General features: G+C 37.9%; 2 protein-coding genes and 3 non-coding genes across 5 annotated transcripts; 2 read left to right on the plus strand and 3 right to left on the minus strand.

The window, feature by feature from the left end:
• Positions 1 to 11,816: 11,816 nt before the first annotated feature.
• Positions 11,817 to 11,922, minus strand: LOC133316318 (small nucleolar RNA R71). Its single transcript, XR_009752184.1, has one exon. It is a non-coding gene; the product is annotated as a small nucleolar RNA R71 (small nucleolar RNA).
• A 20,150-nt stretch (positions 11,923 to 32,072) lies between these two features.
• LOC133316316 (phosphatidylglycerophosphate phosphatase 1, chloroplastic/mitochondrial-like) lies at positions 32,073 to 36,476 on the plus strand. Its single transcript, XM_061518054.1, has 6 exons — positions 32,073 to 32,239; positions 33,655 to 34,417; positions 34,529 to 34,606; positions 34,761 to 34,834; positions 34,929 to 35,036; positions 36,179 to 36,476. The coding sequence occupies exons 2-6, from the start codon at positions 33,724 to 33,726 to the stop codon at positions 36,293 to 36,295; spliced, it is 1,071 nt and encodes a 356-aa protein (XP_061374038.1). The 5' UTR covers positions 32,073 to 32,239; positions 33,655 to 33,723; the 3' UTR covers positions 36,296 to 36,476.
• Positions 36,477 to 42,406: 5,930 nt separating this feature from the next.
• LOC133316315 (uncharacterized) lies at positions 42,407 to 42,871 on the plus strand. The gene has a single exon (XM_061518053.1). It carries the CDS (start codon positions 42,407 to 42,409, stop codon positions 42,869 to 42,871), a length of 465 nt encoding a protein of 154 aa, XP_061374037.1.
• A 1,354-nt stretch (positions 42,872 to 44,225) lies between these two features.
• On the minus strand, positions 44,226 to 44,332 carry LOC133316319 (small nucleolar RNA R71). Its single transcript, XR_009752185.1, has one exon. It is a non-coding gene; the product is annotated as a small nucleolar RNA R71 (small nucleolar RNA).
• Positions 44,333 to 50,240: 5,908 nt separating this feature from the next.
• On the minus strand, positions 50,241 to 50,345 carry LOC133316320 (small nucleolar RNA R71). The gene has a single exon (XR_009752186.1). It is a non-coding gene; the product is annotated as a small nucleolar RNA R71 (small nucleolar RNA).
• Positions 50,346 to 52,760: the final 2,415 nt, after the last annotated feature.

A 52,760-nucleotide genomic window follows, 5' to 3' on the forward strand; every position in this document is an offset into this window, starting at 1 on the left:
CGTGTGGAAAATTTAATATAAATATATATATATATATAGATTGCTTGTTGGCTTTCAATTTTGTTGAGAACTAGCATAGGATTAAAATTTAGTTAGGAAATTATTGAATTATAGTAATAAGTAGGGACTTATTTTAGACATATGAAACTTTGATTATAAAGTATAGGAATGTATACACTATACCATAGAAAATAAAAGAAAATATGATGTTACTTAGACCATATGTGGATCGAAAATTTTATAGGTTAGGAGCTAAGTAGTAGCACTTGTGGGTTGCAAATGTATTGGTCCCTAAAAAGTCTAAGGTGGCCGAATCATAGGGCCTTGAGGAGCACCTTGGGTTCAGCCTAAAATTTGCCTAACTTTGTTGTACTTGTGTCTCATCCTAGTAGTCCATTTAGGAAACACTTCATTGGGTTAAAACCTACACATGTGCGCTTGAGGAGTGTCACAAATTCTGATGTTTTATTGCAAATTTTAACCTTGCAAGTCAGCCCTAGACCCTTGTCACCTTGATTTTATCCTAAGGAATTCTCTAAGGCAAAGCCCCATTGGTTAGGAATCTCCACATGGCCTAGACTCCCTTGGTTCCCTTCCATTGGTACGCCTAGGACTTATCCACAAGGCTGAAATCATAGCCTGAATTCTGGTCAAAAGTGGACAGCATCACACCTTGACTTCTCTCCTCACATGTGCGCATAGGTGCTGTAAAAAGGGGCTGATAGCTTGTTGCACTTTCCATAATTTTTCCACTTTAATCCATGCAACCAATGAACACCATAAAGGGCAGCCTGCATGTTACTTCTTTGGGCAAATTTCTGCACACCTTTTTCTCCTCTATGCGTGCAAGGAAAAGCCAAAATGCAAGTGTTTTACTTACACTATTCCTTCTATTTAGGCGTGGATTTGGTGAGGAAACAAGCTGAGCATTTGCAACTTCTCTTTCTCATTATCCTTCTTTCCTAGAACCGTAGCTCCCTAAGAGAAAGGAACAAGAGTTCCAAATCACATCACCTCCTACCCACCAAACCGTGACCACCTTTCTTGAGGCTCACAACTTAGTAGCTTTAGTATCATTCACTTTTCCTCCTCCAACCTTAAGAATCGTAGCATCAATAGAGAAGCAACCTAAGAGATAACTTCACATCATTAAGCTCTTGATCAAGTTCCACTGTCCAGCCGTATATCCTCACTCAAGGAGGTATAATGAGTCTCCATTTTCTGTATCTTCTTCACCATTTTGGATAATAAAAAAAAAGGTTCCATTGCATATAGGCCTTAACACAAGAAAACTTCCTCCTTGTCTTGCGCGCGTAGCAGCTGAGTTTGCTGCTTTATTTAACTTGATTTGCCCTTGGGTATTGACGCGAGGTAGACACTAAGTCCTTATTCTTTTCCACTGCAATAGACCGAAATGCATGTCTTAGGATGTGGTTCTTTACCTATCTTTGGTTCTGCCGTTTCGTATGAGAAGACAAGTAAAATGTTAACCATAATCTTATTAGTTTTATGGATGTCTTAACTACTAAATACATGCAGCCCTTGCAAGAATTAATTGTTAAACCTTGCATCGTTTTTTTAGCTTTATAAAAGAGACCGTGTAAATCCATCTGTAAAGTGCTTGAACATGTGCTGTAAAATATTGTTACATATAATTTCTACTCACTGTTTTGGGCTGAAAAATGCTGATGTTTGATGATCCACTGCCCACTGTTTCACTGTAAAACTTACTAGGCAGCATGTTATATTTATCTTTTAGAAACCATTGCTGTATTTAATTAGACTAGAAATTATTTCCATAAGCAAAGTATTAAAAAATTGGAAGAACTTTTGAAGACCAAACCGATTCTGTTTAGGGGTTAAAAGGCCATATATTTAGGACTGTTTTGAGATATTGATAGTTATTATAAGTCAGAAAATTTTAAGCATCTCCTAGAAACCTTAAAACAGAACCTTCGTATATTAAGGAACTGTAAGCTATTCTCACTGTTTAACATTAAAGAAGACATCAGTGAAGGCATAATTATTTTGGAAAAATAAGCATATGGCCGAATGATATAGGGACTTTAAGCTTGGAATTTTGTTGATATATTATCGGAATAAATTGAACGTACACTGATTCATTATACTGAAAATTAGGTACGAAAAATACTTGAGACGTTGGACTGTTTCGCTGTGAATTGGTAAATTAAATTTTGACGTACGAGGTATGTGTAGGCAGTATTACCTAATGTGACTATTGGCTAGTGTATGGAATTGTGATGTGTTGCTCACATTTGTTCTATGTATGTTATGATGATGATGAGCCAATGGTAAGAATATGAAAGGATGATATGATATATGCATGCATTTTACATCATAATACATTTTTCTGTTGGGTGCGGTTGCATAACATGGCATGTATACGTGATTCATGACATCTTGAATATATATATATTTGTATTGAGGACATGTGACTGAGCATGCATCATATAGGCATGCCTGGTGCCAGGAGAGGGGACACTTGGCTTCAGTCCGCATAGGTTCCACAGTGGGATTCACCTTCATGGGAGCCATTAGGAATACCCACTGTGATGCTACGCGCACGACGGTGCTCTGAGCGTAAAGGAAAAAGGGCGTTATATACGCGTTATGATATATGATGAAAATGACTAAATGTTTGAAGTGACTATTTATGATTTTGTGCCTAGTTAATATTGTTGCATTATGGTTTTGTTGCCACACTACTGGGATTTTCTCTCACCCCTTTGGGGCTGCTATTTTTACAAAATGGCAGGAGGACGTAAAAGCTTTTGAGGACTTGGATATTTGCTGTTGGCTTCTACTGTTTGGGCATGCTGCTATTGATGTGATATTTTATGGATGCCTGTATGAAATTGAGAAGCTTTTATTACTGTGAACTATGATTTTATTATTGCATTACGATTTTATGACCAGCAAGTATTTTGGAAACAGATGTTGAAACGTTTGCGAAAAGGATCTTGACATGTTATCTAAATGCTGAGTTTTGAAAAGTCTTTGCGAGCACTTTGTAAGTTGTCGTACTGGGCTACGGACCTCCGATTTTCTTATAATTTATATGCACGCGTAGCCCCAGGTGTCTAGTTTCATTATATATAAACTTTGCAAAGAAATTCTGAAAGATCGATTTATTATGAATTTTACCAGCCAGGACATTTGTGATATTTCCACTATTTTCTCTCTTATTTTGCGAGTTATGTTTCGAGGGGCAAACAAACTCCAAATCACTATTATTTTATATGAATGTGAAGCCCCAGATGTCTAGTTTCCAGATTACAAAGAATATATTTTTGAATCGTTGAACTGGATTTTATACGAATTTTTAAAGACAGCAAGGTCTATCAGGAAATTTATATTTTTAATAAGTTTAAGAAATTTTGTGTACTCTGATTTTTGTAATTAACCAGATCCCCTCTTTAGTTTTAATTGGCAATGTAAAAGCGAAAAAAATTTCAGTCTCTAAAATACTATTAAAGAACTCTAATTCCGCTTAGCAAACAACTCTCTTGGAGGCCTACAAGAGAGGGTGTTACATTAACACCATGGATAGTGTTAAGCATAAAATAAGTACGATGAACTGTCGTAATATATCAATGTTATTTCATCTTTAGCTGACTTTTGATTTTGCAGATGCCATGGAGATTGAGGTATACTGTTGTATATAATATTTGGATTATTATTGTTATTGAAACTGAAAATTTTTGCAGGTGTATGTGAACTGAGGTACGTTACTATGTGAATGAGTATGTTAACTAACATGTATTGATTGAAAGGAACATGATATGATTTCATATTGCGAAAATGATGTGATTTTATTTTGAAAATGTTGAACCATAGAAATTATAAGTTGAGACAAACTAGAGTCATGGAACATGACCAAACTCACTTAAGTTTTGTGTGGTTTTGTGTTTGAGGGGACAGGTCACCTCTAGTGATAGAGTGACTGGTGACCCCAGTGTATCGAATGACGATTTCGGTAAGATTGTGAAGTTTCGAGATCTGACGGTGACCTATTTGTTTGGGGTGCACTTCTCAAAATGGAAACCATACAAGTTTAGATTGGGTACACCTATCACCCTCAGACTGATGGACAGACTGAGCAGACCATCCAGACAGTGGAGGACATGTTGAGGGCTTGCACCTTGGAGCAGGGTTCAGCATGGGATAGGTACCTTCCTTTGGTTGAATTTTCGTACAACAACAGTTTTCATGCTAGCCTGGGCATGGCACCCTCTGAGGCATTGTATGCTAGGAGGTGTTAGACTCCTACCTGCTGGTCTGAGGTTGGAGATAAGGAGTTGTTTGGCTTGGACCTTGTCCAAGATACCACCCTGCAAATCAATTTGATCAGGAAAAGCTAAAGCAAGCGCAGATTCGCTAGGAGAGCTACTTTGATGTTAAACATCGTCCACTAGAGTTCAGTGAGGCTAAGCACGTGTTTGTGAGACTTTCACCTGTCACCGGTGTTGGTCAGAAACATGGAGTGAGGAAGCTGAGCCCGCGATTCTTTGGGCCATACCAGTTACTTGGTAGAGTAGGACCTATTGCCTATCGGTTTGCCTTGCCTCCGAACTTGGACAGCACCCAAGACGCGTTTCACGTGTCTCAACTTCGAAAGTTTGTAGCAGATCCTTCGCACGTGGTGCAACCGGATGTTGTGGAGGTTCGGGAGAACCTAAAGATCTCCCGTCGTACCAGTGAAGATTTCTCGATCGTGGCGAGAAGAAGCTGAGGAGCAAGACCGTTTTGATGGCCAAAATACGATGAGCGGGAAGAATCCCCAAAGGGTAATTCTGGGAGCGATAAGATGAGCTTTTCCGGCAGTACCCAGCGCTTCGAGACAGATATGTTTTTGATTTTGAGGACAAAATCCTAAAAAGGTAGGGTGAATGTAAGAACCCGCACCGTTAATTAAGGAAAATAATTAATTAAATATGAGAATTAGAAAATAATTCCATAATTGACACTAATAATTATTATGAGGCTTTAAATATTATGGTAAGTGAGTAAAAATACTGAAAGTCGATTTTCTAACGAAAAGTGCAGATACCGGTTCTGCTACCCGGTATAAATGCGTACCGGTGAAGTATCCCGGAAAATTATAATAAGTGCATGAATATTCCTAGAATAATATATAGGACTAGTAAAACGAGTTTCAAGTCGAAATAATAAGGACTGGTGCCAGAACTGATACTGGCTATGAAAAAGCGCGTACCAGAAAGGTGTTGCGAAAAATAAAATAAAAATATGACAAATCTTAGAAAAATGAGTACGTTCAGATTCCAAAGTTTGGGATCAAAATACTAAGCGTAGCTATTAGTGCTAATACTGTGTGATTAACTTTAAACCGACTATAAATAGCCACTTACACACAACTCTAGGCTGATCCTCAACCATTTGTACGTGGGTTGGTGTGTGCTGGTCAGCCTCCATTGTTCCTTTCCTTCTCTTCACCATTTTGAGACCAAGTTGTCACCTTTTACTTGTTTTTCCTCCTCTTTCACCTTGTAAACACTTGGGTAGGTGTCTTGTGAGGGTGAGGCTCAGTTTTGCTGAGTTGAGGGTACTGTTTGGGGCTAAGTTCCTTGCTTGGGTGGTTGGAGCTTTGTCTTGGTTGTGGGAGCTCCAAGTGGTCATCTTTGTGAAGAAAAGACCCACCTTGTAGTGCATTTTCGTGCACCAACTTAGCCTGAGTAATTGAGGCTGTGTGGTGAGCTCCAAGAGCCATTATTGCTCTGTTTTGAGCTTGGGTAAGTGTCACCAACCTTGATCTTGAGTTTGCTTTGTTAAAAATGAAGCCTTGATGCATGTAATGGGTTAAAGATCATAACTTAACGTTGGGTAATGTTAAACACACCATTAAATGCATGTTTAAGCTTCTGGAATCATGAAATGAGTCACCTTTGGGAAGGATATCTCGCGAAATGCAGAACTGCATTCTGTCGCGAAATATCCGGATATGATATCCGGATATTGATATCCGGATATGGGATCTTAGGATATCCGAATATGGATATCCGGATATGATATCTGGATATGCATATCCGGATATGATATGGGATATCCGGATATGATATGGGATATCCGGATATGCCCCCGAAAAATATCCGGATATTCTGGGTTTTCGAAGAACAGTAGCTGCACTGTTCATACAGAAGGCCATTGGGGGTTAGTTGACCCTAGATTGATGGAGTTGAACTTCTGTAATAATTAAACTAAGTTAGAATCAAGTGATTAAAGACTTGTGGCTTTGTGAGAAGCCTTAAGACGTAAAACATAAAAGAGAAGCGTTGTCTTTATGTATAAGCTTATGTGCTATGATTATTTATGATGAATTATGATACAAACAGATTGTGATTGTGCTGTTTGTGGGCCTTGAGCGGTGTGTGGACCCTTGGCATTGGATAGTTAGCTTGCAAGGTAAGCTTTCGTGTCCTCAGATTTAGTCTGTTGTTTGTTCCACCGACCTCCATGGGAGGGTGGTTTATATGCATGGTATGCTTTTATGAAGGATGAAATATGCATTGATATATGCCTGAGATGTATTAAATTAATTGTTGACTACTTGCACAATCAGACAGCGACTCTGGTGTGTAAGACATGTAGTGTATGAAAGTGATGTTGTCACTTACACGATCAGACAATGACTCTGGTGTGTAAGGCATAAGACTGCGACTCTTATGTTTAGATAGGTCACAGACGTGTATACCTATCCTGTTCCCTGGCTAGTCGAACCGCATTTACATACATCACATGATTAATGAGTTGTAGTATTTAGCTCGTCGAACAAGAGATTGTACTGTCATGATATAAATGCCTTAACATGAACATGCATTGAAATTACTGTTTTTGAACTTATATTATACTTGTAAGTGAACTTGGGGCGAAAGAGTCCTTGAGGACCCCTTGTCTTACTGAGATTTCTTTTTAGAGATCTCACCTCACGTTTGGGGCACACATTTCTGGTTCAGGTAACGCTGGGGTTGAGACCTCGGGCGGCAGGAGGCCGGAGCTTAGTTGATTGATGTTTACCTGCTTATGCTGATTATGCTTGGATGCTGGATTATGTCTGTTGCTATTATGCTATTAGCTCCATATTATGATTATGTTGTTACTGTTGAGCTGTGACTTTGTTGGGCCTTGTTGCCTTATTTGGTGAGCATGGGGATTGTCCATGCCTTATTGATTGACTATGTCTTAGTTAGAACCGAGTTGTATTAATGTATCAGGATTATGGTACGGGGTGCGTGTTGTAGTTCCGTGATTTAGATACACACCGTTATTCTATATTATGATGTATTTCAGTTAGTTGTCTTTTGCAATTATATACAGGCAATGTTTTATGAAAATTGATTAAGTAATCAACTTGGCTAAGAATAATGACGTCATAATTGAACAGAAAAAGATATTCCGCATTTTTCATTAAGCGTGGCTTAATATGATGACATGTTAACAAACAGGATGCATACGGGGTGTTACAAAGGGCAAGGACAGAAATGATGTTGAATGCTTCCATTGTGGCAAGAAAGGCCATTGGAAGAGGAACTATTCTGACTACATCAATGGTGTGATGAAAAAGAAGCATGGTGGTACTTCTACCTCAAGTATTTACATGATTGAGGTTAATTTTTCTTGTGTTAACCCGGCTTCATGGTTATTGGATACCGGTTGTGGTTCTCGCATCTGCAATATGTTGCAGGTGCTTAGGAATCCGAGGAAGCTTGACAAGTACGAGGTGAATCTTCGAGTTGGGAATGGAGCAAGAGTTGCTGCATTGGCTATTAGAGATGTTGACCTTATTTTGCCTACGGGCCTTATGTTGCATTTGAAGAATTGTCTTTATGTTCCTAACATTTTTAGAAACATTATTTCTATTTCTTGTTTAAAACGAGATGTTTTTATATTTACTATTAAGAGTGGTGAATTTTCTATCATTATGAATTATATTGTTTTTGCTATTGTTTATTTGGTAAATGGCTTATATATTCTAGAAATTGGAAATAAAATTCTCAAATGAATGTGAAACGACCTAGGATAGATAATCAATATTATCTTTGGCACTGTAGACTAGGACACATAAATGAAACAAGATTGTCTAGGCTACATGCGAATGTATATCTAGATTCCATGGATTTAGAATCATATGAACCCTGTGAGTCTTGTCTAGCTGGGAAAATGACTCGGACCAAGCCCAAAAGGCTTGAGAGTCATAGGACTAGTGAGTTGTTAAGAATCATTCACTCTAATATATGTGGTCCAATGTTTGTCGAGGCTAGAGATGGATATTCATACTTTACATCCTTTATTGATGATAAGTCAATATTTGGGTATGTATACCTGATGAGACATAAATTCGAGGCCTTTGAAAAGTTCAAGGAGTATAAGAGTGAAGTAGAGAAACAACGATCCAAGATGATTAAGACATTACGATCAAATCGTGGTGGCTAATATCTGAGCAACGAGTTTCAAGATTATCTAAAGGAGAATGATATTTTCTCATAGCTTACTGCACCTACACGCCACACCAGAATGGTGTATTCGAAAGGAGAAACCAAACCTTGTTGGACATGTTAAGACCATGATGAGTGAGACAGAACTCCCAAAATCATTTTGGGGATATGCCTCAAGCACTGCAGCATACTTTCTGAAAAGGGTACCTTCTAAATCTGTTCATACCACTCCATATGAGATATGGACTGGTAGGAGACCAAACTTGAGCTACCTCAAGGTTTGGGGATATCCAGCATATGTCAAAGCGTTGACATCAGATAAGCTTAGTGTTAATAGTATTAAATGTCTATTTATGGGGTATCCCAAAGGCATTAAGGGATACTACTTTTACTCACTTGATGATCACAAAGTATTTGTGTCCAAGAACGTTGAATTCTTAGAGAAGGATCTTATTTCTCTAGGTGCTAGTAGGAGTAAAATTGAACTTGAAGAAGTTCAAAGCCCACAAGAATGGATTAAGGAACCCGAGTCTGCTCCGCAAGCAAGGTTCCCTAATGGAGAAGTGAACACACAACTTCGTAGGTGTATTAGGAATAGTCAACCACCTGAGAGGTACGATTATGTGATTGAGAATCAGCAAACCGATGAGGATGACGAACCTTGTAACTATGAGGAGCCAGTCAAGGATGTTGACTCCTCCAAATGGCTTGAAGCCATAAGGTCTGAAATAGATCCGATGCATCAAAACCAGGTATCGACCTTGGTTCCACATCCAGAAGGAATGGTTCGTATTGGATGTAAATGGGTCTTTAAGAAAAAGACTGATGCAAATGGCAATGTTCAAACCTATAAAACTAGGTTGGTTGTGAAAGGATATCGTCAAAGACAAGGAGTTGACTATGATGAGACTTTCTCACTATTGCCATGGTCAAATCTATTAGGATCATGCTAGCTACAACAACATATAATGATTATGAAATTTTGCAAATGGATGTCAAGACTGCCTTCTTGAATGGGTCTTGAAGTAGAAGATGTATATGACACAACTTGAAGATTTTGAATCCAAAGTCCAGGAGCATGTGGTATGTGTTAACTCTCCCAAATGAGAGTTAATTTGGTATTTTTCTGATGAATTTGCTGCATAAATTCCATATAAAGTTTCTTAATTGCATGATAATTGAGCTAAATGTTGCATATTCATGATTAAGTGCTTTGAGATGACTAAGTATGGAAAACGAGATAATATTCCTTGATTTTGTATAAGAAAAGATGATTCGTTGAGTGTTTTTCTTTGCAGGAAAAGTGGACGTCAGAATGCTGTAGCAGAGAAGCTGACGAAATGATGATATAACAAGCGCTACAGCATGACAGCGTGGACAAAGGAACAACTGAACTTTTGAATTTCAAAAGTTAGTTAATTCCCAACAAATGGATAAAACACCACCAAGCAAGGATCAAGGACGATTTCAAAGATTGAGTCTTATCCCAAAATCCCAAAGAACAAGGACAACAAACTCTTGTTCGGTCAACAACAATATTGGCACAAGAAAATCAAGAAGATCAAGATCTTATCCTATCAAGTGCCAACAACACAAGAAAATCAAGAAGATTAAGATCTTATACAAGCAAGTGCCAACAGCCCAAGAATCTAGGGATACGATAAGGCTACAGCAACAAGATTCATGGATTTTTACTCCTAACCCTAAAGCCCAATTATCCAACCACTTTTTCTATTTAAAGAGGAGTTCCCCCACGGATTCAACAAGATAGAGAGAGGTCAGAAAGACAAGAAAGAAGGGAGGGGAAGAATGTAGTACCCCTCCCACGTTTTAGAGAGAGAAAGTAAGGTTCTTGGAGGAGGAAAAACTGCTGGAGAAGTGCTGGAGCAAAGCAGTGACGATGTTTTCCTACAGCATTCGTTTTCATCTTCTTTTCTATTTTCCAATGAGTTCTTTCTTTCTTTTCTCTGTTTTATTTAATTCTATCATGAGCTAATTTGCTCTATAGGTTAGGTGATAAAGTACCTAGGCTGTAACATTGAGATGTATGCCTAAACTTTGTTTTTATTAATGTTTAATTAGTTATTCAACGAGTTTGCTTAATCTTATTCATGTATGCATGTCGAGAGATACATATGTGATACTGAGGAGGTTGGGGCCGAGAGGTTTCCGAATCCAGACCCTTGTTGAATTGTGTGGATTAATTAGGTTAAGAATAACTTGATTAAGTTGTGGGTAGAGAGATCATTCACACCACATAACCTAGAACTTGAACGTAAACAATTCAGTAATTAGTTTGGCCATAGAGATGTGGGAACTACTTATTGGGTATATATGTTAGGTTGGTCAAAAGCCCCAGCATACCTTAGTGTTCGGTTACTAATTAAGCATTGATATAACATCATTTCGGTATTGCTGTATCAGGGAAATTGAATCTGACCTATATCTCATCCATCATCTTAATACCTTTGAATTTAGTTTACTGTTTTCTTAGTTTAATTATCTTTTATTTTACAAACCTAATCATAAAAATTAATCATTTTCTAGTTTCTTTACTTAAATAATCATTTCTTTATAAGTCATCTCTGTGGGAACGATACTTGGACTCACACATCCCTTTATTACTTGTGACACGTGCACTTGCGTATTTGTGTGATTGATTTAATTGATTGCAAATTGCACAACAAGTTTTTGGCGCCGTTGCCGGGGATGATTTCTTTAAAGCTTTTTATTTAAGTGAAGAAATTCTCTCTTCTTTCTATCTTTTCTTTTCTTTTCTTTCACCTTTCTTCTTTTCTATTTTCAAGTGTTAATTGCAGCGTTTGAGCAGTTCTCCAAGCAAGCAAGAAGTGAACTTTAACCTTGAAACTGAAAAGACGTTTCAAGCTCGAAGGAGACAGCAAGGACGTAGCAACGCTACAGCATTACCTGATGTGGTAGGAGCAAGAGTTAGCAATGAAGAGCCAATTCAATCTGAGATCTCAATCAGCGCACAAAGAATCCTAGCACTCAAAAACCTTCGTTCTCCAATTGTTCAACCAGAAATTGCAGCAGCAAATTTTGAATTGAAACTGGTCATGTTTGACATGCTGGAAACAATTGGCCTATTTAATGGGATGCCTAGTGAAGATCCACTTCTCCACATCAAAAATTTCATGGAGGTAGCAGATAGCTTCAAGATACAAGGAGTTACATCGGATGCATTAAAGATGAAGTTATTTCCCTTTTCTCTCACAAATGGAGCTAAGACATGGCTGAACACGATACAACCTAATTCCATTCGTAGATGGGAGGACATGACTGAAAAGTTCTTGATGAAATTCTTTCTTCCCACGAAAGCAACTCAGTTAAGGAATGATATAGCAGCGTTCCAACAATATGATGGTGAGACACCTTATGAAGCATGGGACAGATTCAAGGAATTGCTGCAGAAATGCCCTAATCATAGTATACCAGAATGGATACAAATGGAGACTTTTTACAAAGGTCTTAATGATCAAACAAGGAGTGTAGTTGATGCATCAGCCGGAGGAGCTCTCTTAGCTAGGACATTCATAGAAGCATGTGAAATCCTAGAGAGGATGGCATTTGGCAACTACCAGTGGCCAATGGAAAGAATGAATACACCAAAGAAAGCTGCTAGAGTGCAGGAACATGATAATGTATTAATGTTGGCAGAACATATTTCATCTTTGAATGATACAATCAAGTCACTTAACTTGTCTGGCGATGCTAGAGCACAACAAGTGCATGCCATAACTAATGCTATATCATGTGTTTTCTGTAATGATCCTCATGTTTATGATAATTGTCCATAAAACCCTCAATCTGTTTATTTTGTCGGAAGCTATAACATGAATAATCCATATTCAAACGCCTACAATCAAGAATGGGGGAACAACTCAATTCTTTCATATTCACAAGGACAGCAACAGGAATTCTTTGCTACAGCAACACATTCAAACAGAATTCCATACCCTTCTGAATTTATGCAGCAGCAACAGCCTAGTCAACAAGTTGATACATCAAATTCGCTGGAAAGTATGCTGAAAGACTTTATGGCAAGAAGTGATGCCCTTATCCAGAACCAAACTGCATCTATCAAAAACTTGGAAACTCGGATGGGACAATTGGCAGAAGCAATCAAAATCAGATAATATGAAACACTGCCTAGCAGCACAGAGTATCCAAGGAGAGACGAAGAGGAGCACATCAAGGCCATTGAAATAAAGAATGGAGAAGAACATGTCAATGCTATAGAAATATCAAGTGGTGAAGCCGTAGATGAACCAGAAGTTATAAAGAACTACCATGAGCAGAAGCAGAAGGCATTAAATCAGAATGAAGGAGATAAAGCTGCAGAAGATGTGGAAATTTATGATCAACCCGAAGAACCTCAAATTGCTAGCACTGAGAGTACTGCTACAGCAAAACTACAGTAGGGTCAGACCGTCAGCAAGACAATCATACCACCATCTCCTTTACCTCAAAGGCTACAAAAGCAACAAGATGCCATGCAAAAAGAGCAAACCTTGAGTGATCTTGGGGCTAATATGAAATTGATGCCTATGACTCTGCTAGAGAAGATGGGAATAAGGAGCATAAGGTCTGCAAAGATGACTCTACATTTTCCTAATCGCTCCATCAAAGCATCAATTGACATTGTTGAAAATATGAATGTCAAGATAGGCAAATTTGCACACCAAGTAGATTTTGTGGTACTTGACCTAGAAGAGGACCCTACTATTTCTCAATTTCTTGATCAATCATTCTTTGATACCCGAAAAGTTATGGTAGATATGTGGAAAAGTGATTTAGTTTTAAAGATGGATGGAGATCAGGTGCATACCATTGAATATACGAAAAATGGAATAACAAACCTCGATGATCCTCAATCATTAAAGGTTGGAGGCAATCCCAAGGTTAAGATGAAGGAGTCTACATGCGAGAAGAGTTGGATCGAAAAATCAAAGTTGTTCTTCGCTCTTTGTTTCAAGCCTCCTTGATCATCAATCCAAGTCAGGCCGAAGACTATAAAACAAGCGCTTTTGGGAGGCAACCCAAAGTTCAATTAGGAAGATTTTAAAATTATGCATTTTAATTTCAGTATTTTAAATTCTTAAACAATTTTCAATTCTCGTATTTTCAATTATTAGGATTAGGATAAGTTAGTATTCATGTTTCTTTTTAATTTTATTTAAGATGTTTTGCAGGGAGAAAAGGGTACTGATGCCCAAAAGAGAAGAACTCAAGCCACAACAAAGGCTTGAGTTTGGAGTCCCCCAATCCTATTTTTCTTTCTTTCACTCGAGGCAACCAAACTGTGTTTGGAGTGGCAACAATGGAGACACCAAGCACCCAAAGTGGAAAAACAAAGGCAAAGATGAAGAATGAACGGGAGAGGAGGTTGAGCAAAAAGATGAAAGCATGGAAGGAAAACCCCTCGGACCAAGAAGAAGACAAAGACCATGATTAGAACTTCCCTTAGTTCTTATTCAAAAAATGAAGAAAAATTCAGGTTGTCTTGTTCTTTTCTTCTTTTCCTTTTTGAAGTGAAACCTCTTGCATCATCTAGAAAATTAATGAAAAAAAGGAACATGTTTGCTAGTTAGTTAGATTTTCAATTCGGTAAATTTACTTTTCAGTTTTGTTTGAATAAGGAAGTTAGGTTATACATTACAACATGAAAATAATGAAAAAGGGTTGGAAAAAGCCTCAATAAAGAGTAACAAGAAGTTGGAAAAGAAGGCTGCATCAATAAGGTAAAACAGATTATGTCCTTAGCTATGTTGTTATGATCATTTTTGCTGTAGCAGGATGGTAGTAGTTACGTTGAGTGAGAGTAAGTGTTCTTTAACTTGAACTTGCAAAGCAATGGAGGTATGAATTGGAGGCTGAAATGATCAAAGCAGAAAGCAACTAGAGTGATTGAACATGCAAGCACAAAGGATGAACTTGAAAGCAAGAGAAGCCTAAAGAGTGGATTACGAATGAGGACTTAGGATCCAAAGTTTGATGGATTTGAATCTTACTGTATGAGTAAGTTTTGAAGGTTATAAGGGTGAAAGAAGCCGAGCTAATTCAAGTGCAAAAGCACAAGTGAAAAAGAAAAGCCCCTCACAAAAACAAAAATCAAAGTCAAAAGCACAAAAATAAAATAAGTGCCAATGCACATGAGCAAGGCTCACAAAAATAAAGAGGGAGCCAATGTCAAAAGAAAAGCAAGCAAGGTGGACACTCATTCCTTCAATTCTCTACACATAGGATTTGATTCAAGTTTGGCAAAGTATGGATAAAGCAACTAAGTCTTATGATTCTTAGTTTGATGCTCTCAAGTGAATTAAGCCTACAAGGAAGTTCTTTACACACACACACTCAATACTCCAGAAGCAAGAAGCCAAGAGAAGTTAAGCTAACAAATATTCCCAAAGTTGAAGTGTAAGCGAAGGTTGAGGAGCAACTATCACATGTACATTGCTATTAGAATGCTATATCAGAATTGCTCATCTCAATAATAGTCATTGCTGCTATTATGCTGCCGAATTTATGCAGGCCAATTAATCATTTTTCTTTGTTACTCGAGGACGAGAAACGTTTTGAGTTTGGAGTGTGTTAACTCTCCCAAATGAGAGTTAATTTGGCATTTTTTATGATGAATTTGCTGCATAAATTCCATATAAAGTGTTTTAATTGCATGATAATTGAGCTAAATGTTGCATATTCATGATTAAGTGCTTTGAGATGACTAAGTATGGAAAACAAGATAATATTCCTTGATTTTGTATAAGAAAAGATGATTCGTTGAGTGTTTGTCTTTGCAGGAAAAGTGGACGTCAGAATGCTGTAGCAGAGAAGCTGATGAAATGATGATATAGCAAGCGCTACAGCATGATAGCGTGGACAAAGGAACAACTGAAATTTTGAATTTCAAAAGTTAGTTAATTCCCAACAAATGGATAAAACACCAGCAAGCAAGGATCAAGGATGATTTCAAAGATTGAGTCTTATCCCAAAATCCCAAAGAACAAGGACAACAAACTCTTGTTCGGTCAACAACAATATTGGCGCAAGAAAATCAAGAAGATCAAGATCTTATCCTATCAAGTGCCAACAACACAAGAAAATCAAGAAGATTAAGATCTTATACAAGCAAGTGCCAACAGCCCAAGAATCTAGGGATACGATAAGGCTACAGCAACAAGATTCATGGATTTTCACTCCTAACCCTAAAGCCCAAATATCCAACCACTTTTCCTATTTAAAGAGGAGTTCCTCCACGGATTCAACAAGCGAGAGAGAGGTCAGAAAGGCAAGAAAGAAGGGAGGGGAAGAATGTAGTACCCCTCCCACGTTTTAGAGAGAGAAAGTAAGGTTCTTAGAGGAGGAAGAGCTGCTGAAGCAGTGCTGGAGCAAAGCAGTGACGACGTTTTCCTACAGCATTCGTTTTCATCTTCTTTTCTATTTTGCAATGAGTTCTTTCTTTCTTTTCTCTGTTTTATTTAATTCCATCATGAGCTAATTTGCTCTATAGGTTAGGTGATAAAGTACCTATGTTGTAACATTGAGATGTATGCCTAAACTTTATTTTTATTAATGTTTAATTAGTTATTCAACGAGTTTGCTTAATCTTATTCATGTATGCATGTCGAGAGATACATATGTAATATTGAGGAGGTTGGGGCCGAGAGGTTTCCGAATCCAGACCCTTGTTGAATTGTGTGGATTAATTAGGTTAAGAATAACTTGATTAAGTTGTGGGTAGAGAGATCATTCACACCACATAACCTAGAACTTGAACGTAAACAATTCAGTAATTAGTTTGGCCATAGAGATGTGGGAATTACTTATTGGGTATATATGTTAGGTTGGTCAAAAGCCCCAGCATACCTTAGTGTTCGATTACTAATTAAGCATTGATATAGCATCGTTAAAGCATCGTTTCGGTATTGCTGTATCAGGGAAATTGAATCTGACCTATATCTCATCCATCATCTTAATACCTTTGAATTTAGTTTACTGTTTTCTTAGTTTAATTATCTTTTATTTTACAAACCCAATCATAAAAATTAATCATTTTCTAGTTTCTTTACTTAAATAATCATTGCTTTATAAATCATCTCCGTGGGAACGATACTTGGACTCACACATTCCTTTATTACTTGTGGCACGTGCACTTGCGTATTTGTGTGATTGATTTAATTGATTGCAAATTGCATAACAATATGCAAACTTCAAAGGTCAATACATAGACTAAAGCAAGTATCACAGAGTTGGAACATTCATTTTGATGAGGTTGTTAGGAGTAACGGTTTCATCAAGAACAAGGATGAGTCTTCTGTTTACAAGAAGGTTAGTGGGAGCAATGTTATTTTCTTGGTGCTTTATGTGGATGACATACTGCTAATAGGGAATGATATTCCTACACTTCAAATAGTTAAGGAGTGGCTTTACAAAAGCTTCACTAATAAAGATTTGGGAGAGACAGCCTATATACTGGGTATAAAGATATATAGAGATAGAACTAAGAGGCTGCTGGGATTATCCAATCTACGTACATTGACAAAATACTAAGGAGATCTTGTATTGAAGGGTGGAAAATGGGTTTTCTTCCTGTCAATCATGCCGTGCAACTTTTTAAGGTTATGTGTCCTAAGACACAACAAGAGAAGGATCGCATGAGTGAGATACTGTACGCTTCGGCTATCGGATCCATTCTATATGCCATGATTTATACAAGACCAGATGTCTCTTATGATTTAAGCATAACGAACAGGTACTAGGCAAACCCTGGAGATGGTCGTTGGAAAATAGTCAAAACAATCCTCAAGTACTTGAGGAGGACTAAGGATATGTTTCTAGTTTATGATGGAGTTGATGAGCTAGCTATGAAAGGGTTCACTGATGCCAGCTTCCAAAGTGACAAAGATGATTGCAAATCACAATAAGGGTTCGTATTCACCTTAAATGGTGGAGCAGTGACTTGGAAGAGTTCCAAACAAGAGACTACAACAGATTCAACGACAAAAGCTGAATATATAGTGGCTTCAGAAGCAACTAAGTAGGCGGTGTGGATCAAGAAGTTCATCACTGAACTTGGGGTGGTTCCCATAGTTAGTGAGCCCATACAGTTGTATAGTGACAATAATGGTGCTATTGCGCAATCAAAGGAACCCAGGACTCATCAAAGATCAAAACATGTGCTCCGCAGATATCACCTGATTAGAGAAATCATTGATAGGATGGATGTGAAGATAGACTATGTTCCCACAGATGATAACCTAGTCGACTCTCTGACAAAAAGAGTTTCTTAAAGAAAACATGATAGTCATTATGAGGCTTTTGGATATAGATTTCAGTCAGATTGGCTCTAGGCCAAGTGGGAGATTGTTAGTGTATAGGTGTCCTAGAGACAATCTGAGAGTCAGATGGACCCATGTACTTCTTTATTCTTATGAATTAATTTTATGAATAAAAGCATTTTTTATCTTGTTTCTTATTGCATGTCTCAAATATTGAATATGAGTAAATGGATAAAGCCCTTGGAATGGAACAGGTGTCACATTGAGGATATATGATAAGGATCACGATCATGAGGGCTCAATGACACCACACGTCCATTGCCAGAAATATATTCCTAATCTAGAGACACCGAGAATGGGCATTGGTGATCTCTGGTAAGACTAGCACGACTCGGCTACTTGCACGGTGATGAAAGGTAGAGACCTCGTGAGCTACAAACATGGAGATCTCTTAGCTGACTCGTGGGAAGACCTATTGAAGAATAGCTCTCACTAAACTGACCCACAAAGAGACACTACAAGAAAATCTCACAGATAGTATCAATAGGTAATGTCTCTTATTATTTGGGTGTGTCTTTCCTTAGACTTGACGTTGTCACATAGCCCTGTGCTCTGGAAGACTTGCTTTGATTTTATACCTTGTCTGCCTAAAACATGGAGACTCATAGGTATACAGTAATAGCCCGTTACGTACCGGTAATGTTATCATTGCATATGGTATTAAGCGCAGTTACAATCACAGTAATCGAGTTAATTAAATTACGGGTAAACTTTTTCTTTTATTACATTCTTTTCTTTAAACAATAACCATTTCCGTAATCAATTAAAACAACGCCATAATTGTAAATGCAAAACTCGCGGAAGCATAAAACATACCAAATATAATCTCTCCTTCGCAATACCATTTATTTTAGATTTTAGAAAGCACATTTTCGAAATTTAACAAAGTGGTAATCGATTACCATCCTTGAGGTAATCGATTACCAAAGGGTACTGTAGAAGTCAGAAGCTCAATTTGGGCTTACCTAGTTTAGTAATCGATTACCTGAAAACAGGGGAGCCCAAATTGAGCTTCTGACTTCTACAGTAACCTTTGGTAATCGATTACCTCAAAGATGGATTACCTTGTCTGCCTAAAACATGGAGACTCATAGGTATACTCTTGGGCCTGCCCTGAGGACTCAAGACTAGTGTGACAAGCTGAAGGAATTCGTCAATCTCTATGAGAGATTAGGTTATCCGTAGACCGGTGAAGCCGTAATGATATTTGATGGACTCGGGAATCTATGCAAAGTAAAGGAGTCATGAGATGGCTCGCTCTTTAGAGTCCGTAAATGAAGATTCCCTATTTCGGCAAAAGTTAACCCTAGGCCGCAGGGGTTGATATGTTTTTCTTAACCTAGGTCAATAGGACGGATAACCGAGACGAAAGAATAATTCACACGGTAACCAAATAGGTATAACAGGTTGATCATTTGATGAACTCAACTAGCTTTGGGACAACAAAGCATTGCTAGTGCTCTGTGTTATCATTAGATGGATTGGGCCTAATAGGCCTAAGTTCATTTATTTCAGTGGCTATGTTGGGCCTGATGGATCACACACAAACACCTTAAGTTGTCTTGAATTTTAGCATATGTGATTTGGGCCCAATAAGGGTTAATGGGCCTATGTTGGTAGAGCTCACATGTTAGGCCAAGAAAGGGTAGATGGCATTATGGGCTTAGTCGGACTTGATCCATGATATAACCTAATTAATTTAAATATTAAATTAATAAAATTAATTTGAATTCTAATTTTGAATTTTGAATTTGAAATTTGAATTTAAATAAAATTAGTTTGAATTCTAATTTTGAATTTGAAATTTGAATTTAAATATAATCATTAAATTAGATTGATTGATCAAAATTAAGAAAATTAATTAATTAAATTAATTGGTTGAAATTGGGGAAACCAATAAATTGGATTGATTGGATAAAATTAAGAAAATTACCCAATGAGATTGAGATTTGATGAGAGCGATGATTTAACCTAATTTTAGGTTAATGAGGCGCCACATATATAGTCCCCTTATTCCTTATTTTTTGTAACTCTTCTTCTCTAATTTTCTCCACTAAAACCCTAGTCAACACACACATTAATGTGGCGACTATCTCTCCTTTTCTTGGGATCACCATTGGCTCCAATCACCTTTTCTTGAGTCTAGCGACCTCCATTGAAGGGCATTGGGTGTTCGAAGAAGTGTTCTTATCTTACAAGACAACAATGTGATATGGATCTTCGTCGGAGGACTTGTGTTCTTCAAGTCTGAAGAATTAATCAAGAACGCATTTGATCAGGAACATTAATCCAAATAGAGGTATCAACTTTAAACCCCTAACATGTCTATTGCATGATTCATGGGTTGAACATGCTTGAGGGAGGGCAGAGGTTGCCTCTTCCGTACATTTTTTTTTAATTTTTCCCTACATTATGTTCATGTCCTACAAGAGGCGACTTTTAGTTAGACACTAGTATAGTTGTATTCATACGATAAATAAAATGTGAATATGTTTGAAGTTCTTATGTTTGATCTATCTGGTATATCCGATGATGTACGATAACATGTCTGAAAAGTGATAAAATAACTGATATGTTTGATAAAATATGAAATGACTGATATGTCAGACAATTATTAATTATAATGATGAGTTGAAGTTTTGGAGTTGTGATATGTCTGACAAGTCTGATATTGAATGTTCAGATATTTTAATGTACTGATAAGTATTTGATGGTCATAAGTTCTGGTGTGTATATTGATGTGGTGGTGAAATAGTATATTTGTTGTATAGTGGCAAGTGTTGTTATGTATATAAGTATTTATACATATATTACAGATTATGTAACAAACCCTAATTTAAAGGGATACATTAAATATATGGTGAATTTAAGTGCATATTCTGATAAAATAATTATGAATGGGTGATATTTATAACAACCCTAATTCTCAATGTGTTAAATAGAGATTTAAGTGAGACAATGTATAAATTTTGTGTCTGTTAAGAGAATTCTAACAGCTAAATCATGAAATTGTCATGATAATGAATAGAGGAATACAATTCATGCCTAACAAGTCAATTAGGATCTAATAAGAACATAAGTTATGATGAGAGACATAAATATCAAATTTGTGATAACGAGGGTGTTTTGATAATTTTACAAACTAGGTCTTAATTGAGTTCTGTCAGTCTAGTAAAATTATTTGGTGAATTTTAGGAACTTGAAGTATGTTTAATTTGATAAGATGATGTGTAGAATAATTTAAAGAATTAGGTCAAAGATTATGGAAATTAAAAGTCAAAACTAGGTTAAAAGTAAGCTTAAACTTTACAACTAGGCTTAATTCTTGGTCAAAGTAAATCGTCTTGCTTTCTTTGCCATGTCATATGCATGATGCATCTATTTACATGTAGGTTGGTCAAAAATTCAAGTGTCTAAAGTGTAAAGTGAAAACCAATGAGAATTAAGTCACTTTAAGCTTTGAAAAAGTCAAAAATTGTGTGCTATACTATTTTTACAAGACCAAGTCAGTTCCTTCATGCTTTCTTGCATCTGCACGCTGCCTTGGCTGATGGGAAGTGTGTGTGTGTCTTCATTTGGAAGCTAACTTAAAAGTTTGATAAATATCGTAAGTGTTTAAAGTCAAAAAAGTAAAAAAAAACTTAAGCATTAAATCTTTGAAAAGTGTACAAGTGGTCATTCTTCTCTTTTCTTCTCATTTCATGTCATCTTCCTCTTGTTTTCTTCTTCCATGACGGTGAGCTCCATGGTGAGGGAAAGAACTTGACAAAACTTGATTTCTAGCCATTATTTCAAGAAACTTCCAACATGAAAAAGATTCCTTGTGAGCTTGTGAGCAAAACCCCTTAAACTATACACCTTGTGGCTTTATTTTCAGTCAAATATCTTCTCCAAAATTTTTGATATTGTTGTTGTCATCTTGTGTTTTGGATGAGCTTTTGCTTGGTTTTTATGTTGGAAAAGACTTCGATCATCAAAAGGAAGCTATACAAGGTATTGGATGTTAATTTTGTTGGTTGGTAAATGATTTCTAAACCTAGGGTTTCCTTTGTTTTCATGAAGTTCCATGGATGTTTTGAGATGTTGTTTGAAGTGGTTTTTGTGTTGGAAATTGATGGATTAATCATTTATAGTAGAGAGAATATTAAAGAGATTGGAAAATGCAAAGATAAATGACCTAACTTATCTTTCATATTTCGGCCATGTATATTCCATGTGTGAAGATTATGTGTTCATGTTTTAATGAAGATGAAATTAGGATTTTTGAGTGGTTTAATAATGATTAAAGTGAAAAAATACAATGAAACTACCTACATAGCACCTAGCACCCAACACCTAGAACCCAACAACTTCGTTGGGATATGTCAGGATATTTCAATCTACCTAGTGGTGTCAGTTTAGAATTATACGTCCGATTATGTTATGTTGACTAGTTACAACTGATTATCGATAGGTAAATTAGTGTTAAGTCTGTCGAATTTCTTATGATTTCTTATATTAAATATATTATATTTCATGATTCTTTTATGTTTAAGTTTGATATATATAAGTGTGTTATGTTGTATTATGTCGTTATCTATTACGTATTTTTATTAAGTTTATGTTTTATGGTTCTATGAAATTGTCTGAACTAGTAATTATGGTAAAACCTTCCTAGAGGATCTACATTCTTGGTAAGGATATGTAAACATCTGAGGAAGGATTTATGCTTCCAGATATAGTTTAAAAGTTAGTAAGCACGTTTTAATGCTATATGGTATTTACTATTGTTGCAAAATCGACAAATATACCGTTCGTTTCAAGTAATAAAATGATAAGTAAAGATCGTTCCCTCGAGGATTAATGCACCAATTACTAATTTAACTATTCCCCTTAATTTGGAAAAACCCAGTTTAATTGAAAAAGTAATTATTCACCATAATTTAAAAACAGTAATAATCAAAAACTTGCAAGAATTAATCAAGAACGTCAAAGAGAATATGAGTGATTAAAATTGTAAAAGAAACTGCAGTCAGGATGCACTTCATCTCCGATCTTCCTTTATATTCCTAAATTAAATTTAATAACTAACTAATTTATTAGCTCATACAATTCATTATTTTCTTAGTAAATAGTTGAACCTTAATGTCTTAATGTATTCAACCCTTTAACGGAATTAGAATCCTAGTGTCCTAGTAATTCCTCTTGAATTAAGCATTAAGCAAATGAATTTAACAGTCTGCAATCTATGTAAGCCTATGTCTAGATCATACACAAATTGTTATTATACCCTTGTCAAGACTAAAACCCCAATATTCTTATTGTGAGCTCTAACTTTCAAAACCCTATAATAGAGCGACCAATTCTATAAAGCATAAGGAAAAATTAACACAGGTAGAATAAAACTAAATAAATTAAATTAATTAAATTAATTATAAAAACAATTTAAAAACTAAAAAGGATTCACATTGGATCCGTGATCCCAACTACAAAAAGAACTTAGCCAGACATATCTGACTTTAACAATTTAAAATAGTAAAAAGAATTCATAAAACAGAAAGAAAAAGAAGAAGATGAAGAGGAAGAATCAATGGTCTTCAGTCTTCAACTTCGTCAGAATCCTGATCTCGAGCGTGAGCCTCTAAGAATTCTCTCAATTCTATGATTCTCAGAATTCTCTCCAGCCAAAGATGCTTTCCTCCGGGTGCTTAGTCTCTTTTTATAGACTTTCTGCCCTTGTTTTGAAATCTTGATCATATCTTTCATTTAAGCTCTCCTTCAGATACCCTCTAATGTAGGCTTAAAACTGTCACGTGCTTCCCGCGCTACTAGCCCCAGATTGGCACTGATAGCGTGGGAGTGTTGTCTAGAGGCAGTAGCTTCACGCTACTAGCGCAGATCTCGCGCTAATAGCGCGAATGAAGGAAGATGCTGGAGCTGACAGCGCCATGGCCGCACCAGTAGAGCGGTGGCTTCAGACTTGTGTTTTCCCTTTGCTATTAATTGGGCCCTTTTTCTTGTACTTTTTCCTACAAAATTATAAGAAAATTAGTGACAATATACCTGATTAAGATTTATCAATTTAATAGCAATTATGGGCTTTTTCATTCAAGATTAATCAAGATTCTTGCTCTTTTTGACTTAAAATCATATCTATGCTGGAGGCATATCAACTATGTTATGTTATCTATCCATTCATATAGCAAGTAAACTCGTGGGTTGAGAATTCTCTATAAGTCCTGAGTTTATTGAGATAATTGAAATCTCACCACGTTTGGGGACTTACATTTCAGGTACTTCGTCCGCGGTAGCTAACTCTGCAAAGGGCAAGGGAGTTGCTCAGGAGTAAAGAGTCTGGATTTATAGTTGACTATCTGATGTATATATGTATACAAATGTTTTGGTTCTCCTTTAAGAGGATAATTGTATATCTTTTTCATTGCATGACGTGTGGTTGCGTTTAGGCGTAGTTTTTGGATATCTGTTAGCAGGTAGTAAATTTTGGTAATTATGTGTGTATTTAAATATGTCAGAATCGACTATGTATGTAGACAGATAAATATGGATGTAGTGTATGTGTTGATATCAAATATGGCACGGAGCCATAGGTTGTATTGTATCTAGTGTAGACTTTTATGTATTTTAGGTGTTAAATATTGATGGGAATAGTTCCAAGGCTAGTCCAATTTACAACTGTTACGTTGTCCGTGTGTTTCTATTTGAAATGGTACATGATATCATATTCAGGTAGATATAGACCGTTAAAAATGGTATTGGATATTTAAGTAAGTGATCGGTACAACTATGTATTGTAAAGATTAAAAAGGTTTATAAAATAAATTGGTAAGGAAATATATAAAGATGAACAATATTAAATAAAGAAAAAGTTATTCATTATTTTTATGATGTAGCTTTAATTATTTTACGTAAGTTGTTCGTTTAGGCATTTAATTATGCTGCATTTTGAACCATAAGTATGTTAATTAATCGGTTACAAACGAGGATGTTACATCTACTATTGTAGTAAAATATTAGAGTTAACAGTGAAGTTGTAACACCCCGTGTGCACCCGGTGTATTTAACATACATATGGTAATATAGCAGCTAAATAAATGCGGAAGCTAACTTTTTCTTTCCAATTATGAAACCATTCATTATTAACCAAGTGGATTTACTTATTCTTTTTCAAAATATCGCCTGTATGTAAATTGCAATAAATGACTACACTGAATATCCTCATGACATAAATAAGTATCGAGTCGCGGAACTACAACACGTAGACCAGATAATATCCTAATACCAAATACAACTCAAGTCTGGAACAAACATAACTTATACCAATGTGGCGTGGACAACCCCCATGCTCACCAAATGTATCAACATAACAATGACATGTCTCCAATACAAAGCCATCGAATAACAGGGAATAATATAACCAAAGACATCAATAAAGCAGCATGCATAAATCAGCTCAACTCCGGCCTGCTGCCGCCAGAGGTCTCAATCTCAGAGGTACCTGTACCTGAAAATGTGCCCCACACGGCGTGAGATTTCTAACAAGAAATCTCAGTAAGACAAGTTGTCCTCAAGGACTCTTCCGCCCCAAGCTCACTTTCAAGTATATAATAAGTTCAAAATACTAAATACAATGCATGTTCATATTAAGGCAGTATAATCATGACAATCTACACATAAATGCTCAGCAAGCCAAGTACTACGACTCATATCTCATGTGATGTATGTAAGTGCATTTCAACTGGCCAAGGAATAGGATAGGGTTTAGGCACGTCTGCTACTTACCAAACATGAGGGATGCTGCCTCATGCCTTGCACACCAGGGTTGCTGCCTGATCGTACAAGTATTAACATCACATTCATACATTACATCAACATATCTCAGGCATATATCAATGCATATCTCATTTTCATAAAAGCATACCATGCATATAAACTACACTCCCATGGAGGTCGGTTGAACAAGCAACAGATCAATCTGAGGACACGAAAGCTTACCTCGCAAGCTAACAATCCCAACTAAGAGACCGCACCAGTCCATGGTCACCAAACAACACAATCACAGTCTGTTTATACCAGAAACATCATCAATATACAATATCTAGAAGTTCATTACATTTGGACAATGTTTCCCTTTTCGTTTAGTGACCATAGGCTTCTCCCAAAGCCATAAGTCTTCAATCAAAGTGATTCTGACTTAGTTAACTTATTACAGAGGTTTATATTGACCAATCAAGGGTCCAGAAACTCAATACACACTTATGTTTGAACAGAACAGCTCATAACCCGAAATTCCTAGGATATCCGGATATCCACATCCGGATATCACAGGGTCAATATCCGGATATCATATCCAGATATTTCATGACAGAATGCAGTTTTGCATTTTTGCAAAGATATCCATCCAAAGTTCCGTTTTTAACACTTCTAAACGTCCAAGCATGCATTTTTAGACACCCTTAGGTCAGTGTTCTTTGAGCCGCCTATGATACTCCCTCTCCATCTATGGAGATACCTGAAATGTATTCCCCATAATATGGGGTGAGATAAAATCTCAGTAAACTAAGGGTCCTTGGAGGACATCAAATGGTCTATTTACAACACAAGTCTTCCAATGCCTTAAAGAACAATTAGGTGGCCATGGAAAAGTCCCATGCTCACACAAAATACCAATATAATCAAAAGGCATAAATTCTACATGAATTACAAAGACTTAGCATATAGTTATGAACACCCAAAAGCATGGCAATATCACATGCAATATGTTCATAACCTGAGTCCAAAATACTAAACACTATGATAAGTGCATCAATATATAGTCCTCCAAAATGTCATGCTCTCCCAATGCATATCATGCTCGAATCCTCCACTAAGCGGGCTTCTTGCCCAAAGCTCCTACATGCTCACTATAGCCTGAAATGATGTCCCCAACTGCGGGGTGAGATATACAAAGGACGTGTATAAATGATGAATGACAGAATATGTTTATGATGAATGACAGAATATATGACAAGATGTATGACAATAGACTTATATATGTAGGAATGTTAATGCTTTCCATGGGTATGGTAGTATGACCTCCATGAGTTTGCATGTATAGCCTTTCCATGTGTATGGTAATATGACCTCTATGAAGGTAGAGCCTATAAGACATAGGAGCTCATGAAAGGACCATACCAGAGAGAAACTTTCCATGGGAATGGTATTATGACCTCCATGAGATTAACAATCTAAGAGACAAAAGAGCTCATGGATTATGATAAGATGTATGTTTGCTATGTTCTGTTATATGCCTGTACAGTAAGTGAACTATAGGGTGGAGTGATCCTCCAAGGACCCTTAGTTTACTGAGATTTTATCTCACCCCATATTATGGGGAATACATTTCAGGTATCTCCATAGATGGAGAGGGAGTATCCCAGGGTAAGAGGCCATCTATAGCATGATGTTTAGCATATGATGATCACTGTTTATGTAACAGCCCGTTACGTACCAGAAATGTTATCATTGCATATGGTATTAAGCGCAATTAAAATCACAGTATTTGAGTTAATTAAATACGGGTAAACTTTTTCTTTTATTACATCATTAACTTTAAACAATTAACCATTTTTGTAACTAATTAAAACAATGCCGTAATTGTAAATGCAAAACTCGCGGAAGCATAAAACATACTAATTATCATCCCTCCAAGTAATACCATTTATTTTAGATTATAAAAACACTATTTTCAAAATTTAAACTGTGGTAATCGATTACCATCCTTGAGGTAATTGATTACCAAAGGTTACTGTAGAAGTCAGTAGCTCAATTTAGGCTCCCCTGTTTTGGGTAATCGATTACCAATCTTTTGGTAATCGATTACTGAAGTAGGTAATCGATTACCAAAGGAATGGTAATCGATTACTTAGAACACAGTGACTCAATTTTGCGTCCCCTGTTTTAGGTAATCGATTACCAAAGAAAAGTAATCGATTACCATATTGTAAAAATGACAGATGACAACATTTAAAACCCAAAATGGTTGATGTAATCCACTCCTATCACTTCACTACCCAAAATACAACTTACGCAAGATCTAATGTAGGCTCTAGGCTCTTCCATCATGCATACTCATTATCCAATATTACAATTACAATGGTTCCTAATACCCTAGCCATTTTAATCATCAAATGGTCTATTTACAACACAAGTCTTCCAATGCCTTAAAGAACAATTAGGTGGCCATGGAAAAGTCCCATGCTCACACAAAATACCAATATAATCAAAAGGCATAAATTCTACATGAATTACAAAGACTTAGCATATAGTTATGAACACCCAAAAGCATGGCAATATCACATGCAATATGTTCATAACCTGAGTCCAAAATACTAAACACTATGATAAGTGCATCAATATATAGTCCTCCAAAATGTCATGCTCTCCCAATGCATATCATGCTCGAATCCTCCACTAAGCGGGCTTCTTGCCCAAAGCTCCTACATGCTCACTATAGCCTGAAATGATGTCCCCAACTGCGGGGTGAGATATACAAATATATCTCAGTAAACTAAGGGTACTAGAGGATCACTCCACCCCATGGCTCACTCAATGTGCAACAATAACATCATGTAAAATGCATAACATACAAAATCACAAACAACTAGGCACAAATCCAAGAACATCCACATAAGGATTCCGTTCAAGGACCCCATCATATAACTCCCGGGAAGCTTCTTGGTGCCTCTCCCATGGATGAGACGACCCCATGGCAAAACCCAACTGGAACTCCTCATGAGCCCTATCCAACGGAAGTCCCACGTTTGGATCATCCTGGTGCCGCTCCCAGAGTTGACCCCACGACAAAACCCGACCGGAATCCCCAAAGGATATCTCCAGCAGAAGTCCAAACCACACACATCTACTGGCCAGAGATCACAAAATTTCACACACAACATGCTCCAAGCATGTCACACAATCAAGAAATAATGCATGAACATACATATTCACACAATGTCAAAAACACAAAATCCAACCACAACCTTCCACTAGTGTGGTGGAGCACACAAGGGATTAAAATCCAAGTTCCAAAGGTTTACCTCAACTCCACAAATATTGCTCTTCCACGTAAGCTCCAAGCTTAATCCGCTTCTATTGCATCCGTGCGAGGTAACCTATATGATCAACAACTATGACCATCAATCAATTACAAACAATCCATCAATTTCACAAGAATTATAACTAATTATAATCACTTAGGCCCAAAGGCCATCTCACAATTTAATCAACTAACTCAATCACTTTACTCATCAAACTTACTCACCAATCCACCAATTATGCACTAAAACATCAATCATTGATTAAACCACATTTTTCACATCATTTTACTCTAAATTCCTTCTATGGTTCGAATTCCTCAAGAGGCATAAACCAAGACTTTCAATTCAATTTAACACTTATACACGTCCTTTAATCCTCTAATTAATTCATACCAATGCTCCATAATTCAATTATCCAATCTCATCATCATGCCAATTCATAAAGTCTTGAAATCTCATCACAAAATTGCTTAAGTTAAAATTCCCAAATCACAATAATTTTTATTACATCAATCATCATCATTTATCATTCTAAGCATTTAATTCCAAAGGAGACATATCATTTAATGCTCCTAACTATCACAACTCAACTTACATAATCAAAACCCTCATCAATTTTATGATCTCCATGAAAACTCAAAGAGAATGGGAAGACTTACCACCAATAGCCTCCAATGGTCCAAGGAAGTGATCTCCAACCAATGGTTCAACACAAAAAGCCCCAAAAATTCTCCAAAAATCCACCAATTTCGTGGCTGAAATAAGGGTATATCTCCCTCCACAATGATCCCCACAAGGTGCACTCTACATGAAAGTCACTCACAATCTCAAGAGGAACAACTTTGTAGTTGGAAGTTTCTCTCAAAAATGGCTCTAACTCAAGGTTGCAATTCAAAAAGCTCTCTTGACCTATTTCCATGGAAGCTCCACGACGAAGAAGAGAAGGAGGAGAGAGAGTGTTCAGATTTTGTGTGTTTTGTGTCACTTAAACCACTTAAGTCACTTAAAGTGGGTCCCACACGTCATTTAACTTTCTTAAATCATCCATTTTAATCCACAAATTCATAACCTACGTATTTTTCTCGTTCACGCCATATTTTTATTTCCTAGAAATACTGATCATAATTTCGCACTTATCGGTATAATTATACCGCAGTATTTTACACCGAAAAAATCACTATTCATCAAATTTTCTGAAACTTGCCTATCCACTCGATTTTTCGTCCTGAATCCATTCCCGGCATTATTTTTATCATTTGAGACCTTCTACTCAATTTTTTCATGTCTAGGGATACGTGTTTGGTAAATTACCATTTTGCTCTAATTTCAGGATTTTAACTAATCCTACCATTTAATTATCATTATCTTATATAATTATACATTTAGAAATACGAGGTGTTATAGTTTACCCTTTTGATGTATATGTATCATGTAAACAATTTTATTATGATTATGCATATGAGATGTATTTTGAGGCATATATGAATGCTATGTTTATTTTGGCATGATTCAAATGATGTATATTGGTTATAGAGAATAATGTATGTGGATCATGTAATCTTATGTTTAGATGACAGTTATGTTGAAGAGACAATGATATATGTAATTGGACATTTACTTATATATATGTTATGAGATGAGACATTCACAAGGATGAATGCTATAGTATGAAAGAATGCGTGAATATAAATGTTGATGAATTACGTTGAGAATTGATGTAAAGATCATGTTAAATCCATGACAAGTTATGTGTAAGTTAAGGATGTTTTAAGTTGGTCCATGGATGGATATTAGATTTAAAGCTTTGAGATGGCTAAAAATAGCATGAACTACGTACAAATGTCAATCAGGTGATGCTATGAACTTGGAGAGGGGTTAAAACCCCTATTATACAGTAAAACAGGGTTGTTATGCTCTCTGTCCAGGGAGTAATCAAATAAGATAACTGATTACTGCGCTGGCAGAAACAAATTTTGAGTCTCTGTCTTGAAAGTAATTTAGAGCAGTAATCGAATACTTGAGCGCAAGTAATCGATTATTTCCTGTGATAGTGGAGTATTACATTACTTTTTGAATTGTAATCGATTACTCCTGCTCTATTAGACTTAAATCCACTTTTAATGAGTTGTGATGCCTAATTTAATGTAAATAGACCTTAGGGGAGTTAACTCAACTTGTCCCAAGATGACTTAAGGTTTTATTGAGATTAACCATTGTTTATAATTAGTAGAGGCTTAAGATCACGTAGATGTGAGGTGCCTAAATGAATGCATAAATAATTATGATTAAGAATGAATTAGTAGAGTATGTGCAATAGTTCCAAAAAGTAAAAAGTGAAATTAACACTACACTAACTTTTGGAGATAGTGGAAGATATTAAGCTAATTTATGATGTTGCACATAATGTATGAGTTATGATTAAGTTCTTGAATTATTTATTTAACAGAAAAAGAGAAAATAAGTAAAAGAAAAATTTATCCATAATTTAATTCAATTACTTAATTATAATTGCATTTAATATCATATATAGTGATAACAAAACGATTCTAAAACGGGATGTTACATGTTCGATGCATTTTATCTACAGAAAATGTTATGTCACCACATTCCATTAACATTTCTAACAATCCTAATTGTTAAGACGAATGTGATGATTTCTCTTTTTCTTTTTTTCTTTTTTGAAACAAATACCAGTAAAAAATAAAAAGAGTAAATATCTTTTTTGATCTCTAACAAAAAACATGGTCCCCACTTTAGTCCCTTACAAAAATAAATTGTCAGTTAGTCCCTAACAAATTCAAGGTAGACCCATTTTAGTCCTTTTGAGGAATTAATATGGGTATTTTTTGAATTTGTGAGGGACCACGATTTCAACTAAATGGATCCATTTTGAATTTGTTAGGAACTAACCGACTAATTTTTTCTTGTAAGAGACTAAAGTGGAGACCGTGATTTCTGTTAGGAACTAAAAAAAGATATTTACTCAAATAAAAATAAAATAAAGTTATGAGATAAAAACAACGAGTCCTACAAAGTTATAGGTGATGCTGTGCTTTTCCCAACGAGAGAGAGTAGGGAAAATATTGATAAAATGAGACGTACGAGAATTTATTTATTTATATTGTTTTTCTTATAATACAGGAGCAAATAAACAAGGAGGTATCAACTTCTGAATACACGGTGATAAACCTGTCTATCACCTTTCATCAATCTTCATTGGATCGACTGCATAAAAGAGCGCAGTAGGGGCAAAAAAACTCATGAACCCAGAATCGTCACTCACTAACGATTCCCGTGTTTTCAATTGACCTCTCTCATTCATTATTCCCTGCTAGTGAGTTTCTTTCTTTCTTTCTGTTTTTTTGTTTCTTTCGAATTTAGATATAATAATATGAGATTCACAGGTTCAGTTATTAGAACATGCATCCTTTTATCCTTTTTTTAACTATATAATTATGTAGCCATGTGTTTGTAATAGTTTCCGCTGCCATTCCTTCCGTTGCCGTATAACTAACCCCGTCATTTTCAAAATATCTTTGTTCTCTGCGATATATCTCATGAATCAATTTAGTGTATGTTCCCTTGGAATTGAAGCCTAAGGTTGTTGTTTGGTGGAACTGAATGTTTTCTTATGTATTCAAATATGGTCTTATAACCATGTGACTGAGAAGTCACAAGCTCCAATCAGTCTCTTGGAAATGCAAGTAAAGCTGCTTACTATAGACCCACACAATGGGTTTGATTATGTTGAGGAATCCAAGTGTGAGGGGGTGGAGTTCCACATTGGTTAATAATAGGCTAAGTGAGCATCATATAAATGGAAGAACTCATGCATCTAATGCTTTAAAGTTTTGGGTTTGATTGTGGTGTTCCGAGCCCACTTATTGTTACTGCTCACTTAGACCATGGTTGGCGCTGGTTGGCGCTTTCTCTCCCTGTCATGAGCTGCTTCCTGTGCACGGCCCAACAGCTTAGACCTTGCGCTTAGCACAAAAAACTTTATAGCACCAGGTTGGACTTTTTGACCACTGTAGCCTTTATTTAATAATTAATTATCAAATTGACCTTGATTATAAACTATTTCAAAAATTTAACCTTGCGTACAAACATAACACTAATCTGCCTCTGTAAAGGCAGAAGGAAACAGTATCGCTCTCCCACTTTCATATTTTGATTCGTGATTTCACATGTAATTATATGATTTCTCCATTTATTAGTGAGCATATGTAAAGTTATCTTTACATTTCTGCATCATTATAAACCCGTTATCTGTTTTTGGTGATGACTAATAGTACATTGACAGTCTCTATAATTGATGGGAACAAATCTTGCCTTTGGTTAAGGTTCTGGATCTTAGCTGGATATTGAAGTGCATGACCTTGAGATATGTGTTTTAGTTCAGAGCTTTTAAAATTATTATTACTTACTTTTCCTACAAACATTTAATATTTATTTGGTAGCATCTGTACCAAAATCAATGAGTGACAAAAATACTCAGCTAGAGTGAAAAAAAATTTAGCTGAGAAGGCTTCATTATGATCAATTCTTTTTGATTGGGGTGTTCCTGTTTCTTTTTTTCTTCTCAAATGATCTTCAATACAAAATCTATGATGTAAAATGCTAATCCTTATTGTACTTTCATTGATGTTACCTTTTATTTGTGATTGATCTTTAAATGAAAAACCAATTTCGAATATTGTTTGGATCTTTAATATTTCTAATTATGCTAATCATTGTTATTATAAATAGAGATGATTGAAGTGTACACCCATAGCAACATGTAGGCGCGGCATTAGTTAAGCAAGAAAAGCTATAAAAATGCTGTCAACTGCTGTCGCTGCTCAGCTTCCAAGTTGCTGTTACTGCATTCCTAGCCATCTTAACGTCCATCATCATGCCCAACAAAAGAGAAAACTCACAACTCTTTCACTTGCCAATGCAGATAGCCAAATCTCCCTCAGAAACTTCTATGGCCTAACTCTTCTCAAGACCCATAATTGCAGCAAATGGCAAGAAGGCAATAACAGAGCTAGATACAATTCGAATTCAAATCAGAACCACAAACACCTTTTCTTTTTGCAGTTCTTCCCCATCACTGACTCAAAAGAAACCACTAATCAAAATCCAAAAACCAGAAACCAAGATCAACATCAATTAGACGAACCAAGAGAATTGAAGGAAAAGAAGGAAGACAGGGTACTTTTCTCAAACATGTGGTGGGTAGATGTGAAAGCAGCATTTGGCCAAAGAATCAACTTGGAGGGGATTCTATGTTCAACTATGGTTATCTTAAAAGACCCGAAATTGGCACTGCCCCATATTTCTGTTCCCGATATAAGATACATTGATTGGGGTGAGCTGCGTAAAAAGGGATTTAAGGGTGTTGTCTTTGACAAGGATAATACTATTACAGCACCTTACTCTTTGACACCCTGGCCTCCACTGGAGTCTTCATTGGAATGTTGTAAATTGGAGTTTGGTCCTGATCTTGCTGTATTTAGTAACTCTGCTGGTAATTCTAGCTTGAAGCATTTTGAGATTGTTCTAAATTTTATGGTAGTACTTGTTTTTCACACAGTCACACAATGCGTTTTGTGTTGTTTTATTGGTGTTTGTGAATCAGGACTTTATGAGTATGACCATGATGGTTCAAAAGCTAGGATGCTTGAGGGTGCAATTGGAATTAAAGTCATCAGACACAGTGAGTGTTGCCTTTTCTCGAGGAGCTTTAATTCTGGAATGTATATTTTGTCTTGAAAATGCAAGTTATCTTCTGCTCTGTTAAAATGCTGTGAAATATTCTTTAGGGAGAAATGACACTAATATTGTTGTTAATACGTGTATGTATGCTTCAGGGGTGAAGAAGCCAGCTGGTACAGCTGAAGAAATTGAAAAGCATTTTGGTTGTGAATCTTCACAATTAATCATGGTACATGAAAATTTTGTAGTGTTCATTTTCTATTAGCTACTTGTATTGTAAGTTTGATTCTGGTTTATGTTAAACCATATGCATTTTATGGCAGGTAGGTGATCGGCCCTTCACTGACGTTGTTTATGGCAATCGCAATGGGTTTCTAACTATTTTGACAGAGCCATTGAGTCTTGCTGAGGAGCCATTTATTGTTCAGCAGGTTTGTTTTTCATTTTCATTTTCTCTTTTGGGTGCAAGAAGTATTTGATGTGATTTCTTTCTTTCAATAATAAAAAGAAATTTTGTTAGTAGAAGAGAATGAGGAGTTCAATTTGGCAGATCTTATAACAAAACAGAACATAATTGAGCAGATACAATCATCAAGCATTTGAGTAGGAAATTGTCCTGAAAGTTTCTAGTGTGATCTGACTCAACTGAGTTACTACAAATGTTATATATCTGCAATGATCCTATGTGCCAATGGGAAATTCATTGTAACATATCTGAACAATTTCTTTCTTCTATTTGTTAACTTCATGAATTTCTGATTTTTTCAACAATGCCTTGTTAAAGCTTGTCATGTAGTATCCCCTATTTTATATTGATTTTGTAAGTGGTAATAGATCCAGTGTGTTCAATTTCATCATTGTCGTATTTGCAAATGTCATCATTTGCCCTGCTTGATCCCTTATAATTGTTTTGTAGAGTTACCTGGAATTTATGATCATATTATTATCAGTTAAAAAGCTATGATATATGTATTTTCTATTTATCGATTTCCCCATCTTTTCTTGTTCCTATGTTCTGACTTAGGAATCATTGATCATTATTGCTTATTACCTATCCGAAAAGGAGCTGTAACTCCAGCTTCGTATCTCTATTTCATCTGTCCAAAAGTGTCTTTAAGAGTGCATTCTAGTCTATCTCATATGACCAGGGTTTTAAATTGGTGTCACATGCTGCCACGATATCTTTGTTGTGGTGGCTGCTGCAATCACCTCAGGCCATAATTGTGAACTGCATTGACCGCAATTGGCCTGCAACACAACGACAGACATAGCTGCAATTTAGAAGCATGTATATGACTTCGTTGTTTAGTGATAAAAGATACGTCAAGAGTGAGAATGAAGTTTAGTATTGATGCCATTGGAACGACAGGTTGTAACCCCCTATGTACATGTTTTTGGAAAGGCTTGGTGTGTGAAATCTGATTGACAATACTTAGCTCAAACCTTATATAATTTAATATATGAAGATTGATGAATTTGTTATACTTTATCAGTTATTTCCATTTGAAAGAAGAAATAGGAGTGTAATAACATTTCTTTCTGATTACCTGTGTTTTAATTATTGTGATGATAGGTGAGGAAGCTAGAGAATTCATTTGTAACTTATTGGTCTAGAAGAGGGTTGAAGCCACTTGATCACAAGTCATTGCCAGATCCCATGCCGTGTGTCAAAGAGCCACGTCCTAGATAGACTAATCTCCTAAAATATTGCCCTTGTTTTTTTTATGCATACATGTTAATATTTTATTAAATTTTTTAAATTTCATTTTACCAAACGGGAAATTTATTACTTCCACCTGCCTTCTATTTGTGAAGTTCTCCCCAAAACTTAGTTTCGTATACCCTCAAAATGGGAGTAGAAATATTAGAAAGATGAGTTTTCAATACAATTTTACGTATAAATTTCATAAAATTTTCACTCTTATACCAAATGTAAACTCTTCTGAACTGGTTATAAATTATTGAAACTATAATATTATAAAAAGCAGTGTTCTAGATCCACTTAGGGGGGCGTTTGGTTGAGAAGAAATTTTTATGAATAATAGAGAAATGTGATTACTAGGAAAATGGTTGGAATGTGAGTTTGGTAGGAAAATGTAAAAAAAGTTGTTTGGTTGGATAAAATTTTGATGGAAAAATTAGGTAACTCTTATAAAGTCTATGTTTGGATGTAGGTAAAATATAGATCGGGAAAAAAGTTGTTTTTACAAAAATAACCCCGTTTTAATTTTTATTTTTTTATTTCAGCCACCGCCCCATCCCCCAAAGCCACCGTCCACAACCTCCCTCACCAAATCGGTCCAACCCTTACCCACAACCACCATCAGACCACCGAACCAGCCATCTTCAAATCACAAAAGTCATTGTCGTCTCAATCCTAATAGCCAACAAAGGAAGAAGCAAAGCCGTCCTAACCTAAACCTGAGCGACATCAACACCAAGGCCATGGTGTTTCCTCCCCAGCGATGCGTCATATTCTTGGAAAAGACAAGGACAGGAAATTAGATCCTTATGCTACCTTGTTCAATGAAGAGCGGGAGGAAGCTCTAGAGGCTAAAGAGCAACTCGACCTTGACATGTACGAAGAGTCATCACTAGAGTGGTTGCTAAATTTTGTGGACACAAAATCACCAATATCTTCATTAGTGCTGGAGTTGGACAAGAAGAAAGCAGAGGGTATAATGGTCTGAAGAAATTGTCAAAAAGTGGTTTACCCGGCTTTTCACATAAAACCACCTCCCACAACTCTTTCTAAACAGTGAAGAAAGCTATCATTCAAAGACCAAATTGGAAATGCAATGCAAATAGGATGGCTTGGGATTTTGAGTGAATCTGTTGAACCAAACGCATGCTTTCTGGATTGCTTGCTTCATTTGCATAGGAAAGCTTGAAGAAACCGTCAACCAAACACCACCTTAATGGATCCCATAAGCTCCAGAAGATAAAGGCCTAAGGCAACCCCGACTTGAAATACTAAACTCTAATTATGAGCCTTATTCATTACAGTTTGAATCTTACTCAAAACTTTATCACCTCCCCGTAAATCTTTTCTTTTAAATAAGGATTAAAATCTATAGGCACACCCTTTTGGAAAAGCTAGTTTTCATTGCCCCTATGCATACAACCACCACCTTTGTTTCTAGCCTTTTTTTGTGCACATTTATTTTTCACCCTTCTTTTCTATAAAATACCATTGATCAACAAATTCCATATTGATTATGACCCTCTTAGATTAAATATTGGTGTTGTCTATGGATATCAATAAACTTCGACTCCTACCTTAACCATGGTGACCATGTGCAACGCAATGTAGAGTCACTAGTAAAGGCCCAACTTTTAGTTATAGTGGGAGATGGACAACCCAGTTACTGACGGAGAAGAAGGTTCTATCATGTCGTTCGTCTCACCAGCCCAGCCAACCCCCCATGCCACGACCAACTGCTAGATCAAGTCTAGGAGGAGATAGAAAGAGCAAACATTGAGTATGAAGAGAGATCCCCCTTGCTCACATCGAGTTGTGGATGGTTAGAGGAGCAAGAAAAACTCGAATGCCCGCCGTGCTAAATGTAGATGCGAGAACTATTCTCCCCTCAACGTCTCGAGGTCCTAGATTTTTAGGGTAGTCGCCCAAATAGAGTTCCGACAAATGGAATCACCAAAGCCTATCAAGCGTCATGGAAAAGTGTATAAGAGCAAGCACTGTGAGTTTGATGCAGCTGTGGCACGAGATGAGGGTGCAAGGGTGCAAACAAGGACTAGTTTAGGCTATCAGCTGAGGCCTCCATCATGGATGAAGGACTTTGCATGAAGGAGAGTTAATGCGAGTCAGTTCCGCAATAATAGGAAGGGTTGTTATGTTAGTTAAGAGAGAATGAGTTGAGAGGTTGAGTGCATGTAATAAAGGAGTGTGTAGTATAAGTAGGTGACTATGCTGAGTGTAATTTTTCATAGAAGAATATACAGAACTTTCTTTTTTTCATTTCCTTTTCCTTATCACCCGCATCATTGGTGCTTTCATCGATCTTGCACTCAAAAATCATGAGGGTTCAAGAAGTCGCGGAGGAACTACAGAATACACGTGTTGAACTTCTTCAGCACATCAATCAAACCACCGAAGCTATGGAACTGCGTCTCACCAATCTTTTTGAGATGCGATTCAATGCCATTGATGAGAGAATGCGAGACCTGCAACCATCGCGTGCTAGTACACATTCACCGGCGGTGAATGTCAACTCCCAACCTCATCATACCGTTCCACAGCTCAATGAGCAATGTATTGCTTTGCGATCGATTAAAATGGAGATTCCATCCTTTGATGGCAAGAATCCTCACCTATGGATCTTTAAATGCGAAATGTTCTTCAGAGTTCAACAAATTCCTGAAGATCTGAAAATTGAACTTGCTGGTTTGCGAATGGAAGCCGTAGCAGCTTCTTGGTTTCAATGGATTCATAACAGTGGCACGATTTTACAGTGGGAGAATTTTACTAAAGCAGTATACCAACGATTTGGTGGCTCCACTTACACAGATCCAAGAGGTACATTATCGAAACTATCTCAAATTGGTACGTTGGAAGATTTTGTACATGAATTTGAGATTCTGATGAACCAAGTGCCTGGTTTGACTGATGATTTACTCCTGAGTTTTTTTTTGTTTCTGGTTTGAATACGGAACTCCGTCGAGTAATCCAATTACATGAACCTACAACCTTGTATCAAGCTATTCAATGATTTCACATACGATGCACATCACCGTGATATGAAATCTTCATTTTATACGAATTCAAATCGCAAAATAACTCCGCGTTATGCATTGACTTCTTCACATAATAATCCTACTTCTTCAGAGAACCCTGTTTTGGCATTGCCAGCACCACAATCCTTACCTATAAAAAGATTACCACCAGAGGAGTTAAAAAAGAAACGTGAACTTGGGATTTGTTTCACTTGCGATGAGAAGTGGTCTTTGGGCCATAGATGCAAGTCCAAAATGTTACTGTTAATGGGAGAGGCAGAGGATACAACTGTTGAACATGAGGAAGATATTGTATGGCAGCCACATGATCCTTCCCAATCCTGCCATGACGCTGTGTTGAATGCCTTAACCATGAACTCAATGTCTAAGTTGTTGCAATTTCCTGCAAAAGTGGGGGATAATGAGATACAAGTGATGGTGGACTCTGGCAGTTCTCATAATTTTGTCCAAAAGGAATTAGCCATACAGGTGGGCCTTTCTCTTTCACATTCTCGCAGTATGAAGGTAATCTTGGGTAATGGTGATTTCATGTTGTGTGATACTAAATGCCTCGCTGTTTCCTTGTCTATTCAAGGCTTTGCATTTTGTGTGGATCTCTGGGTCCTTGAACTGAAAGAACTCCAAATTATTCTAGGCATGCCTTGGCTAGAATCATTAGGTAAGGTGACACATGATTATGCTAACCTTTCCATGGAGTTCATGGCCAACAATGAGAAGGTGCATTTATCAGCTGGCCCAGTGCTGCAACACTCGTCTTCTCTGAGTTGTTTTGCTTTGTTTCCATCTGCTGTGGCACAGAATCAAGTTCTAGATGATATTTTAGCATTGGAACGTCTGATACCTAATGCAATTTGGCAAGTCTTGTGCAGGTTTTATACGGTTTTTGCAGTTCCTCATATGTTGCCTCCCTTTCATGGCATTGATCATTCAATCCACTTATTTGAAGGTTCAAAACCTGTTACTGTGAAGCCTTACCGATATCCTCACTTCCAAAAAGCTGAGATCGAACGTCAGGTTAAGGAATTATTGGCTTATGGCTATATTCAACCGAGTAAGAGCCCATATTCTTCACCAGTGCTCTTGGTAAAGAAGAGTGATGGCTCTTGGCGTATGTGTATATTACAGGGCATTAAATGCCATCACAATTCGCGATTGCTTACCAATTCCCACCAATGATGAATTGCTTGATGAGCTTTGTCATGCTGCTGTCTTCTCCAAGCTGGATCTTTGGGCCGGCTATCACCAAATACGTGTTCATGAGGCAGATATCTTCAAGACTGCATTCCGAACTCACGATGATCACTATGAGTTTATAGTGACGCCGTTCGGTTTGACGAACGCTCCATCAACGTTCCAGTCTGCCATGAACAGTATCTTCCGCCCTTTTCTTCGAAAATTTATAATTGTTTTTTTGATGATATTTTGGTTTTTAGCAGATCCATTGATAAGCATGTCAAGCACTTGGAGTTGACCTTATCTTGCCTTCAGCAACATCAGTTTTACGTTAGACTGAGTAAGTGCTCCTTTGCTGCATCCGAAATTGACTATCTGGGTCATGTCGTTAATGAATCTGGTGTTAAGGATGACCCGAAGAAAGTGGCAGTGATGTTGCAATGGCCTCCACCTACTTCAGTCAAAGGACTGCGTGCTTTCCTGGGCCTAACATGCTATTATCGTCGTTTTGTGCATGGGTACGCGACGATTGCAGCACCATTAACGGACTTATTAGCTGCGGATAAGTTTACTTGGTCTGAAGAAGCTCAAATGGCCTTCTCGTCTCTCAAAGAAGCCATGTCCTCCACACCCATCCTGGCTTTGCCAGACTTTTCATTGCCGTTTGTGGTAGAGTCAGACACATCTTCTTCAGGTATTGGTGCAGTTTTGCTTCAGCTTGGCAAACCCATTTTGTATTTCAGCAGGAAATTGGGTCCTCGGTTGGCAGCTGCAAACACGTATGTCAGGGAGCTGTATGTTGTGGTCGAAGCGGTCAAGAAATGGAGACCGTATTTGTTGGGCTCTCCGTTTGTAATCTGCACCGATCACCAAAGCCTTAGAGAAATACTCTCTCAGACTATTCAGACACTTGAGCAACATAAATACGTTTCTAAACTTATGGGGTACTCATTTACGGTAGAGTATAAACCTGGTCTGTCGAATGTTATAGCAGATGGGCTATCAAGACAACACGAACCAGAGATTGTGGCTTCTTGTTGTGTGGCACTTTCTGAACCTTCGTTCGCATTGTTGGAGCAGATTAAAGAGGAGAATAAACACTCCACAGAGCTGCTTGAAGTTCATCACTGTATGCTTCAAGGACTCCAGGTTCCTTCCTCACTGTCTTGTAAGGATGGAATTTTGTTCCATGGTAAACGTTTTTTTATGCTCCAATTCACCTCTTAAGCCACAATTGTTATATGAGGCACATTGTTCGCCTTTGGGGGGCCATGCTGGTTATTTACGCACTCTATTGCGTTTCGTCTGCTAATTTTTTTGGAATAATATGAGGACTGATGTACGTAGCTTTGTGCGTGAATGTGCCATTTGCCAAGCTATTAAGCCTATGAACACTGCTCCAGCGGGCTTGTTACAGCCTTTACCTGTTCCTGAAGGAGCCTTTGAAGATTTAACCATTGATTTCATTGTTGGTCTCCCCATATCTCGTGGTTTCTTTGTTATTTTTGTTGTTGTTGATCGACTTACCGAATATGCACACTTTGGTGCTCTACCTACAAAGTTCATTGTTGTTATGGCTGCTCAATTGTTTGTCGACTTAGTGGTAAAGCTCCATGGCTTTCCCAGATCATTGGTATCTGATCGTGATAGCATTTTCTTGAGCCGTTTCTGGAAACAGATGTTTGCGTTGAGTGGCACTAAGTTGAAGATGAGTTTCGCGTATCATCCCCAGATCGATGGGCAGACGGAGGTTACCAATCGTTACCTTGAGCAATATTTGAGGGCCTACTGTCACCAAAAGAATGTTATCTAGTTCCAGCTTTTGTCATGGGCTGAGCTACATTATAATACAGCGGTGCATTCTTCTATTCGCATGTCTCTATTTCAGTCTTTGTATGGTAAGCCTCCACCTTCGTTTCCTTTTTATCCTCGCGGGTTGGCACCAGTGGATGCTTTGGATGCTGCTTTGACGGAGAGGAACGACTTGCTGTGTTCCCTTAAAAGGAGTTTGCTTCGTGCCCAACAGCGCATGAAGCTTCTTGCTGATAAGCACCGAGTGGATCGTTCCTTCCACGTTGGTGATATGGTTTTGTTGAAGCTCCAACCTCATCGTCAAGTTTCTGTGGTTCGTCGTTCCAATCACAAACTTGCCAAACGTTTCTTTGGGCCTTTTCCCGTTGCTGAAATCCTTAGTCTAGTGGCTTATCGCCTGGCGTTACCTGTGGGTTGCAAAATTCACCCGACTTTCCATGTTTCTGTTTTGAAGAGGTTTTATGGGGCTGATGCACCTGTGTCTACTGAGTTACCAACGGATAGTGTTGATAACAGACTGGTTTAGGAGCCCTTAGCAATGTTGTCTTCTCGTTGGGTAGGTCAGCGACGTAGACAGAAGCAATTTCTCGTCCAATGGTCCCATACAGTTCCTGAGGATGCTTCTTGGGAATTTGAATGTGATCTCAAGAGGGCATACCCTTCGCTTGACCTTGCGGACAAGGTCCTTTTTAGTGGGGATGGTAATGATGCAGCTGTGGCACGAGATGAGGGTGCAAACAAGGACCAATTTAGTCTATCAGCTGAGGCCTCCATCATGGATGAAGGACTTTGCATGAAGGAGAGTTAATGCGAGTTAGTTCCACAATAATAGGAAGGGTTGTTACATTAGTTAAGAGAGAATGAGTTGAGAGGTTGAGTGCATGTAATAAAGGAGTGTGTAGTACAAATAGGTGACTATGCCGAGTGTAATTTTTTATAGAAGAATATACAGAACTTTCTTTTTTTCATTTCCTTTTCCTTATCACTCGCATCAAATTTGCACAACAGATATGGCCATACTATGAATGAATGTCAAGATTTAGGAGACGCAATTGACGAGGTCATATGGGATGAACAATTAAGACAACACATGATCTGCTCCCAGACGTGAGGAAACACGGGAAGGCGGTGACGAAAAAACATAAGTAGGTGTAGATGCCAAAAAAGGAATTGGACCCGTTATTTGCAGTATGAGCTTTGGGGGATACAGGACGACCCCTCATTACACAACATGGGAAACCCCCTTCAAGAGAAGGAGGCAAACTCTCTAAGAGACAAATGACGAAGCAATCAATCCCGAGTTGGACCTCATGGACAAGCAACAAGAAGTAGCCAGACTCCGAGATTTGGCCATTAAGCGAATCACAGCAGCTTAGTACAACAAAATGGTGAAGCCCAGGTCATTCGATGTTGGAGATCTCATCCTTCACAGAACCGATGTAGGCAACAAAAACACCAAGGATTGGATGTAGGCCCCTGATGGGACGAAAATTCGTTCCCATCTAAGCTCTGGAACAAAACTTCAAACTTTGGCTGCTCCTTCAAGGAACAGACCATCAAGGGGAGTAATCCTCCCTCCTGTTGTAGCTTTTAACTTTGAGTTAAAGCCTATCATGTTTAATATGATTAGGGAGGCTGGAATTTTCAATGGACTCCCTGCAGAAGATCCTTACACACACCTTAACAACTTTCAAGATATTTGTGATAATTTTAGAACAGAAGGTGTGACAGAAGAGAGTATGAGAATGAGGCTGTTCCCTCACTCTTTGGGCTCAAAAGCTAAAATTTGGATGAAATCCCTTACCCCTGGATCCATACACTCATGGGAAGAACTCTCTAACAAGTTCATAGAGAGATTTCTCCCTATGTCTCTTCAAGCTGATGTCAGAGCAGAGCTCTCTAACTTCAGAATGTTTTATGAAGAGAGTCTCTATGAAGCATAGGAGAGATATAAGGACATTATTAGAAAATGTCCTAATCATGAGGTAGAGAAATGAGGAGTTTTACAATCTTTTTATAAGGAAATTGACCATACTTCTCAATCACATTTAGATTTTGCTGCAGAAGGATATTTTTTCACAAGAACTCTTGAATCCAGATATGAGATCATAGAAGGTACTGCAGAACGTTGTCTTCAATGGCCACTAGAAATGATGAATCCAGTGAGGAGGCCATGCATACTAGAGTTGGATAAACAAACTGCCATGGATGCCCAACTAGCTGCACTGATGAATTAAGTGAAGAGCCTTAAAGCTGACAAAGAACAGCCAAGAGCTGATGTCTTACAACTTACAACCCCTGAAATTGAACCATGCTCAGCATGTGGTGATCAGCATGACTCAATAGACTGTCCTTCCACAGCCTTGGTGTGTTATGCTGAAAATTTTAGGAATATAAACTTCAATCAGCCCAGAGACAATCAGTATGCAGGACGCAACAATAATCAAAATTCTGGAGACACCATGCAGAAGGATCAAAACCATAATCCTCAATGGAGACCACCCATGAACCAGAGACCATACAACAATCAACAACAACAATACCAACAAGGAAATAATGGGGGAAATGGAGCATATGATCCACAAAGAAGACCCAACAATGCTTCGTTCCCCAGAGAAGAACAACACATCAGTACATTGGAAAATTATGTGAAAGAGTATGCACCAGAAATGATGCAGTAGTTTGAAACATTGAATCCCACCTGGGACAAATAGCTGCCAGTCGGAACACCAGAAAGAATGGAAAATTACCAAGAGACACTGAAGTTCCATCAACATCTTCACCAGAGCAGTAAGAGGTCAGTAACATGTCTAGCTAAAGACATTAAATTAAGCGCTGACTAGGAGGACACCCAGTGGTTACCTTTGTTCTCTTACAAGAACAAAGTTTTGGGGTAGTTAAACTTAACCACATTCTTCCCAAAAGAGAGGGAACGTCTGATGTTCACCTCTGATCCAAACAAATAAAATACGTTACGTGACAGGAACATAGTTTTGGGGTGGTTCAATAACCACATATACCCATACATCTATTTCTTTTCTAATAATATATATATATATATATTTAAAGACGTAAATATTATGCTTATACATGTATTATTGTTCATAATTGATTGCAAAAATGGTTAAGTAGGATAGGTTAAAAAGGGAACGTTCTCTTAGCTTGTAAGATAAGGATGCTAGGAACACCTGCCCCCAAGGAAGCACAGACACTTCAAAAAACAGGGAGTGTCGTGTCCGACACGCTCCGACACGTTCTGACACGGTGTGCGACACGCGGTCAACATTCCCGACACGTTGACCATTTCGACACGCGAATTTGACTGTGTCCGACACGTTCCGACACGGTCAAATGTCATTTTCGTAATTTTTTTTTTAAAAAAATTATTATTATTTTTAAATTAGAATATATTAACAAAGCTTCCACCTGATCATATCAAAAAAAAAATTTGTCTTTTTTTCTCTTAAGTAAATAAGAGATCATCTCAGCATCATTGTTGACAATTCCTATTACGCTCTTGTTGTATCTCCTCTCTGATCTCTCTCTAATATGATTTGATCTCTCTATCTGATATTATCTCTTTCTCTTCTCAGTTCCTATTTTTTTTATTAAAGCTTCCACCTTTATTACGTGTTGATAGGTATTATTAATTTAGTTTCATTTTTTTGTTAAATTGTTGAATATTAAATGAAATATACGCTATATAAATTAAAAATATTATTTAATATTAAAACGTGTCCCAACGAGTCGAAATCCATAATTTTTTAGGATTGACGTGTCAGAGTGTCGTGTCGTATCGTGTCATGTGTCGCGTGTCGTATCGGTGCTACATAGCCTGTCCCTGCTGAGTCACTCAAGGCCACACAACTGTTACCAAACCTGCACTCATTGCAAATTTTGAAACGTGCTCAGAAAAAGGAACTGTCCACTCAGCCATTAATGCAACTGCTCTTCCTCTCTCTTCCCTCTCTCCAATGATTCTGCCCTAAATTTGTTCCATCTCCTCCACCCATCATCAGTAGTTATTAGCCATTACTCCCTGAACACTCATTTCGTAACGTTCCCCCTCCACTACTTATTCAACCTCCATCCTTAACCCCCCACATCCTTAATAAACCTCTCACTTTCCCTCCTCTGCATGCTTATTTAAACCCCTATCTTCTCTCTTTCGTACTTTACCACTCTCTTGCTAACTTAGAACCTCTTATTCTCCATTACTCTTCTCAGTCTTTTGCCCTAATCTCTTCTCAACCCACAACCATGACCAGACTCATAGTAACCATCATCCCTGTGTCTGACTACACACAGGAACCAGAAATCATAAAAAATAATGTGATTCTCTACCCAGAGAGGAACATTTTCTTGAAGAATAAAGCCCCCATGCCCACCTTCGTATTGAATGCCCTATCCAAACTCAAATGGACCAGGTTTACAACAGCAGAGCGAGAGCTTTACCCTTCTTTGGTGGCTGAGTTTCTGTACCATGCGAAGAGGCTACCCAAAGACAACCAGCCTGATGAGGTGATGGTGCAAGGGAAGAAAGTTTCATTCTCTCCTGAAGCCATTAAGGAGGTGCTCTTTTTACCAGTCGTGAGCAACTGTCCTTACGTTGAATACATAGAGAAGAGAGAAGACCTTGAGCTTTTGCTGGAATTGAAGAAGTTGATAACCATTGGCAAACCTGTGTATGCCAAAGGAGCCCTCAGCAAGGGCAGTTTTGTGGACGAAGCCAGATTCTGGGCTTTGTTCGTAAACACCAACCTGACTCCCTCAACCCATGATGCCACTGTGAAGTGGGCATTGCAGGTTCAATTTTACTGCATCATGATGAACATCCCCATTGATGCAGTACCTATCATCTATGAGAGTCTGAAAAAGGAAATCAGGAAGACTACTAATTGTCTTCCTAGTTTAATCTCAAAGCTCTGTTTAAGAGATGGTGTACCCTTTCCCAAGGATGAAAACCCAGTTGCTGGGTTTGTCCTTGATTTTAGAACCTGGAATAATCTGATAAACGCATACATTGATGGAGCCCCTGCCTTTCTCAAAGATCACAACATCAAGCATGATGTTGCTGTGATCAATGATGAAGATGATGAAGAAGAAAAAGAAGCTCCTGCTCCAAGACAGGAGAAAAAGAAAATCAAGAAACCTACACTCACTACTCAGCCACAAAAGCTACAAAATCTGTTCCCCATCCCTCCAAAGTAAAGAAGGAAGCCTCTGCTGCTACTGAGGCAAGAAACTTCCTCCCAAATCTCCTTTAAAACCTTCCCCAAAAACACACAAAAGGGGGAATGTTCAGTCAGAGGCTGAAGAGGCATTGAATAATTCAAATCTCCTCCCAAATCTCCTTCAAATCCTTCAATACTTTGTGAATTGGTATGATGGTAGGATTGAATAATTGAGCTATGGAGTGATTGTGTGAGTTAATTATAGGTTGTATGATGTGTTAAAGTGTGGAATTGGATTGAATGTCCTTTGGTATAGTGGCATGAGGAATTCGACCTATAGGGAAGTTTAATGAAAAATGATGTGATGAATGTTGTGTAATCAATGGTTGATACCTTGGTGCATGATGGTCCTCAAGAGTTGAGGCCCATTAAGTGTAAATTGTTCCACAAAACCCATGTTTTGATTATAAATCACTCCCTTCAACCTTCTTCTTTCCATATAGAGCAACTGTTTTGAATAGTGGACCAGAGCAATACCGAAAGTGGGAGTTAAGGTAGACCTGGAGCAAATTTAACATTATCTTTTTCACATATGACTATTGGGTTAGTTTGCTTTGTTCAGGACACCTAAGGCCCATCAGAAGGAACCACAAAATGAAGAGAGAAGAAGGAGTGTTACGCAGAAAGCCTGCTGTAGTACAACAACAGTCAAAGGAAGCAATGGGAAGCCGCCACGTCAGCCACAGCAGAGAAGGTGGAGGTGCTACCTCTGCTACAGTACGAAAGCAAAGAAGCTGAGCAATCAAAAGCCGCCACGTCAGCTGCAGCAGAAGGAGTGGAGGTGCCTCCCTGAATCCGATACTCCCACTCACAAAGGGAGCCAAAAGCAAGGGGGACCACTTCCATTTAAGGCCAATCTGGCAAGAAGCAAAGCTACCATTGGAGAGGATTTCAACAAAGCACGACCCTTGATGAAAGGAACAATGAAGATCAAATGAAGAACCCTATAAAAGGAACAAGCAATCCTCATAATCAGGGGTGCCCATCCTAGGACTCGTCTTCTTTTTGTTTTCTTTTTGTAAAAATGCTCACTAGGAGCTAACTTCCTCTAAGTAGGTGAGGGTTCCATAGAAGTAATCCCTTTTGTCTTAGGATAACTTTTTAAGGAACACATATTTTATAAATGAATTTTGAGTTGCTCTTTGGTTTAATTTATTGATTTATTGAAACCCTTTGGGCTGGCAACCTCATCCCGGGACCACTCGGTTGATGAAACACTGACAAGGGCGTGTGGAGCATTCTCAAGATCCTGGGGTAGTTTAGCCTGAAGAAAGGAGGGAGAAACACCTGGAATGGGGAGCACTGCCATGTGAATCCATGCTCTTTTGAGAAGGCAGCATGGTTTCTTTGCATATAACTCCAAGTACTATGGAGTAACGTGGAGAGTAAGGCCTTACCCTCTGCTTACCTATAGCAAAACAAGGGAAGGAGCAAAATCCACTTGTAAAATATGCTACCAAGCAGAGTTAAGCAAAGGGATGAAAACATGGAACCCGTAACACCTACTTGACTTTTTCTGAAATTAATCTTAACTTAAACTTCTATCACAACCTTTTCCTCACGATAACTGAACTGTGTTTTACCAGCTGATGCTCTTACTTTCATTTCGTTGACTGCTCTAGAAGTTACATAAATTGATGCCTTTTTATTCGATGACCATGCTAAGTCATTCATTGCTCTCATCTGGTTCAGAATGGTTAACATTGTTTAACTAGCTGCCCAGAGATTGCTCTTTGTGAAGCTTAGCTGAGAATAGTACTTTCTTTTATTGCTCCATTTACAAATTAAGTTTCCTTTAGCGCTTCTTACTTCACAACTGCTCCCTGAGGACGATAAATCTGGGGCTACAATACCCTATATTGCTTGACACATACGCTTGCGTATAGTTGAAGAGGGTTGCTCTTAGTCAGAGTAGATTGTCCTGTTGGCAATCCTGATTATTACTCTGCACTCTTGCTCTTTGAAAAGATATTCCTGAGCAGCTCTCGGTTCGACCAAGCAATTGGCGCCGTTGCCGGGGATCATTTGGCAAGAAAGGGCATTTTTAAGGAAATATTTTTGTTGTTTAATTGCAGTCTTTTTGTTTTGATAGACCTCCTCCATTTGTATGAGCACAGAACCTACAAAACTTGGACTGGAAATAGTACTTTTTGATCCAGAACCCGAGAGAACCTTCAGAAATAGAAGAAGAGTTCAAAGGTTGAGAAACATTACAATGGAGGAGGTTGTAAACAATGATAACAATGAAAATCATAATCATGAGCCTGAACAAGGACCGAATGAAGGAAGAGGGCCATCATTGAATGATATGGCTGCTCCCTTCAGAAATGGTCCAGAACGAGGGTATGTTCCCCCTCCTATGAATATCCCGAACTTTGAAATAAAACCTGCAATGTTCCAAATGATTATGAACGCTGGTCAGTTCCATGGACTGCCCATGGAAGACCCTCACAGTCATTTGGACAATTTCACTGAGATAGTTGATAATTTCAAAGTTCATGGTATTTCGGAAGAAAACATGCGGATGCGGCTTTTTCCATTTTCCTTAGCTAGAAAAGCCAAAGAATGGAGGAGAACATTGCCCCCAAACTCCATCACCAGTTGGGAGCAATTGGCGGAACAGTTTGTTACCCGATTTTTCTCCCAAGCAAAACAAGCCCAAGTGAGGGCTGATATAGCTTCCTTTCAAATGTATGATGGAGAAAGTCTGTATGAAGCGTGGGAACGCTTTAAAGAGTTGATACGAATTTGCCCGAATCATGGAGTTTCTGATTGGGGCATCATTCACACGTTTTATCATGGCTTAACCCCACCATTGAAAGCAACTGTTGATACAGCTGCAGGGGGAGATCTTTTGGATTTTACTTATCCAAAAACCTACCAGTTGTTGGAAAAACTTTCAAAAAAACATATTTCATGGCCTTCCACACGACACAGTGCTCCTAAGAAAGCAGGAGTTCTTGAGCTAAGCTCAGCTGATGCTCTTTCAGCACAAATGGCTTCGCTCCAGAACACTATAAAAAACTGGAAGCCCATGGAACAGAAAAAACCAACTGAGCAACTTCTCTTGACTTAATCAAGTCAGAGTTGCCCCACTTGTGGAGGTCCTCATGAATATGAGGACTGTAACAATCTAGCTGTTGTGTGCTATGCAGGAGGGTATGACAACAACAACAGGAGCAATGACAACTATCAAGGGAACAATAACCGAGGCCGGAGGAATCAGAATAATGCTGGAGGTAGTGGAGGAAACTACCAGAACCGACCCCCGTATCCCAGGCAGAACCAACAAAACTGGGATAAGGGTGAAGGGAAGTCCCAATCCTTTGAGACTTCTGTCAAGGAGTACATGAATCAGAACAGTGCAGCCATGCGAAACCTAGAAACCCAAATTGGTCAGCTGGCTGGAGCACTCAAACAGAGGCAACCAGGGACACTCCCTAGTGACACAGAAAAGCCGTCTTAGGATAACCAGGAGCATTGTAATGCTATAAGCCTACGAGATGGAAAGACTTTACCACCCCCAGATATAGTGGCACGACCTCGAAAGCGCGAACCAGCAAAACAGCCCATAGGAAAGGAAGTTGAAGAAGCCACTGACCCTTCACACCTTGAAGCTCAGACAGGACCAGAAGAGAAGGTCCAGAGCAATGAGTATGCTGAAATCAAACCGGATGACGCAACACCTGTAGCAGACCTTGGAGCAACAAAAGTCAGTGAACCAGTTTCAGTTCCAACTTATATTCCCCCATGCAAGAGAAGGAGTGAACCGATTGAGCCTCCTTTTCCACAGAGGTTGAAAAAGCAACACGAGGATAAGCAGTTTAGCCAGTTTCTCGACTTGATGAAACAACTTCACATAAACATTCCTCTAGTAGAAGCTCTGGAGCAAATGCCTTCGTATGCAAAATTTATGAAGGACATTTTGTCAAAAAGAATAAAGATCGAAGAGTTTGAGACCGTAGCCCTCTCTCAACAATCGTGCAAGTACCTGACTAAAATTCCTCCCAAACTAAAGGATCCTAGTATATTCACCATCCCGTGTACAGTTGGGAAGAACTATCTTGGTCGGGCACTTTGTGATCTGGGCTCAAGTGTAAATCTAATGCCAGCCTCCATCTTGAAGCAGCTTGACATAGGAACAGCAAGACCAACCACAATCACTCTTCAACTTGCAGACCGATCTATAGCCAAGCCAGAAGGAAAAATTGAGAATGTCCTTGTCCAAGTAGACAAGTTCATTCTACCAGCTGACTTCATCGTCTTAGATTTTGAAGCAGATCAAGAAGTTCCAATAATTCTAGGCAGACCATTCCTGGCTACCGGTGATGCTATCATAAATTTCAGAAAGGGTGAACTTTCTATAAGTGTAAACGGAGAAGAAGTGAAGTTTAATGTCATGAAAGCAATAAAGTTTGATGAAGATAACACTGAGGAATGCTCTAGCATCTCGATCCTTGACTCGGTCATAAGAGAAGAACAACAGGAGCATTTGCAGCCAGAGATAGGCATGAAGGACTTTGAAGAGCTGGAAGAATACCTTGCATCCATCAGTTTCCACCAACCCCAGGGAAGGAAAGAAAGGGTCTTTGAATCCTTAAACCGATCAGAGCAGGAGCAAAGACCGAAATTGCCTTCAGTTGAGCAACCACCTACCTTGGAGTTAAAACCCCTACCTGAACACCTGAAATACACTTATTTGGGTAAAGACAACACTCTCCCTGTGATTATTTCTTCTTTGCTAACCCATGAACAGGAACTTCAACTCACACAAAAGCTCAAAGATTACAAAGGAGCAATCGGCTGGACCATGGCTGACATGAAAGGAATCAGCCCAACAATTTGCATGCACAAGATTTTGCTCCAAGACCCTGACAACTCATCTGTGGAGCATCAAAGGAGGCTGAATCCCAATATGAAGGAGGTGGCAAGAAAAGAAATCATCAAATGGCTTGATGCAGGTATAATCTATCCCATCTCAGATAGTAAATGGGTTGCCCCTGTGCAATGCGTTCCAAAAAAAGGTAGCATTACTGTAGTTGAAAATGACAAACAAGAGTTAATAGCCACCAAAAAAATAACTGGGTGGAGGATTTGTCAAGACTACAGGAAATTAAATAATGCCACCCGAAAGGATCATTTCCCCCTTCCTTTTATTGACCAAATGCTAGATCATCTAGC

This window comes from Gastrolobium bilobum, unplaced genomic scaffold (genome assembly GCF_033153095.1).
Source record: "Gastrolobium bilobum isolate Gb01-03AN ecotype WA unplaced genomic scaffold, APGP_CSIRO_Gbil_v1 utg86257, whole genome shotgun sequence".
Lineage (NCBI taxonomy): Eukaryota > Viridiplantae > Streptophyta > Magnoliopsida > Fabales > Fabaceae > Gastrolobium > Gastrolobium bilobum.

What these genes read in the sequence shown, in the direction of transcription:
- LOC133316316 (XM_061518054.1), top strand. Translation starts at nt 33,724, where the DNA reads ATGCTGTCAACTGCTGTCGCTGCTCAGCTTCCAAGTTGCTGTTACTGC. An exon ending in TGTATTTAGTAACTCTGCTG is followed by an intron (nt 34,418 to 34,528) that starts GTAATTCTAGCT and finishes TTTGTGAATCAG; the next exon opens with GACTTTATGAGTATGACCAT. An exon ending in AATTAAAGTCATCAGACACA is followed by an intron (nt 34,607 to 34,760) that starts GTGAGTGTTGCC and finishes TGTATGCTTCAG; the next exon opens with GGGTGAAGAAGCCAGCTGGT.
- LOC133316315 (XM_061518053.1), top strand. Translation starts at nt 42,407, where the DNA reads ATGTCTCTATTTCAGTCTTTGTATGGTAAGCCTCCACCTTCGTTTCCT.